Here is a 72,089-nt window from a genome sequence, read left to right on the forward strand (position 1 = left end):
TTTCAGATCCAATTCAATTTTGGGGTTTTAGACTTTTCAAGGTTAAGCTGCTGAGTGAGAGACTCAATAATAAATTACAGGGTGCAGGAAGAAATTTTCCTCAAGTTATAACCACTCGAATAAGACTAACTTGACTGGGGCTTAAATTACATGAACCCATAATATTTAAACAAAATGGACCATTATTTGTTTGTGTATTTAAATAAATAAAAAAATTGGAGCTTCTTCCTTTACCTCCAAGCATTTATTCACTATCTCAATATTTTTTTAGAATGTATTAAATAACCCTTAACTTTTTAACTATGGTAAACAATAATTTTTTTTTCTTTTTATATTTATGTAAGTATAGGATTTTCAAAACTGATTAAAGAAATTAACAAATTTCAAAATTCAGTTAAAAAAATTACAAGATTTTGAAATCTGATTAATAAAGTTACAAAATTTCGAAATCTAATTAACCAATTATCATATTTAAATATATATATATATATATATATATATATTATTAATTTTATTTTTAATTATTTTCTTTGTTTTGTTTTAACTTTTTTAGTGTTATTTTTTTTACTTTTATTTATTTTTTAATTTCTTTGTACATTATATAAAAAAATTTATATATATATATTTCAAAATCCGGTAATTTTGTTAACTTTATTTTAAAATTGGTAATTTCTTTAATCAAATTTTGAAATGTAATAATTTTTTTAACCAGATTTTGAAATTTAATATTCTCTGAATGGTTAAAAAGATGTAAAGGGGTGTATGCTAGTGGGTGGGGTAAATATAAAAGAATAGAAAATATATTTTTTATCTTAATTAAAAGGTCAAAGATCATTTAAGGAGTTCTAAAAAATTTTGGAGGTGGTGAAAGAAATGCTTGGAGGTTAAAGAAGAAACCCAAAAAATATTAAATTCCTATCCTTTTTTAACCAAAAGGTTGATCTATGAGTAGGAATTTAAGACAGTATTAGATTAAAAAACACAAATGTAAAATTAAAACACAATTAAAATTTTTATTGACGATATGAGATAATATTAAGCTAAAATATAATAAACTAAATATAATGTAACGATTTTATATTTTAAAAAAATAAAATCTTATAAACAGTATTTGAAGTCATATGAACACTATCATTCCCTCAATCGCTGTTAGTATCATTGAATAAATATATGAAGTAATTGATGAAATAACAATATACAATTTAATTGGCTGTGTAAAAGAAAAAAAAAACTGAAATATACTTTTAGTCCCTATTTTTGTTGATTTTATTCAATTTGGTTCTTATTTTCGTTTTATATTCAGTTAGGTTCTCATTTTCGTTAAATTATGGTCAATTAGATCATTTTCACTAAAGGTGTTTAAATAGTTAACGTTTTTTAACAGTACATGTTACGTATCAGCTCTTGGTTTTTTTGATTTTTTTTGATTTTATTAAATTTTTTTTGATTTTTTTTTGATTTTTTTAATTTTTTTAATTTCAAAAAAAGTGTCCACGTGTCAAGTCACAATTGTGCCACGTGTCAATGCTAGTGCCACGTGTCAGTTTGTAGTTGTATTATTTATTTTTGTTCAATTTAGTCCCGATATTCGTTATTTTTGTTCAATTTAGTCCCTATATTCTTTTTGTTTAATTTAGTCCCAAATTTTTTTAAAAATAAAACCATTTAATTTTTAAATTGACATTATTATTAGTTATTTTTTAATTTTATTATAAATTATAATATTTAGTTATTAATTGAATATAATTCTTAAATTCAATTGTTAAATAGAATATAATTATTTAAATATTATTAAAATATAATTATTAAAATTTTAAAAATATATATTAACATTTGTAAAATTCACATTTAAATTTAAAATATTTAATATTTTTATTGCATTTTAGATATTAAAATCTAAAATATTTTATATGTAAATGTTAATTTTACAAATATTAGTTTATTTTTCTAAAATATTTTATTTTGAATATTTAAAATATTTTTATATATCAATTTTAAAAATATTTTAGAATATAAATATTAAAAAAAATAATAATATTCTTATAATATTTTAAATAATTTTATTCTATTTAGCAATTAAATATAAGCATTTATTCAATTTATAATTAAATTTAATATTTTATAATTGAATTTAAAAAATAATAAATTCAAAGGTCAATTTTAGAAAATATATTAATATAATTTGTATAAAAGATATTAAATTTAGTGTCAATTTGAAAGGGACAAAATTGATTAATTTGAACAAAAATTTGGACTAAATTAAACAAAAATAACGAATATAGGGACTAAATTAAACAAAAATAATAATACTACCATAAATTGACACGTGGCACTATTATTGACACGTGGCACAACTGTGACTTGACACGTGGACCATTTTTTTAAAATAAAAAATATTTAAAAAAATAAAAAATAAATAAAAAAGCCAGGAGTTGACACGTGGCATGTACGGTTCAAAAACGTTAACTATTTAAACACCGTTAGTGAAAAAGACCAAATTTACCACAATTTAACGAAAATGAGGACCTAATTGAATATAAAATGAAAATGAGGACCTAATTAAAAATAAAACGAAAATAAAGACCAAATTGAATAAAATAAACAAAAATAAGGACCAGATGTATATTTAAAAAAAAAGGATAATTTTATTAAAATTGTTGTACTTGTGACTATCAATATTTCAAAATGTTGTTGTTGACGTGCAGTGCTAAACTCCAAAATGAAAAAACTACTAGAACATAAACAATTTAAAAGATCCAAACAATTTTATAAGAATAGGAGGAAAATTAATATCACTTTATAATTTCAACGTTTCATACTAACTTTGTATTTTCGTAAAAAAGTTTGTAATATCTAAAATAAAAAAAAAAAGTATACTGAAAATTCATTGAATTTGAAAATTAAGAAATTGCAAATCTTTCTACTTATATTTTTTAATTGATTTGATTTCAAATCGAAGAGTTTAAAATCAAGACTTAAAAGTAAATAGTATATATATATATATATATATATATATATATATATATATATATATATATATATATATATATATATATATATATATATATTTTGTAACCTTTGATGAATACGGTGACAACTTTATCAGAGCTATTAAAAATTTAGTCTTGTTTACTGAATATATTTTTAGCATATAAACTTAAAAAGTACAACAACTGACCCCAATGTATGACATTTCTATGTTTTTTGTGAAAATTAATCCCTTATTATGCTTGTTAGCATTAACTACGTCTAAATTTGAATTTTTTTTATTTCTATTTATTTTATGTGTATATTTAATTTATCTCATTCATTTAAATCCAAGATTTGTAATAAGCTATCAGTTTGACTTTTCAAAATCTACACTAATTTACAAAAAGCAAACCTCTTTATTTATTTTTTTTAAAATACACTTATGAAATTTATAGTAAGACAAATTGATTTGAATTCAAATTAATAAATCTTAAATATATTAGGGTTGATACCAAAGCTTTTGATATTCTGCCCATTAATATAAATAAATTTGTAATGAACAAAATATTCACTACAATTATAATATTCTGTTATTAAATCATCATTTAATACATAGATATATTATTATCAATTTATCATTTAATATGAAAATGAAAAATAAGAACGTGGATATAATAGAATTTTTTGTTATCAAAATTGTATACCGCGATTTAATAAAAAAAATTAAATGTATTTATAATACATCATCCTATTTTCAAATTATATGTAATATAGATATATTGTAATAAAAGATTTAAACATAAACATAAAAACTATATTCTATTATTAAATTATCATTTAATGAAATACGAATTGATAAAAATTAGCATAATATTTTTCTATCAAAATGTAAAATACCACTTAAAATAAAATATTCAGCACATTATTTTATTTCAACTAAATAAAAGAGTATATATATATATATATATATATATATATATATATAAAATAATAATTCATCTAATTTTTATATTCTGTATTTTTTTTCTAATTGTATCATGTAATATAAAATATTTTACAAAAATTATTTAATAGATTTTACTGATTCGTTTTTCATATTTTATTATTTTGTCTTAATAAATAAACATTTCACAAAATGAAATATTTAAATAAAACCAAATTGTGTAAAGAAAAAATTAAGATATTATCGGACTTCTTATAATTCAACTATATATTTTTAACAAATATTATATTAGTTTATTATTCTTTATTTTATATTTGTCTAGTATAATATAAATTCATTCAAAATAATGTATTATTACCATAAAATCAATCAGATTATATAAGAAACTATATAAGAATATAATCTGTAGTTTCCATACAATTCAATACAAATATATTATGGTGCAGGACATATATATACAGTAGTTTTGTATTGTTTATTAGAACAGAGTAATATTTTCAAAATAGTTACATGATATAATATATTAGATAATATTATAATTTTCTTAAAAATTTTTTGAATAATATATTGTTTAATTATATTACATAACTTAAAATTTTAATTAACTAGAAAAACTATTTCATTTATTTAATATATATTTCTTGAATAATTTAAATTTTGGAAAAATTGTTTCCCATATTTGATTTGATTTATTTAAAAATTGAAAGGTCCGTCAGTTGAAAACCGAGTGGCCACACAGATTAGAATATGGGACGCACCCGGTGTTGTTATCTCTCTCTCTCGATGTGGGATTGGATCCCATAAAATCCATTTTATTCTGTAACACACCATCATTCACGCTCCGTCCCTCTTAATCTTTCTTCATCATCATCTTCTTCTTCCCTCCCAGGCCTCAATTCCAATCGCCATGCCTCATCCCACGCACCACCCCCAATCCCAACCCCAACCCCAACCCCAACCAAAACCTAATCCCAACCTTCTCTCTCTCTTCCTCAAACCCATCATTATGCTTATTCTCACCTCCCTCTTCTTCCTCTTCATAGGCTTCGCTGCCTTTCTCCTTCTCCACCTCTTCCTCCTTGGCGGCGCCTTCCACCGCCTTCGCTTCCGCCCCTCCTCCGCCTCCGCCTCCGCTTCCAACGCCCTCCTTCCTCGCGAAATCAATAAGCTCCCTCGCTTTCGCCTCTCCCGGGGATCCCACATGCTAGCCGACTCCCACTGCGTTGTCTGTTTAGACGCCTTTCGCAGCGGCCAGTGTTGCCGGAAACTCGCCGCCTGCGGTCACGTCTTTCACCGCAGGTGCGTCGACACGTGGCTCCTCAAAGTCGCCGCATGCCCCACGTGCCGTACACCCGTGCGATTTAATGCCGGGCCTCCAGTACATGACGCAACACTAGGTTCTGCTTTTGGCCAGTTTCAAGCCTGCGAAACTGACTCCATTGCCGACACCCTTTTATAGCTTGTAAGTTATCGGTTTTATGCCGTTTGGTCTAAGAACATATAAGGTTATTTTTATTCTCTTTTCCACATGTATAGTTTCTTTATCGGATTTGAACTGTAGCAATAGTTTTATTTAGTTTTCTCATTTTGGAAGTATCAGAAAGAAGTGAAGAAAAAAAATAGGAATTTGCCTTAAAATCTAACTCTGTTGCTCTGATCATCCTCACCTATTTGCCAAATGATTTTTCCTCGGAATGTTTCACAGTTGTTATAAATTCATGAGCTTGGCTATGTCTTCATATATTTAATTGTGAATTTGAATTTGATAGTTGATCGCGTTCCTTATTTAGTCAACCTTGTGGTCGTAATTTCATCTTCGATAAAATTCGGAAAGTAAATTTTCTTGTTCTTGATAGATTGATGCGTAGAGAATTTTTATAGTACATAGATTGATGCCTATATACCGAAGTAGATTACTTTTCCATGGTTGCCTCTAGTGTCGGTTAAGTATTCGTTATTTTTAAAGAGTTATTGAGGCCATTGATTTCTGAAAAATAAGGAGTTCCAGACTACTTTATATAGGGATAGAGATACAAGTGTGTGTATGAATGGTGATATAACGTGATTCAAATAGAGATATAATAAGTATTAACTGAGTGCAGGAAACTTGATGGTGTTTTACATGTTATCGCTCCACAAAAGTGGATTGTCATCGATGAATGATTTAAATTGCTGTTTGTTAATTTTTGTGAAGGTGTGTGAAACATTGTCGTGTCACTAGCTGCATTCTTTTCTGCTAGTATTTAGTGTTGAGGGATGTCTAGCTCCATAGTCCAACGAACGAAAAACAGTGAACTTATGTATGCAAAAAATCTTGGGCAAGTTACAGACTTTCTTGCGTTTTCTTGAAATTTGTATAGTGTTCCATATAATTAAGGGAACATCATCACTGGCTGATAAAACAAGGGTTTAGTGTGAAATTTTAAGGAACAAGAAGGGTCATTTGGATTGTGTGATGGAAATTTTGTGGTGGATAGATGAGGCGTGTGATGAAATCGTGATTTTGGTGACAAGGGAAAGTTTGTTTACATTGTGAAGTTGATCAAACCCTTCTGCGTTTTGCTGCATTTTGTATAAATTATCAGTGGTTTGTTTTAGAAGCTTTTACATATAAGATCAGGTGTATGTAGTTTTCATTTCACCGTATAACAATAATAGGTTTTATTTTATTTTTCTGTAGTGTGATTCCTTAAATACTCTGCATGCATAAAACATTTTTCATTGGAGTATTATTAATTATTAATGGTGGAGTGTGGAGCACGTCCTGCGGTACATCCAGTTCGGCTGTTTTATTTGCTGTGTGGTCTTTGACACAAGCACAAGAAGTTGCTGATAGCTCAGGGGAGCACCAGAGAACTCGCACAAGACATGGTTGATCTTTCTAGATGGTTAACTCCTTAAATCTATGTTTGTTGTGGGGAAAGAAATGGCAGAAATGAAAATAAAGAAGGAATAAATTGAGAAAAGAAAAATGAATAAGAAATACAATTGAACTTTTAGTTGTTTGATTCAAGTAAAATAGTGAAAAATTATGAAGAGATTATTTTTTATAGTTGTTTGGCTTGATTGGATTGAGAAGATAAATTAGTGAGCATGTAAATTAGTGTTATATTTTGGCATTTTGAGAAAGAAGGGCATGGTGAAGATGAGAAAAGTAAAATAATGTGTTTTCATAGGCTGAGGAGGAGTATTAGAGTAGGTGATTGACAGAGGTATCAAAAGTATTGGATAATATCTTCTCTTCGGAGGTATATATTGGGGGAGGGCTCTCATATAATAAACTATAAAAGGTTCATAAACATTATGTTTCGTAAAGGTTAATGCCGACCAATTTTTAAAGAAAATTAATTTTCCATACGGATAAACCCTTACGGAAAACTAAATGTGACGTTATTCTTTGTCTGAAGATAGTTGTTATATGCTGTTTTCCTCAAACTATTTGTACATACCTTTAAAACCTGGCTTTCATTTATTGTTGTCAACAAAAACAGAGAAAATTAATAGAATGCTGTAGTGGTAGAAAATTGTTAACTTGTTTAATTGTATTTTTATTTTTATTTTTATTCGTACCGTTAGTTTTTAATCTTTATTTATTTGAAGTCCACTCAATTCCGACACCGTCTTACTCTTCACATGCATATTGAAAAACAACAGGAATATGCTTGGTTTTCTGGAATATACTTTGTTTGTTTTAACAAAAATCAATTTTGTTTTGCTACTTTTTTTTCATTCTCTTCTAAATTAATGAGATTTTGTTTCCTCGTGTTTTTCACGTGTAACAAACATACTATAGAATTAGTTACATTGAGTTTGTTGACATGACTTCTGTAGTTACGAAACCTATTTTTATTGTGTGACCAAAATGAAAAAAGAAGAAGATATGATTTATCTTTTTTATTAGAATTTTACTGCTTACAACTCTGTTTGAATTTTGCCTGATTTTTTGGGGAATAATATTTGTTTGCCTTTTCTAAAAAAATAAGAAAAGAAAATAGTTAATCAAGACATTATATATATATATATATATATATATATATATATATATATATATATATATATATATATATATATATATATATATATATATATATATATTGTGTGAAGGATGTATAATAGTTCCCGTTGTATTAACAAAATAAAATTTTACTCATTCTTTTAGTTAATGAACAATGGCCTCCAATGCTTGCATAAAAACTAACTGTCAAACGAACTGTGATGATTTCAATTTGTAGGTTAGGCTTATTGTGCTTTATTTTGTAAAATGCAGGGGTGATGATTATTTAGACATGGTTTTATCTAGGGGTGGTAAAATGGGCTAGGTTCAACGGGTTAGTCCATCATCCTGTGTTAAAAAAAAACATGTTGAGTTGAAGATTTCAATTTGTTAGTCCGTTCTGATCTATCTAATCCAATCTGTCAACTTGACAGGCCAAAGTACAGGTCAGTCCGACATGTTTTAAAAAAATTAAATAAAATAAAAGTAATTAAAAAAATTATTTTTTTATATTATATTTTTTAAATATCTAAATATATAATAGTATTGTAATTTAAACTATTAACACCTACAAAGTTTCAATTATTAGTTATAATTAAATAATTTAATATGTAAATTTAAAAATTATTTTAATTTATCTAATTAAAAATATTAATTAATCAATTAAAAGTTTAAAAAATATTTTATTTGATTAAATATGCCTTTAATAATAACTTATATATATATATATATATATATATATATATATATATAAACTAATTTTAAAAATAAAAAAAATTAAAAAAAAATTGAAAACAAATTAAAAAAGTTTTTTTAAAAAAAAAAGTGGATGGGTCAGGTCTCATCCATTAATCTATCAAATATGGGATGAGTTGTGATTATTGATCCATTTCTGTTTGGCAGACCAGTCTGACCTGATTCGTTTTTGATTGACCACATACGAGCCGGATCAAAATGTCGGACTGCCCATTTTGTCAACCCTAGTTTTATCATTGTATGGTGGTGGTTACATGGAGATGAATTTAAAGTTTGTTGACTTTGGGTTAGACTACTACGAGAGATGGAACTTAGAGCAGGTATATTTTTTTACGAGTAAAATTAAATTACTATAATATTTTTTAAATTAAACTTACAGGAAGTGATAGTTTTTTATGTCCAAAGTTTTGGCGCGTATTGGTAACACACTACATAGGAAAATATATATTGCCCATATGTTTCTCTTCATATAAATAATTTTTACAACCAAGACTTAAAAAAATAAATAATTTTTAGCATTTAAATAATTATATAAATCTAAGATGTGCTAAAAAAATGTGTTTGAATGTGTGTATATGATTTTATATTTATAATAAAATTTTAAATTTAAATATAATGTTATTGTATACTATTGATAAGTTATTAACAGTAATGAAAATTAATTTATAAATAAAAATAATAAATTTAAAGAATTGGACGGTGTTAAAGAAAGGAATTACGTAGAAATCAACACAAGAAAAATAGTTTTTTTTTCAAGAGGAAAATTAGTTTGAAGTGGTTATAAAATATTTTTTATTAATTGTGAAAACAATGTGTTAAATAAACATTCTAGAAAAAAAGGAAAAACAATATTAAACCTAATCTAATTGAGTTAATTTAGAGACCATGCTCATGTTATGAATATTTTTTCCATTGCCTTTCATATTAGAAAGATTATAGATTGTTTCAAATCATGTTACGTATTGACGTCTAAAATATAGATTGTTCATTAATAACATTCATTATGTAATTTACTTTTGTTAATAAAATATTACATTACAACGAAATATCAATTTATTGTATCAACCAATCACCTCTCTTCATATTATAACGGTAATATATATATATATATATATATATATATATATATATATATTATACTTATTAATTGTATTTGTATACAATTCATATACCCATATATGCTCAGATATTCTGTTATACTGTGAATAAAACTTTTTTATTGGATTGAGTTTTATAAAAAATCATAATTTCTTTTTGTTTTTAATTATAGCAATTAGAGTAGACGAAAAGGGAGTCATTGAAGATTTATTTTTCAAAGGAAAGAAAAGACATCTATTTATAAAGAAAAAATGTTTGACTTGCATGATCATACAATCCTTCTTATGTTAGTGAAGATGTGGAACATCATCAGAGAAAAGCGAAGGCAACATTCACATGGAGGTCTATTGGTCAACATCCTAATAGTATTTACATAACTAAGAAAAATAAGGGAATCCAAATAAAGTTTTAAGGTTTATATTAACTAAAGATAAACAAAACAATAAATATAGCAAATGTTAAAAAGAACCTAAATATTTTTATTAGAGCTATCAAAATGGGTTGGAATCCGCGAGTTAACCTGACTCACCACGGATTCGGACCGGATTGAGACAAATTTTAATACGGATTGATTTTTGACCCAACTCACCCGGGTTAAACCTGTGATGAGTCGGGTTGGCTCACCAACCCACAAATGAAGAGTCACACAAGTATCTTTTGTTAAGTTGTGTTTTACATTTGGGTCATGTTAGATTTTTTTAGCCAACACATAGATAATTATTTGTATTTTTGTGATGTTAGTTTGTATTTGGATTGTATTAAAGTTTATTTATATTTTAATTAGAATTATAATCTAGTTTTGACTGAACAAAAATACAAAAAATTATATTTTTTTTTAATTAAGTGAGCTTGTGAGCAACCCGTCTAACCCACCAACTTGCGGTGGGCCGAGCCGGATTCGAATATTTTTGACTCGCTAATAAGTGAGCCTGGTTAAGTTGGCTCACGAATTTTTTTGAGTCGCTAATAAGTAAACCAAGTTAGATTGACTCACTAAGTGATCAACTCGTAATAGGTCGAATCAGATCCGTTCGGATTATCCGTTTTGACAACTCTAATTTTTATTAAAAAAAAAAGAGAAGCATCATGATAATAAAATTAAATATTCACAAAAAATTTTAAATAAAAGATACTGCGTAAACTTTCACAATTTTTCCTTCTTCGTTAAAAAGTCTGTGTTTAGTTTAATATTTTTGAAGTCCAGACTCAAATTTGTTAATCACAAATTATGTTTGACAAATTTTTATTATGTTTCATTGAACCTCAAAAATAAATTAGTTTTAAACAAAATCATACGACAAAAACAAAATCATAAAACTTTTGTCTTGAGATAATATTTTCTAATTCATTTGATCAAACTTGTTTTTTATAACAGCAAACAATCAAAACATGTGTTTTATTAAATCAGGTTAGGATTGATACTTAGAGCGCAAGATTTTCTAATTATTTATAATATGTCAGAATAAATTTATCATGGATTTAAATTGGATTGAATTAAAAATAATATATTTTTTGAATATCATTTAATCCGAAGATTAAAGACATGTTGTTATGGGCATAATTATAATTATTATAGTCAATAAATAGATAGGTATGATTTATGAAAAACAGTGGTGTTCGTTTTCAATAAAAGGAAATGAATTATAGGCTATGATTTGTATGATTTGTGAGATTATGTTTATTTTGGATCCCGTTGTTTTTAGAAAATTTGGAAGAGAAGTTTGTCATCTTATCACTGTGGCCCTTCTTATTATATTAGAAAATCATGTACCATTCCATTATTGATCCTTCTTCACGGAGATACATGTCTATTATGAAGAAGTAATGGAACGGATACAGTGAACTTGTATCCGATTCTAACTTCATACATTTTTTTCTATTTACACGTAGAGCTGAGCATAATTTATCAAATTGTACTGAATTGTGGATTATCTATATTATTCTATATTAGAAAAATTGAATTACTTTTAATAAAAACTAAACTATATTGTCATATAATTCAGTTAAAAAAAAAGTAAACTTGTTGTGTTTGCAGTTCAGTTAACTGCTTGAACTGCCTTTTTTATCTTTTCTTTTATGCTTGTTGTCGTAACATAGTTTGTTTTGTAGTCTAGAAAAATAATGGTTACGAAGCAAAACGAGTAAGTAAATTATTTCAATATTATTTATCCATACTATTTGATAATCATGTGTATATACTGTCGAAGATATAAAGTTTATACTTTAATATGATATGTTACCAATTTAATTTTTTTTATATTATCAAATAATTAAAAGTTATATTAAAATATAATTTAAAAATAATTATTATAAAATCAAATAAGTTTGTTATTTAAGTTAACAAATAATGATGTTTAAATATATTATAATAACTTATATATATATATATATATATATATATATATATATATATATATATATATATATATATATATGTGAGCAAGGATTTAGAAAATAAGTAAGAATAATTTTTTTTATAACTAAAGTTTAAATATTTTATTATTAAAGTATTAAACATATAAATAAATCTTATTATATATTTGCTTTTCTTAATCAAACCACATTCATTTTAGTTTTTTTTCTTCTTCGAACTATTGTATCTCCTAAAAGAAGAAAATTAGAATCGAGAATGAAAAAAAAAAACTCTGCAATCCCAATTCTAATTAAAATTATATATGCCTCAAACCATCAAAACTTTAAAACATAAAATAAAAAACGTGAAAGTTCATTAAATCATGATTGTATGAATGGAGTTTTTAAGTATATCTCGGTAATAGTTATAATAAGTTAGAAGCATTTAATTTTTTTGATTATGTGATTAAGTATGTCTTTGTGTCTAGTTAGTTAGTTATAATATTTTGATTTTGGTGTATTGAAATATTATGCACTTGATGTTCTCTATGTTGAGAAATGAATGACATTACTTGTCTACAGGAGGAAAAATGGTTAGTCTTCATCTCGTTGCCTAACATCTAAAATGGTGGAAGTACTTGTTTGTACAAAAAATAGTACAATTTAGTTTAAAAATAGTGCAATTGATCTAAAATCAGTATAATTCGATTCAAAAAATAGTTCAAAAATAGTACAAACTTTAAAAGCAGTGTAGTTAAATTCAAAAATAGTGTAATTCACTTAAAAAATAATGCATTTTAGTTCAAAAGTAACGCAGTTTGTAAAACATTTCAGTTTATAACAGATCAATTAAGTTCATATTATAGTGCAGTACAGTTCAGTGTAGTTCAATTTGTTAGAAAAAAAAATAGTTTAGTTCAGTTCATCTGAACGTTTTTTCAGTTTAGTGCAATTCAGGAGAACAATTTTTTAGTTCAGTGCAATTTTTAATAGTGTAGTGCAATTTAGTATGATTTGCCCAGCCTTTACACGGGTACATTTGTGATTGTATTCGATTCTAACTTCATTTTTTTCCACGTACTCGGTTATATTTGTGACGTATGTAGTTCTAATGTGTTTGAATATTTTATCCACATCCGTTTTTGCTTTAATGAACAAAATTTAAATATTTTATTTTTCACTTCAAATATATTATATATTTTTTCAATTAATAAATATTGTTAATATTTTTATTTGTGAAAAAAAAATTAAAATTAATTAAAACTTATCTAATTATCATTTTGGAAAATTATACTTTGACTCCTATTTTTTGACCCTCATCCCTTACTTTCTAAGGTGGATTAGTGTGAACCCACATTAAGTCACGACGTTAGGGAGTAAAGAATAAGAGTCAAAAAATGGGAGTCATAGTATCATTAAATCATTATCATAGATTAAATTTTATTTTTTATTAATCACATCCCTTAAATTATATACAAAATTTTACAAAATTTACTTTAAAATTCACTCCGGTATCACTTTCAAATTCTTTAAAAAAAATAATACAAACTCCACCCTCAAATCGATTCAAATCAATGCTATCCCACTCTTTCCAATATTTTCACTCATAAGAATCACACCCTAGATAAATTTTAGACAGAATGAAGTTGAGTTTATCTTAATCCACTAATAATAATTTTATATTATTTTCTATAAATTTGTTGTTATAAATATTTGTTACTTATAATTTCATTTTATTTTGATGTTTTGAAAAAGAAATTATACAATATCCCTGTAAAACAATTTTATAGAGAAAAAGCATAGGATAAAGTATAGTTAGTAGCTTTTACATGCAATTTATTGAGATAAATCTTTCACATTTGTTTCTTTAGTAAATTTTAGGAGGACATTGAAGACGTAACTTCGAAGCAAGATTACGGAGGACAGAGAAAAAATGGGAAGGGTTTGATTTGATGATCCAACAGCAGCAGTAGAGTAGAGTGAGAGTGAGAGAAGAATGGAGGAATCGGGTGGCGTGTGGTGGTGCGTTTCGGCAGTGAAGATGATAGTGGAGTCGATAAAGATCATAGCCTGTAACAAACTGGTGTTCGCATCAATCATGCTTCTCACCACCCTCCCTCTCTCCACGCTTCTAATTTCCCAATCCATCTCCACCCACTCCCTCACCTCGCAAATTCACCATCTCGAGGCCCTTGCACGCTACGCCCCCACACGCTTCGAGGCCCGACATGTCTGGCGCCAGTCCCGCCACGACGCCCTTTCACTCCTCCGTATCAAGGCCCTCTTCTCCCTCCCCTCCTACCTCCTCTCCCTCGCCGCAGCCCTCTCCGCCGTCCACTCCACCCGCCTAGCCCTCCACGCCGACACCACCCACTCCCTCCTCTCCGCGGCCCTCCGCCTCTTCGCCACCACCATCTTCGTCTACGCCATCCTCTTAGCCTTCTCCCCCATCCCGCGCTTCCTCGCTGCCCTAGCCTCCTCCGCCGCCGCCAGGCTCCTCCTCCTCGCCGCCGGGTCCGCCCTCGAGGTCTACCTCATGGCCGTCATGAGCGTCGCTCTCGTCGTCTCCGTCGCTGAAGAGAGGTTCGGCTGGGACGCCATTCGGGTCGGATCCGCTCTGATGGAGGGGAGCCGGGCATGCGGTTGGGCCCTGTCGGGTCTGTTCGTACTGGGGTCGAGCCTGATCGGATCGAAGGTGGAGCGGTTGATGGAGGCTGAGGATTGGATCAGGGTTGAGGATAAAGCCAATGTGATAGTTTGGTACGGTTTGTTAGTGCTGTGGAGTTACGTGATTATGACCATCTTTTACTGTGATTGTAGAAAACGCCATCCAATTAGGGAACTCCAACCAGAGGAAATGCAACTATCTGCAATGTAATCAAACTAATCTAATCCAACCTCATTTTTTGTATTTAATTTTTTTTAATATTATATTTTTCGTGTACAATTCTTTACCATAAAGTAATATACCAAGAATAGGATTTTCCTTTCTTGATTAGGTCTGTTTCTTTGTTGATACTTTTATCTCTTTTAAGTAATCTTGAGTAGATGGTGGTGGAAGGAATGAATAACAGAGTATGTTGTTTTGGTCAGATAAGGAGGAGCCACGTTTACATTGGAGTACACAACTAAATAACGGAAGCCAACTTAACAAATTTTTCCGTGGAATTGAAGGAGCAATAATCCACATTCCAGGTACCATTTGAAAGTGACTGTTTTCTAACAGAATATCGTTATCCTCTAAATTATAATGTAATGCATTGTTTTATTTACTTTGTTTTAAAAAATATTTAGTTAATATATATATATATATATATATATATATATATATATATATATATATATATAAGAAATGTGTTTAAGTTTAATACTTTCAACAAATGATAAAATATGGTTTAGTGTAGAGTATGTCTCGAACTAGATTCCATGATTAGGCAGCTGGCTAAATAGAACGTCTTAAACGGGGATTATTTATGAGCATTGTTGTTAGAGATGTAACAGTTTCTATGAATAGTTGTTTATATAAATATCTTCTAATGACTCTTGAAAATTTAAATACGATTTTAAGGTATTTTTAATTTTTTTAACAATTGCATTATCGTTTAACGAAAATCTTTTAATTCTTAAATCAGTAGTCCAGTGGACTATTTATCATGAAAAGGTTATGTAGTATTATGTATCAGATTGGAGTTACTACTGATAAATACTACATTCAGTGATAATAAATACAATGAATGAAGATAAATAATAAACTGACATTATGTCAGATCGGAGGGGATAATATGTTCTTTTTTCCTGATAGATAAAGTATAGGATGGAAATATATCATGTTTGGTTTGGCAGAGTTTACTTTTTTTGAAAAAAAAAATATATTGAGTATGTTGATTAATGTAAAATGTATTTTTGTGTTATTATTTATTAATTTTGTTCTAGTATATTAAAATTATATATTGCTTTAACTTTTACAAATATGTAAGGTAGAAGGTATAAAGAAATATCTATGTCTTGTTTAAAGGTCTTTTATGAAATAAGATATTTATAAAAGTTAAATTAGATCTTAAAATAAATTGATATTAAATAAACATGTTAGAGTTGACTTGTATAAAAACATCGTCGAGACCGGTTTTTAAAAAAGAAAAAAGAAAAACTATTTTGGTCATATCGTGAATGACAAGCTTTTTTTTTTTAATTTTGAAAAGATAAGTCAAATCTTATCATAAAAATGTTAACAAATCATACTTAAATTTTGAATTTTAAACACACGAGACCTGTTTAAACAGTGCATTGAGCTCTAATTATTTGCAAATGCCATAGCCTTGAAAAAAAAAAAAAAACTTGTTTCCAAGCTAAGCTATATTTAATCTACGTATAGCAAAGTCAAGTTGGATTAAACTTGCCCAAATAAACATCTTTAAGAATTTTTATTATTATTTAACTTATAATTTAAGAATCGATGTATAAAGAAAACTTACAATTTAAGAGATGTACTAGTTAAAAGAGAAAAGAGTATCCAACTATCTTAAAATTACTTCCTAAAAAACAGTTCCACGAATTGTCAGATCCTTCTATGTTGCTCCTTAACTGTATTAATTTTCGTTTCTTAATTTACTCTTTATTCAGTAATCTATCAACAAAAAGTACTCTATTTTCTTACTTTATTAACTGATAAACAATCTTTTTGTCAGATTATTTGGTCTATCCGTAATGCTGTATTGGTAATGTAGTGCTTTCTCATCTTTGTGTGATGAACAAGTTTTGGTGACGACAGAGAACTTGGTTATCAACCTGTTCGAGGAAGCTTTATTTTTTGGAAAGGTGGTTCCTGGTAAATTCAGGGCACATACTGAAATACATCATACATATATACTGAGGAAATATAATCTATACGACTAATTTTAGGAACAAAAAAACTTTGCTAATTTCCTTTGCTGATTTGCTATTGAAGTACTACTTTCTTGGCATGGATTGGTACGTAAATATATGGTTCGTCTGTGTGAGTCACAAAAAAAAATGTAATTCTCATAGATACCGTAAATATCATATTACAATAAAGAATTTAGAAGACTCCTTGATTTTGAAAGTATAAACTTCGACTTTTATTTTATTTTAAAATGTTTAGTTTTTTTATTAAATATTAGATGATTGGTAATTGAAATTGCATTATTTTTGTTTGTACTATCTTAGTGTGTTGCTTAGAGTTGGCAATACAGGTCCATCTGTCCAAGGTTCGTCTCAAATTTAGTCTGCAAAAGGTGAATCAGATTGTGATAGATTAATAGTATATGAAAAAAACCCGAGAAGGGAGATTTTCTTGTCAATTCACTGTACTTTTTGTTTGGGTTTTACTCTTCTCTTTCCTCTTTTTATTTATTTTTTTCTCTAACGAAACAAAATCCTATGCACACTACACTCTTTCTCACCCTGTTTTCTCATTCACTCTGGATGAAAATTGAAAAAGGGAAATTCAGTTTTCTCTGCATTTTTTTTTTCCTTTCATTGAGGAAGAAAATACATTGTTGTGAGGTGTTCGAAGTAAATAAATAGAGCTTTACTCTTACAAGTTATGCAACATTGAGCAAAATTTGTTCAATGTCAATTCACATATATACTTCAAATTTCAATATCAACATCCCATTTTCTCTTGGCTAGAATTGTCATTGCCAATTTTTGCTTTGAAATTAATTTGCCAAGCTCTTTGAAAAATACGTTGTTGTTGGTCATACGTTTTTGTTTAACAACTGTCTGTCAACCATGAGTCACTACATCTATTAGTTGTACCAAAATGTGTGGAAGAAACAAATTGTTGGTCTTCTAGTTCTCCTTTGGTCAACTTTGCATCTTTCAATTTTAGACTTTCAAATTTGTTCTATATGTTCTAAATCACCATATTTTATGACGTTGACATCACTTCAACAGTTTTTTATTTTCATAGGATCATTTTTTTTTTTTATTTAAATGTAGACAGGTAAAAAGGTCTCACCTTGCTGCATGGTGAATCCTTCTTAAATTTTTATTTTTACATTTAGCTGTGCACCTTTTTAATTTTGTGCTTTTACGTAAAAAACATCTTGTACATCCTCCTATTATCTCATCATTATTCTCTGCTCCTACACTTGTAAGGAATTAATTAATTCTCTTAAGTTTATGTTTAGACTCCTCCAATGTTAATACTTTGATTCATACTTTTTAATACAGTAGTAACCAAATTTTTGTACACTAACCCGGAAAGTTATTCCTGAGATGCTACAATTTATTTACTATATGTAATAGTTCATCAACATAAACTTTTCATTACTTTTGTCTCCTTCATTCTCCCCATTTCAATTTTTTTAGTCAAGTTGAGCATTTATGTGTCTTTGATTCTTTCACAACCAACATATTTTGTTTGAGGTAATCCCAAATATTTTTGATAGATTTAAGATTCATAGTTCTTGTAAAAATAAGTTTGGATATAAAAGAAAACAAGATAGTTTTCTGCCCTTGCCTTTTTTTTTTTTTCATTCTCCTTTATAATATTTCATCTTAATAATATTTCATATTTAAAATCTTAGCCTTTTTTCACTATCTCCTAAAACTTTAATGATTTGATATAACAAATTATCCTTGCAACCTATAACTTTCCAACAAATGAGTCTCCATATTATTCAGGTTAAATTATTTTTTTGTCCTTCTATTTGTCAAGTAATATCAGTTTGGTCTTCAAGTTTTTTTTTGTCTGAATTTGGTCCTGATCTTCTTAAAAATATTCAATTTAGTCCTAACTGTTCGTTTGATTAAATGATATTAAAGTCAACTACATGTGTCAATTTCTGATTTTTTTTAAAATTTTTGTTTTACACGTGTCACTTCACAGTTGTGCCACATGTCAAAATGATTCAATTTGGTCCTTATAGTTTCAATTTAGTCCCAAATTTTGTAAAAAATGAAGCAATATTGTCTCTCCTTAAATTGATACTCAATTTAATTTTTTATAAATCTTATAGTGATATTCTTACTAAAATTAATGTTTTTATTAAATATTTTCAGAAATATTTTAAACTAACTTTAAATTCTATAGAAAACGTTAAACTTTGGTTTTGTTTTAAACTTGAAATTTAGTTCCTAAACTTATGTGTGACAAGTTATTTGGTTTTTAATCTTGACTAAGTTTGTATAATATGAGACACTTGATGTCTTTATATTTGATGACAAAATTGTTAATTGTTGAAATTAAGTTTGGGGTTTAACTTTGTTTAATAATAAAACTAAAAAAAAGCTTTTTTAAAAATACTTTTACAAATATTTAATAAAAATTTCAATTTTAGTAAGAATATTATCATAAGATTTATACAAAAACTAAATTGAGTGTCAATTTAAGAAGGGATAATATTGATTCATTTTTACAAAAAGTAGAACTAAATTGAAACTAAAAAAAAAAATATAGGGACCAAATTGAATCACTTTGACACGTTGTAGTGAATTATGTAAAAAAATCAAAAAATTCAAAAAAAAAACATAAATTAACACGTGGTGTTGACTTTAATCTTGTTTGGTCAAAATTAACAGTAATGACCAAATTGAATCATTTCTAAGAAAATGAGGACCAAATTGAGATAAAAAAACTTGAGAACCAAACTAATATTATTTGACAAATAGAAGGACCAAAAGAGTAATTTAACATATTATTTATTTATTTACATAGAGATAGCGTAGTTCATTCTCTGTAGCATCGTCGTTTAGAGATCTTAGAAATTAACAAAAAAGCTACAATTGGATTCATGTGTCTATATGCAACAATGTATTAGAAGAAAATGAAAATATCGGATATGAAGGAGTAGTAACGAAACTTTGACAAACAATTTAAAGGTATCGAATTAAACTTTTTATACATAAATTATTATTTTTAATTAAAAAAAATCTTCATTTTATATACTCAAAATAGACACATATGATAATAGAATCCAAACAAATATGATTATCTTTCACTATCATATCATAAAATAATCATAATAAGCTATCATTAAATGTCAAAAATTACTAGTATGAAATAAATTGTAGTTAAAATAATCTTCAAATTAAGTTGTAAATAATATTTAAATATAAATATAATTTTAAATTTAATATAATTATATATAAATATAATTTTAAAATATACATAAAAAATAAAATGAGAAAAGTTTGGGCCCTCTATCTAGGGATGGCAATTAGGGTCTGGCCCATTGGGTCGACCCGCAGGCCCACGAAAAAAACGCGGGGCGGGCCAGGGTAGTGAGCCCGCAAGCCTGCAACCCGCATGGGTCGGCCCGCAAGCCCACATAAAAATTAAAAAAAAACTTGCACTTGTATATTAATTACTTTTTTATGGACTCTTGTATTAACGTTTCAAATTCTTGTATAACTGGAAAATGTATGAATATGTTGAATTATCAATTTATCATCCAACTCTCCAAAGTTTTTACTTAATTTTGTGAACTTCTTAAAGTTTTCAAATTTTTTAAACATTGAAAGTTTTATCATAAAAATTTAAAAAAAAAAAAAAGCGGATCAGCCTGCGGGTCAGGGTGAACCAGTGTTTGCAGCCCGCATAAAGTGTGCGGGGTGGGACGGATCAGCCCGCGTTGTGCAGGCCTTATGCGGACCAGACCTAAATGGGTCAGGCCAACCTGTATTGTCATCCCTAAAGATAAAGAAGTTAAAGAAGAAGAAAAAAGTTTGGACTCACAAATAGTAACTCTTAATAATGTTAATGTTGGTTTCACATAACATCCTACATTATCTCTTAATAGGATTCAATTGATTAAAAATATATATATATATAAGTACACAAATTAATCATAGATTAAATATAAAAACTAAATTACTAATTAAACATTTTATTAAAGTACCACACTTCCAAATCAAGTTAGAAAAAGATCACATTAAATTCTATTTATCAAATATTGAAATTAATTGACTTAGAAAATAAATATGTGGACTAAAATCTATTTTTCAAATACTTAAATATGAACACCAAATTACTAATAAGACATATTTTTATTTTTAAAAAAATCCAAAACCAAATTCTATATCATGTCAATATAGTTAAAAGTAAATATTTTATAAAACCCAAATCTTTCCCTTATAACTTCTTAATTTAATGCTCTCTTTTATTTTCTCTTTTGGCTCAAGTTTTGTACACAGATTAAGGAATATAATATTTTTTTAGTTTTTTATAGAATTTTTCTATTTCACTCTTTTATTTCCATATTGCAATAGATAAATGCATGTAAATTAATTAAAAATTAGGTGAAATATTAGAATACAAATAATAAAAGAATAATTAATATTATTTTTAACTTTGGAAATGACAGTATAGAAATTAGAATCTTTAAGACACATCAAAAGTAGTGGAGGAGATGGTTTATATCAGTTTACAGACGATGCATGATCATGAAAATTTATAGTGATATAAAGAAATGAATAAAATTTTAACTTTTTTTAACAATTATAAGGAAGAATCACAATCATCTCTTTTAAAAATATGCTAAATGACATTTATATTACATCTAACTTTATAACTTATGCTCATTTTCTTTCATTTTATAAATGCTTATATTTTAATTATCTCATTCACACATCAAACTAATTACAATCACTTAACATACAATTATCATTTAATTAACACAAGATCACCGTAGCTATAGACTATACCAGAATCATCAAACACAATCAAATTTTCTCAACTCAAGAGAGTAGTAATATTCAAACATCAAATTAGTATACTCACACCGTACAGATTAAGACTAGTTTTCCCTACTTTGTGAAAATTCAAATGGTTCTATTATTACTAAAACTTTTCTAAATCTACAAGTTCTCTATCTAAACAATATGTCTAAGAGACAAATCAGATTATACCCTCATAACTATTGATCAATAGAGAATCAAATAGAAAAAATGAGAAAAAAAAATTACCTCAAAGAGAGATGAATGTAAAGATGAACAAAATTAAATTAAAGGAAAAACTAAAAATTATCATACTCAATTAGAAAAAATGATAAATTAGACTTGAAGCTGCGAAGATCACACAAACAATTTCGATCTTCAAACAGATTATCAAATGATTAAATAACTTAAAAATAGCTCTTTGAACAAAATTTTAAAATGACAAAACGTTTTAAATAATGAGATCTTTTATAAACTTTTTATTTATATTAAACATTTTATTATTAAAATAATAGGATTTCATTACTTTTAAATATTATTATTTTGGAATTAATATATATATATATATATATATATATATATATATATATATATTTGAAAATTATGAGAAGTATGGGAAAATTTACAATTAAAAAAGAGAGAAGAGATGCATTTATATCTATTAATAAAAGTGATTCGTTTTTAAGTGTTTTATAATATTTTTGCTGTACATCCGGTTTTACTCTTATTGATATAAACTATTTTATTATTTTATAGTTTTATTTTAATAATTATTTTTAACAATAAAAATTACTTTCAATAAAAAAGTATACATAATAAAATTACAAAATAGTTATTTATTTTATATATAGTTTATTTTAATAATTCTTATAACTTTTTTAAAGACAAAAAGAGTAGATACATGTGTGTCCGTCTATATTTTTGCTTTAGTAATAAATGGAAGAAATGCCGGTAATTTTATTTTAATTGATTTTTAAGTTTAATCTTTATTATTTTTAATCTTATTATAAGAATTAGATAAGAGTTTACCCACATAAATGTATGAGTCAATTTATTTGTTGAGTGAAAAAAAGTGAAAAAATATTGAAAATGAAAATATATGTTTTTATTTTATGAAATGTATATTTTAATTATTATTAAGTTGGAGAAGTGCGAAGAAAAGGTGGATAAAGAGGATGTGTAGCTAGGGGTACCGGAGGGCAATGGCCACCATTCTACCTTCATCCAACCCTCACTTTCTCTCCTTTAACGCTCCCACTTCTCTCAAGTAAGTTCACTTCTTCTCCTCATTTTTTTTCCTGCAGATTCCCTGATTACTCTCGCTGTAATCATATTCGTTCACTGCACCTTCGATTGTAGTAGTTTATGCATTGAATTTATTTTTCTCCAACAACCATCTTACTTGCTTCTAGTTATACCGAGGAGGTTATGAGAAAAACTGTTTAACACGGATGGAAAATATTAGGAATTAAGACTTTTCAAGTGTTTAGTATAGCAACAGTTGATTTATGGTTTTGTGCTCTATTAAGAATTGTATTTTCATCTCTTAAACTTCAATTTTCATACGTCATAAGGGACTGCGTCTAATTTTTATCCATGATGTATTTGCACAAGTTTCATAGCAAGAATCCACTTTTAAATGAAACTAATTATTTTATTTTGAGATTCAAAGAACACTGTAAAGGATTTGGAGAATTCGCACAAAGTTTATTTAAAGATTTCGTTAGCTTTATGAGTAACATAGCAATGATGTGATATAGTTAACAAAATTATGCAGAGGAAGAGAGAATTTATCTTCATGTAGGCTGAGATTGACCAATTCTAACAGGTAATTGTTGGATTTTTGCCATATTGAAAGAGAATCTACAGACATGGAATAAGAACCTTGTTTTTCTATTGCTGCTTAACGAGATTATACTCCTTATTTTAGGTGGGGACAGATTAAAGAGCAAGATGTAAGCATGGTTGTCAATAGAACCCGAGGTCAAGCGATTGGAGTCCTGGTAAACTCTAATTATGCATTAATTGAAGATTCCTTGTTCATCGTTTGTTGAAAATGACTTGTAAAATAGAATGCTTATTTGAGTTTATATAATACTGTTGGGGCTTTCAAGTTATTGGTATGCTTCTCAAATTGTTATTAATTTGTGTTGCTTTTTGCGCATTTCGTGTGTATACTGTTTTTAGTGAATCTATCTTATAGTCTAGACATGTACTGACGTAAAATTACAATTGCCGAAGTAGAAAATTGCAAAACTCAACAGGGATGTGAAGGTTTGTAACAGGTAGAAAGTCAAATAACTTTGAGGAATGACACGTTTTGAAATCTGCGGGAGTTATAGGTAGGACAAGTCTAAATAGTGAAGGAAAACATTGCATTACATATACAAAATAATGCATGACGGCTTCTTAAATACATGATGACTTCTTAGTATACCTGTTTTATTCCACCATATAATCAGTTCATGTTCAAGAATACATAACAAACATTATTCTTATATAGAAGACATTGCTAAATCTTAATATGTATGATGTTTATTTACTTCACTTGACAATATCTGATGTTCTTATTTATTTACTTTTGTTTAATAGAAAAAACCATTGCCAGTTACATGTGTATAATTGAAATCTGGCTTCATTGCTTTCTTTTGTCTCTCTGGTAGAAAATAAGGGATGGAATCTTCTTGTGACGTGATATCTTTGAGCTTTATCCTGAACCATTTATTGTGGAAATTACTCCATTGTCTAAACTAGTGATCATTCATTGGGGATTTATGATTTTCAGTACACTTTTTTGGTTCTTTTGTCCTTTTAATGCAATAAACCAATTATTATTAGTTACATCCACTTCTTGCTAAACTCTTGCTTCTTTTGAATATTTAGCTTACGTTCATGAGTCATATGTTTCCAGTTAGATTTCTTTTTTCTACTTCTGTATCCCTTCTATATTTGACATTTCACTTTGTATCAGTTTAATAAGGGTTGCAAGTTTTATAATATAAAATGATAATTATACAGGTAGCTTCAGGAAAGGATGACACGGTCATGGTTGATCCCGTTGAAGCCAAGCGATTGGCTGCCAAACAAATGGAAAGAATCAAAGCAAAAGAGAAACTCAAGGTGAAAGCAGTTCTGTTGTTGAATTTGAATCAAATATTCGGGGTTGTTGCCATTTAGTAAAGAAGCATATGAAAAGTTTGAAAGCCATTTTCCTTCCTTATAATTGTCAGTTTGGGCAGAAGGAAACTGAGTATGCTCTGATGAAATTTCTCAATTCACTAAAAATTTGGCCAACTTAATGTTCTGATTGTAGAGAAGACGCCAAATTGAGGCAATTAATGGAGCTTGGGCAATGATCGGTCTCACGGCTGGCCTAGTTATTGAAGGTCAAACTGGAAAAAGTATTCTGACTCAGGTGAAATTTGGAAATGCTTATTTAACGTGTACTTGTGTCATGTCCAAGAAAAAACATGAGTTCAAATAAACACAGGCACATACATGTCACATACACCTAAGAGCCTTCCTTTTAAAGTGAGTTTGTCTCTAATATGATCTAGTAAGGGTGTATCCCACCTAATTCAGTTTACGTGCATTTTTAACCTACTCAATTCAAAGACAAGAATTGGATCAAATGTCTTATATCTCCACCATAATGTTCTCAAATCAAACAAATAACATTTAGACAGTTTTTCCACCAAAGAAAGCCCCCATTAAAAAAAATGTCTTATATTTTTAGAAGATGCCTACTTGTCAATGTTTCGCTTGATCGAAGTTTTACACTTTTCAATTGTTAGATATTTGATACATGAATTGTATTAAATCCATTTGACTGTACAATTATTATTTGCTGTTTTTTTGTTTAAACTTCTCTTCTTCTCCTTTCAGCTGCAAGACTACTTAGGTGCAATTGTTAGTTTTTTTGTGCGGTAGACTTCTTCCAAGATGTCCGTGGATACAAATGGAGAACTCCAGAATTCTTTCTCACATTCTTTGTAATTATATCTTTTGACTTCATATCATTAAACTTAAAGAGTATGCCAACAATGTTTTTTCTTCACACTTTCACAATTCAATTTTCGTTTTTACCTGGTAAGGATATGTTACATACAATTGTTTTTCCCATGTCTTCTAGTACTTACTTTATACAGAAGAATTAAACTGCTAACCAACTTGTGTAGTGATTGTTTTTCCCTGGTCTGCTATTTATTGTTAAATTCTTGGCACATTTTCTTTGATTACTTAGGATACAACGGACACAGCTCCCTTATCTGATCTCAAAATTAATTAAAATAAAAGAAAGTCAGGTACATCCAGTTTTAGTTACTTTAGTTTGATGACCTCATAGCTACCAAAACTCTACAAGTGGTTATGAGTTTATGCAAGAGAGACTATAATCAAGATATTAGGATGAATCCCCTATTCTGTCTGCTGCACAAAAAGGCTATGTAGTGTGTGATCTTTTCAATTCCCAACTTTGAAAAGAACTATATGATATCACACACAAGCGCACAGATTTTCTATGCCTTGAGAGTTATAGATCCTGGCAGAACTATACTGCTACTGCAATACCGCTGAATTTTTATACTACTTTTACTCATTAATAAGGTGAACGAACGAACATGCTATTCTTTGAGCAAGTTTGAACGAGGGGTTTCGATGAATAAAACATTTCATCTTATTAAATTGCCAGCTAGTATACTGTTTTTTTTTTCGTATCCGATACTGCTTTGCGAAAGGCTTTAGAACAACACTGTTTTTATTCTCAATCACTGTTCAGTTATGATTATCGGAAAATAAGTTAGAGTTTCGTATTTCATCAAAGTTGCAAGATTGTGTTCAAACCAATCAATCCATTCTAACTAGCTCAAGTTGAAATCAGTCAAAGTTTTCGGTCCTGAAAATCCAAAGCTGTTTTCAAAAGAAATTTCTAAGTTAATTATTAAAAAGCACAAATTAGATTTAACCCTCTAAAAACCACAAAAAGTTGAGTTAAAATTTATTGTGCAAAACTACACAGTATATTGAGGTAATTCGAAATGTGCTTTTGTATCATCGCTCAGGTAAATGATTCTTAATAATGAGAAAGAACAAATGGTAAAATTTATTCATAATTGATTATTAAATTCGTAACAACTTCATTTCATTGCACAAACTTTTACACCAAACAATGTTGCTTTTAAAGAAGAAGAAATCACAAAAGCTTTAGGATTTTGTTCCTACCGGTTTGATTTGTTGCAAACCTCGAAAGGTTTCCTCCACTAAGACCAATTATTCAGTTTTTAAATTTTAAACATAGTTGGGTCCCTTTCGAACAAAAATGTGCGTCTTGGATAAGAATGTAATGTCATCATAATAATCTGAACACCTTATACTCATTAACTTTTGTTCTCACAACCGGAAATAACGAGGAAACTGTCCACCAATGCCATAGAAAGTTGCTAGTTTTGCTCAAGAAAGTTAGTCAAAATAAACAACACGTTTTTTGAGTTCCGATGTGGCACTATTCTATTACTCCTCTTATTTCTCCTAGTTCAAAACATCAAATACCCAAGTTAGTCGTATAACACTTATTATTTATTAATATTTCGTAAATTTCACAAATGTTTAGAATGAAATTATCAACCATAGAATACTTAAAGGGTCACAGGTAATATAATATCATTATAGGTACCATGCGAGTCTCAACATTAGACCTGGCGACAATTTTAAAAAAATAAAAATTAAGTGATCCATCTATGTACTCGTCAAAGGAACCAAACGAATAAAGAATTAAAAAGTAAAACATAGTACCAGATTATAGAAAATGCCAGTCCATGGCTCGAGCTTTTTTGAAGATAAAATCTGGTGCAATCAAAATTTAACACGGAATTATTTAGTAATTTTATACTATCATGAAACAGTTCATACTTACTGCAAAAATTCCCTCTTTTCTGGAAGAAAGGGGCAGTAAATGTATCACACACATTAGGATAATGATTGAGATGTTTTTATTTTTGGTTGGGCACGAAGGAAGGACGGTAGAAAGAAAGATGAATTAGAATATTAGGTTTTAGAATATTAGTTATCCACTTATCCATGCGCCCTATTTGAAATAAAAAGCGAAGCAGATGATGTTTATTTTAATGGTTTGTTGAACTTAACGATAACTACAAATGATGAAGGTTGTCAATTTGTGTCTTGTGCTTTTGAAATTGCTTAGTGTAGATAAGGCCTTTGTTAGTGTTAGCGTGGAAATAAGATATCAAAGTCTTTTTCACTCACCTTATCTCCCAAATTCCAAGCGCATCACAATTTTCTTTTCTTTTTCAAAGACCAAAAAGTTGCATTCTAGCCTGTCCAAGGGGAACACCAAGGCCTAAAAGACAAAGAAGCTTAATATAGATTAGTTATTGGTAATAATATTCTTTGGTGTAAGAGCATAAGAAAAGAGAGAAAGAGGTGGAGGGAATGCGTTGTACTTTGAATATTCTGAGTCTCGTTAATATTCAAAAGCTTCGTCTCAATTATCTATGCAATGCATTAATTAAAAGTTCCATATTTGTTAGTAATAGATCGTGAACTTTTGTGCATAAGGTGGAAAGAGACCTTCATTTGCTGGCTGGCCTACTCTCACAAATGAACTTGCTGGAATTTTTTATTTGGCAGTATTCATAAATGTTTGGTTGCTTTTCATATTCAAAACCAGTTTGTTAGGTGACCTATATAAATATTAACTACTCTCAATTTCCCATTTATGTAAATCATTGGAAGATAATGTTCAAAAGTGAATGATCATGTTATCTTTGCAGCAATATATGTTAATAATAAGTTAGATTTTCATTTATGTAAAATTTATATCATGCCATTTTTTTGTTACACTCCCTGTAATTTTTTGTAAGTACTTGTCCATCAGGTGATACATCGAGTTGTGTTTTAGTCCAAACAAATTCATTACTTTCTTACATAATTTTGTCCTACTAAAAAATGAAGTTAAAAACTAAGGAAAAAATAATGTTAAAATATTCTATTATTGGCTTCTATATAAGGACTTCAAGAAGGTGGATTAAGTGGTTGAGTCAACTGGTGGATGCACTCTAGCACTTGTTTAAAATTAAGTGTAACATGAACAACGTGATGTTTTAAAACCTAACATATTGTACTTGTATAAAATATTGATGTGTTTGTTGAGATGTAATAATACTATTTTCTTGATCAAGTAGTAAATCAAGGATAATTATTGTCAAATATCAAAGATTTATTATAGAAGTGATTTATATATAAAACCAAAATCTATTATGGAGATATCTTATTAAACAAATAGGATTAAATCATTTATGAAGGGATTGAATTGGATTTTTAATATCTTTTTAGTTATTAACATATTTTGAAAATCTTTTTTAAATACTTAATGAGAAAATATGCTTTCTTGCAATTTAGAGAAACAATAAAGATAAAAGATAGAGAGATTGTACAAATTATTTTATATTAGTTCAAATCTTTCCTATTTTGTATCTAATGTTAACCACTTAACCTTAAAATTATTTTCACTATCTGAAAATGTTATTAATATAACTACAACACTTCTAAATAATGCACCTACAATATCTCTTGAACAATCTCTCAAAAATATACAGACATTTTTTAAAGCATGTCAATACAAGGTAAAATACAAATTAAGAAAAGAAACAAGAAAATTCATGTGTTTATGATGAATACTAAGGATTAAATTACTTATGACCAAACAAACTATTAAGTGCACATCCTTTTGAAGTGTTTTTCAATGATTTATCATGAAATAATGATGATCAATTAAAATTTTTTTTGAAAGTTTTTTATAAAGACATAGCTTTGATTTAATTGATTAAGTGATGATCAATTATCTTGTTTTTTTTTTTCGCAAACATGAAAAAATATTTTATAAAGGATTACAAATCTTGTTAAGTGATAAACAAGCAATCAAGAACTTTTAGAAGAGAGAACATACCAATACGTAATGGATTATTTGATAAACAACTATATTAATAAATTATGTTGTTTTTAGTCAATCAATAAATAAATAATATAAGTTTTGTTCTTTTCAACTTAAATCCATACATTACTTATATGCAATACATAATACAAGATCATTAATGACATGGTTCATCATTAAAAATTTCCGACACTTCAATTTACTTGATCATCTTGACCAATATTTTTCTCTAATTTTCAACATATCTTATGCATATTGGTGTAAGAGTCCATTTGTATGCATAAGGATGTCACTTTTTTACTTTTTGTTTTTATTTTTTATTTTTTACAAAAGGTTATGTGAACTTTGTAATGTAGTAGGTATATCTTATACAAAGTTAAAATATACTTGATACATACTAATTTGACTTTTCAAACAAAATACTTTGAATTGTTGGATTAGTAGCTGGAATTAGTATGCATACTTGTTTGGGTGAGTGATTTGTTTATGGATAATAATTAAGATATTAAAATTTTGTTTAAAAGAGTTTTGTATGTGATAGAAAGTTAACAAATATAATATGACTAGAGACAAGGTTATGAAGTTTTTACATGAGAAAAAGCATTAGTTTAAATGATTTTTCAATGTTATTAATGAAAGTGTAATTGTAAATTACATAATACTGCTTAACTCTTGTTATTTTTTGACATTATAATGATATAGTGAATGACGAGTTACAATTAAAATGTTGTTTTAATAATAAGTTTAAATAAAAAAATAGATTGAGAAAAATACAACAATAATTTTGGCAAAAAAATGTCGGTAAAATTAAGAAATGAAGGAGCAAGACTTTGAAAAAAATATTATATAATCAAATATTATCATGTGATAAACTTAACATTAATTATTATTATTTCTCACATTAGCAGCCACCAACAACCTACATTAGGTTGGATTATTAATTTAATGAATCAATCAAGCTGGCTACCATACAACATCCTTTCATTCAGTTTACACCTTCATACAATTAATATTTTGCAACTCAATTAGCTGTGATTCCTTCACTTCTTCTTTTTTATTAAAATATTATATTTTCTAACAGATTAATGAATTCGCATATTTGTGGAAGAATGATGTATTTTTTTTATGGCTTCGTTGTTCAAGTGTTAGAATCGTCATATTAAAAGACTCTAAGAGCCTAACATAAAAAGAAATGTCTTAATGACACTTTTTAGAATAATAAATCTTGACCCTGTAGTACGTTAAACTCACTCACCTCTTAGATGTTAAAATATTTCTGAAAATATGAGAGAAATGGAAAAGAGACTTCCTTAGGATTTCTTTTTTCTTTCATATTTTTCAATAAATTAATATTTGAAACAATGAATAACATTGTAATAATTGATAAAATACTTTTTTGTCAACTTTATTTTTTAATAGCGATTAATATAATAATATTTTTGTTGCAAGTTTAATTTACATTAAAAACTTGATATTTTAAGATGTTTTTCGATGTCTAAACTTATATGAGATAAGATTTTTGTATCTTGAAAATGAAAATTAATGAGAAATTACGTGTTTAAACAATCAAGTTATTAATACATTTTAAAGAAATATTGTATTATCTTTTAAAAGGAATATAAAAAAACGGGTTATAACGTAAAAGTGAAGAGTTTAAGAAAAAAAAAAAAATATATATATATATATATATATATATATATATATTCGGAAACTAAAAAAAAACCACCAAATTAAAATAAACTTTATTAGAAAATAACATCATTTAAATATTTTTTATTTTTAAAATTTGGATCATTAACAAATATATTTGAAAACGAATAAAACTGTAGAAGTTTTTTCTCTCTCGAGAAAAAAGGTTACTCAATCTTTGTTCTTTTTGTTATGAATTAATGGTCGTCCATTGATTTATACAATTACTCATATGATTGATAATCATATTATTCATTACTCTTTATGATGTAATATTTTGTATTTACTATTTGATTTTATATCCTTTCTGGGTTACCATATTGTACCTATAAATAGGACTCGTCCTATCAGTAATTAGACACACATAAAACCAGAAGTTGCTCCCTACTCTCTCATTCTCTATTCTTCCTCTCCTTTGTCTCTCTTATTACCTTTATTTTATAACACGTTATCAGCACGAGGGTTATCCAACTGAGCGTGAAGGCATATTTTTTTTTTTTTTCTTTCTCCCTAAGAACAACGCTCTATATTCCTTAATCAAGGTTCTTTCTAATCTTTTTCTCATTCACAAACTTTATCTCATTTTTTTTTGTGTAATGATAATTGTTTGATTTATTTTTCTCTGTCATATTATTATTATTATTATTATTTGATTTTAATAATTTCATACATGAAATTTGATTATATTAATATTTTATGTGCTAGTTCTAAAACATGTCAAATCTTGCAAAGCTTGAATTTGCGGCCCTTGATATTTCGGGGGACAATTATTTATCATGGATTTTAGATGCTGAGATTCATCTAGATGCAATGGGTCTGGGTGATGCTATTAAAGAAGGAAATAAAGCATCTGAACAAGATAAAGCTAAAGCTATGATTTTCCTTCGTCGCCATCTTCATGAAGGGTTGAAAATTGAATACCTTACTATAAAAGACCCTTCTGTATTATGGAAAAATTTAAAAGAAAGATATGACCATCAAAAGACCGTGATTTTGCCAAAAGCTCGTTATGATTGGATGCATTTACGGTTGCAAGATTTTAAAACTGTAAGTGAATATAATTCTGCAATGTTTAGAATTACTTCTCAATTGACTCTATGTGGAGAAAGAATTACTGATGAAGATATGTTGGAAAAAACATTCTCAACTTTTCATGCAACTAATTTGCTTTTGCAACAACAGTATCGTGAAAAAGGTTTTCACAAATATTCTGAATTGATTTCATGCCTTCTTGTGGCTGAACAAAATAATGAGCTCTTGATGAAAAATCATGAGGCCCGACCAACTGGTTCTGCTCCATTCCCAGAAGTGAATGCAGCAACATCTGATCCATATAATCATGGACGAGGTCAAGACCATAATAATAATCGTGGTCGTAATTTTGGCCGTGGTCGTAGCCATGGTCGTGGTCGTGGTCGTGCTATTAATCATGGTCGTGGACATGGTTATAAAGGAAATTTCAAAGAGAAACTTCATCAACAGAAGTGGAACAAGAATGCGAAAAAGGAAAAAGAAAGGGGTGAAAATAATGGCAAAAAGGCTGAAAATATATGTTACCGTTGTGGTAGTAAAGGTCATTGGACCCGTGCCTGTTATACACCAAAGCATCTTGTTGAACTCTACCAAGAATCACTTAAAAAGAAGAATGTAGAAACACACTTTGCTTATGAAGATGGTGATTCTGATTATGGTCATATGGATACTACTCATCTTGATATTGGTGATTTCTTTTCTAAACCCGATGGAAGCATTGATCACCTTATTGGTGATGGGAGTGTTAGAAAATAGTTTTATTTTATGATTAATTTTTAAGACAATGTTTTATATTTAATTCATGTTGCTTTTATATGTACAAGTTTTTATGTTTTTATGAATAAAATCCTCTATTTTATTTTATTTTATTTTTTCTTTCTCTCCTCTTACAAAGTAATCTCTAATATTGATATTTATGTTTATATGAAGAATGAATATTGGCATTAACACCAATGATGAGGATCTGTGCCTTGCTGATAGTGCAACAACTCATACAATTCTCAAGAGTAATAAATTTTTCTCTACTTTGGTAATGCGAGAAGTCAATGTTAGTACTATTTCTGGTACTACAAATATAATTGAAGGCTCTGGAAGAGCTACAGTACTTCTGCCAAGAGGTACAAGATTGCATATTAAAAATGCATTTTATTCTCCTAAGTCCAATAGAAACTTATTAAGTTTCAAGGATATTCGTCTAAATGGATATCATATTGAGACAAATAATGAAGGAGATGTTGAATATCTTTATATCACTCAAATTGAGTCAAATAAAAAATGTGTATTGGAGAAATTATCAGCCTTCTCTTATGGCTTGTACTACACATATATTAATGCGATTGAGACGCATGTTATTGTAAGCCAGAAGCTTACAAATAAGAATGAATTTCTTGTTTGGCATGATCGGTTGGGTCATCCTGGATATATCATGATGCGAAAAATAGCTGAAAACTCATGTGGACATCCACTTAAAAGTCAAAAGCTTCTTCAGTCCAATGATTTCTCATGTACTGCATGTTCGCAGGGAAAATTGATAATAAGACCATCACCAGAAAAAATTAGAAATGAGTCAATCTCATTTTTAGAACGAATACAAGGTGATATTTGTGGTCCAATACACCCACCATGTGGATCATTTAGATATTTCATGGTATTAATTGATGCGTCCACTAGATGGTCACATATTTGTTTACTATCAACTCGAAATCAAGCATTTGCTAAGTTATTAGCACAATTGATCAAGTTAAGAGCCCACTTCCCAGATTATCCAATTAAGAAAATTCGTCTTGATAATGCTGGTGAATTTACATCTCATGCTTTTAATGAGTATTGTATGTCAATTGGAATTGAAGTTGAACATCCAGTAGCACATGTTCATACTCAAAATGGACTTGCAGAATCATTGATAAAACGTCTAAAATTGATTGCACGACCTTTACTTATGAAAGCTAATCTTCCAATGACTACTTGGGGATATGCAATTCTGCATGCTGCAGTATTGATTCGCATCAGACCAACAAGTTATCACAAATACTCTCCTTTACAGTTGGTTTTTGGTCAACAACCAAATATTTCTCATTTAAGAATTTTTGGGTGTGCTGTATATGTCCCAATTTCCCCACCAAAAAGGACTATGATGGGTCCTCAAAGACGTTTGGGAATATATGTTGGATATGATTCTCCATCGATAATAAAATATCTTGAACCATCAACAGGTGACTTATTTACAGCTCGATTTGCTGATAGTCATTTTGATGAATCAATTTTTCCAACGTTAGGGGGAGAAAGAAAGAAACTGGAAAAAGATATTGGTTGGAATGAATTATCACTATCTCATCTTGATCCTCGTACAAAAGAGTGTGAACTAGAAGTTCAACGGATAATTCATTTACAAAAATTGGCCAACCAATTACCAGATGCTTTTACTGACACAAAAAGGGTAACTAAGTCGCATATACCCGCTGCTAATACTCCAATCAGAATTGATATTCCTGTTGGACAATCTAATATAGCAAATGAATCTCAAACACGCCTAAAGCGTGGTAGGCCTTTGGGTTCCAAAGATAAAAATCCTCGTGTGAGAAAAAGGGAAAAAAGGCAAGATGGCCTAATCGAGGGGGTAAAAGTCCCAAAAGATTCTTTTGACATAATCAATGATTCGGTTCCAGAAGAACCTCAGGTACCTGAAATTGTTGAAAATGATGAGATCTCAATAAATTATGTCATGAATCATAAAATATGGAATCGAAATAAAGTCAATATTGACGAGGTTTTTGCATATAATGTAGCAAAGGATGTCATAAGTGACAATGATGATCAAGAACCAATGACAATTGAAGATTGTCGGCAAAGAAATGATTGGCCAAAATGGAAAGATGCAATCCAAGCAGAATTAGATTCGCTTGCTAAACGAAAGGTTTTTGGACCTGTAGTTCGCACACCTGAGGGTGTAAAACCTATTGGGTACAGATGGGTTTTTGTACAAAAACGAAATGAGAATGGTGAAATTGTTAGATACAAAGCACGGTTAGTTGCTCAAGGTTTTTCACAAAGACCTGGTATTGATTTTGAGGAGACATATTCTCCAGTATTGGATGCAACAACATTTAGATATTTAATTAGCCTTGTTGCACAAGAAGGTTTGAATTTGCACCTCATGGATGTTGTTACAGCCTATTTGTATGGCTCTTTGGAAAATGATATTTATATGAAACTCCCTGAAGGATTTAATGTGCCCAACAAAGCAAATTCTAAAAAGGATTATTCAATAAAATTGAATAAGTCCCTTTATGGATTGAAACAATCAGGACGTATGTGGTATAACCGTCTAAGTGAGTACTTATTAAAGGAAGGGTATAAAAATGACCCTATTTGTCCTTGTATTTATATGAAAAGATCCGAGAATGAATTTGCCATAATTGCTGTTTATGTAGATGACATAAACATAGTTGGAACTCCTAATGAGCTCACAAAGGCAATTGATTGTTTAAAGAAAGAATTTGAGATGAAGGATCTTGGAAGGACAAAGTTTTGTTTGGGATTACAAATTGAGTATTTAAACAAAGGTGTTCTTGTACATCAAGAAGCTTATATAACGAAAGTGCTTAAAAAGTTCTATATGGACAAATCACATTCACTATGCACTCCAATGGTGGTGAGGTCATTAGATGTTGATAAAGACCCTTTTAGACCTCAAGAAAAAGATGAAGAACTACTTGGTCCTGAAGTACCATATCTTAGTGCTATAGGAGCACTAATGTATCTTGCTAATTATACTCGACCCGATATAGCATTTGCTGTAAATTTGTTAGCAAGATATAGTTCTTCACCTACAAGAAGACATTGGAATGGAGTAAAACAAATACTCCGTTACCTTAAAGGCACTATGAATATGGGCTTGTTTTACCCAAATGATTCAAAATTAGATCTAATGGGTTATGCAGATGCAGGTTATTTATCAGATCCTCATAATGGTCGATCACAAACAGGATATTTGTTCACATGTGGTGGCACAGCGATTTCATGGCGATCTGTGAAACAAACAATAACAGCAACATCGTCAAATCATGCAGAAATTTTAGCATTACATGAGGCAAGTCGTGAATGCGTTTGGTTAAGGTCTATAATTCAACATGTGCGACAAACTTGTGGTTTATCCTTGGGAAAAATGAAACCAACAACGATATATGAAGACAATAGTGCATGCATTGCTCAATTGAAAGAAGGATATATTAAAGGAGACAGAACAAAACATATTCTTCCAAAATTCTTTTTCACTCATGATCTTCAAAGAAATGGTGATGTAGAGATCCAAAAGATTCGCTCATGTAAAAATCTAGCAGATTTATTTACAAAGTCTTTGCCAAGGAGAACTTTTGAGCAATTGGTTCATAGGATTGGACTCCGCCATCTTAATGATGTAAGTTTACATGAGGGGGAGAAATTAGAAGATGCAAAGAACAATATTATATAGAATGATGTACTCTTTTTCCTTCACTAGGTTTTTATCCCAAAGGGTTTTTCCTAGTAAGGTTTTAACGAGGCACATTCTTTTATCAATGGACACCCAAGGGGGAGTGTTATGAATTAATGGTCGTCCATTGATTTATACAATTACTCATATGATTGATAATCATATTATTCATTACTCTTTATGATGTAATATTTTGTATTTACTATTTGATTTTATATCCTTTCTGGGTTACCATATTGTACCTATAAATAGGACTCGTCCTATCAGTAATTAGACACACATAAAACCAGAAGTTGCTCCCTACTCTCTCATTCTCTATTCTTCCTCTCCTTTGTCTCTCTTATTACCTTTATTTTATAACACTTTTTACATATTAATTGGAGGATTAATTTTATTTTTAAATCGCTTCTTCCATGACCTAACTTTCATTAGACATCCAACGTGATATTTGAATAAGCAACTGGTTAAGTGGTTTGTCCAAATCTTGATTCAACATCCAACTTCATTATTATTTTCATTTAATGTAATTTCTCATTTAATTGATGGAGTCAAACAAAACGTTTGAAAGTTGGTTTTGTCCAAATCTTTACTCAAACTTTATCATTTTTCCATATTCATTTTTAAATCCCCTTTTGACAACTTCTTCTGTTACCTAATTTTTAGTGGCCATCCAACCTGGTTCTTATTGCCATTTATTAAATCTTTCTCATTTAAGTGATGGAGTAAAAGAAAATGCGTTTCAAAGTTCATTTTATCTTTACTTTCTCCTTTTTGCACATTAATTTTTAGGATCTTTTATTCCTCATTTTCACAGTCAACATTTCAGGAGAATTCATTAGTTTGCGAAACAATTCTCTTAAGCAACTCAAAATTTAAATTATTCTCGAAATTAATCATGTTTTCCACATAAAAACAAACCAAATGCAACCTTCTTTTTTTCACAATCTGTTAATTTTAGAAGCCAAATTTTTCTCTCAATATAACCCAATTCTACCAAATTTATCATTTGAACAATTTACGTCTACCCTATTTTCTGTAGGAATAAAGGATCTGAGAAAAAAAAAAGTGAGTTGCCACAAGAAAAAACTCTAAAATTTACAATTCAAATTTTATTTTTTTTCTAATCACTTAACATCAAATACAATGATTTAATTAGAAAGAATATTAAAAAAGAGAAAGAATACAAACTATTTTTTAGGGTAGTTCAATTCTCTTAAATTTGTGTTTTGTTCAATCCAATCAACTTAAAATGAATTATTTTACCATTCACGAAAATTCAACACAATCACATACATTCTTCCACGAACAATATACAACACACCAGGAGAACGGATCCATAGGGGACCGGCGTGGGTCCTGTTCCATCTTTATAAAAAACATAAATTATATGTATTTATATATCAATATAATCTTTAATTAATGATTTAGTTATATGATGGTGTGGTTATTTTAGTTATTTTATTATTATTTTTATTTAATCCTTCATTTTTTTAAATAAATATTCAAATTGGTCTTCTAATTATTTATAGATGTTTAATCTTTTTTTTATTTTAAATTTAGTATTTTTATTTAAATTTTTTATTTAACTGAGTCTTTTTATTTTTAAAACGATCAAATTTTTATGATCTCCAATTTGAGACTAAATTAATAATTAAACTTAGTTACAACTTAAATAAGAAAAATCGAATTTACATGTCAAATCACTTCACCAAAATATAAAAAAATTGAGTATCTAGGTAGGGTGTACAAAATAAAATAATTTGAATATTTAGATGGAGAGTGATTTGGTGTATAAATTATAAGAAAAATACTTTAACATATAAGTCATAATTAAGCTTAAGTACTAATTTGGTATCAAAATGGAAAGGAAAAAATTAAAAAATTTTAAAAAATAAGAAGACTACATTGAATCAAAATTTTAACTAAAAATACTAAATTAAATTTTTTTAAAAATTAAACATTTTTAAACCATTAAAGTGATTTTTTAGATTGAAGATTAAATTAAACTTAGAAACAATAAAAGGACCAAAATAAATCACACCACTAAATTAGAGAACTAAATAATAGTTAAACATGTATTTATATTTATATAATTTATATTATATATATATATATATATATATATATATATATATATATATATATTAAAATAAAAGTCAAAACTTGTTGAGAAGTAAAATACAATTCATTTACCAAGAAGTCAAATATAATTCATTTATCAAGAAGTCATTATTTCTCTTACATATCTAAACAATTTGTAAGTTGCAACCTATCTTATTCTTTTCCACCTCTTCTCTTTTTTAAATCTCTGAATCCAGCACACTAAAAAAATTATATAATTTGTCCTCAAAACATATATAAAGAAATATAAATACTAATCGTACAACTCCTCTGAACTAACACGCAAAACCTTAGTGTGATGTTCTCATTTTAGATTTTGAAAAGATATATATACTTATTGGAAAAGCATAGTTAATCCATTAATGTTATCTTTTTAACAATCTCATTCATTGTATTGGGTATGGCACCTAAATTAGTGTGATGGTAGGTTTCTATCTACACTTATTTCTTTAATATATTTTGAAAATAGTTTATATTGTTGAGTATATCATTGAGGGTACTGAATATTATGTGAAATAAAATATTTGCAATTATGCTGAATTTTTAAAATTTAACAAAAAAATTCATATTAAGTTGATTGAATTTTAGAGAAGATATTATTTAATTTAAACATTCAGTATTCTTTTTCCTTTTTTTTATATTTTATTTACCTTTCTTAGCACATTAAAATGATCAAATTTGTATCACAAATTATATTAGATGATCTAAGAATTGTTTTTAAAAAAATTATTTCTTAATTTTAAAGTTTTGTTTACTCATTTATCTCGTGTTTAACATTAAAAAATTAACATAAATAAATTAAAAACTTGTATTTATTAATTTTTAAAATTTGAAACTAAAATATACCAAATTTAAAATAAAAACAAAATTCAATTTCACGGTTCGAATATAAAAACTAAAAACATATTTAATTTTTTTTTTAAAAAATTAACATGTAAAAACGAGAATTTTCTAAAACTGCAAATCTTAAAATAAACTAAGAAATCAACATCTAACTATCATTTATAAGATTTATTTCTTGTTTATTTTAAAATTTATTATTAAAATGTTTCATATTGTTATAAATTTTCATATAAAATAATTTTGAAAAGGGTAATTATGCCATTAAAATAAAAAAATGTAACAAATATATATTTAAACAAAATTTCTTTAAAATAATTATAGAAAGTATACATTGTAAATCCATATGAAATAATTTGTAGCTCTTAATATTTTTGGAACAAATTATAAGAAAAACATATTTTATATAAAATTAGAACATGTTTTATAAAAGGTGTTAAAAGTTTATATGCCGTTTCTTATAACCTTAGAATTATCTTTTAACTACACACTCACAATTCGAAAGTCTATCTTTTCATCTGGACTTTGAAATTTAGATTGAGTTATCTGCGTAATATCTGAAGCGGTGCATTCCTATAAAAAGTTTTACATGGAAGGATATAGAAGGTGGAGCGTGAGAATGTTGTTGAATCATGGATGTTCTGTGCCTAACAAAAATATTTACGACAGATAAAAGAATAAAAACAATTAGATTTAAAATAAAAAGAAAAAAATGAAAAAGCGAGGAATGGTGGGTCCCATGTTCGGAGGCAAAGAATTGAAGATACAGCAGAAGATGCCGGCCACGTGAATGGGTAAACTAAAAAAGAAAAAGAAAATATTAAAAAGAGTTTGTAGATAAAGTGGGGTCCACAAAGCCACGTAAAATGTGATGGAGAGAGGTGGGGCCCACTCTATCCATATGTTCAAAATTTTGTATCTCTATCCTTTTTACTAATTCTCACAAGTCACAGGTGCAGGCCCACTGACATCTTCGCTCAGAAATCATCAACAGTATTGCCCCTATTCTCACACGTGTCGCACCTTCTTTACATCTCTCTTCTCAGGATAACCATCGCCCCAAGTCAACTCATGGAGAACACAACAATTTCTTTTTTTAGTTTTTAGAAGTCTTTACCTATAAAACAAAAGTATATTTTTTCCCATAATTAGAAAACGAGGATTTTAAAAGGCAATAAATATTTTGATAATATTCTCCTGATAGAATTAATTCATTGTTTTTTATGTCTATCGGATATTGTGAAAAGCTTCAACAAATCTATAAAAGATAAGAAAAATTATTACTATTAAAATGTTTTGAAAAAGTTTAAATAAACGGTGATATGATCTTTATGAATAAATAATGATTAAAAAATCTATCAGTCGGTGCTTTTTTTATTATCATTTGTGAAGGTAAGCGTAATTCGTGGAAGAAAAAATTCTGAATAAGTAGCGTGGGAAGTTATATATCAAATAAAAATAAAATCAAATAATAATATATAAGTGAGTACAATTTTTATGTCGATTTTATGGGTTAAGTTAAATTTAAAATTTATTTTTAACATGATATCAAAGCTAAATTGAATCTATCATATTGATTTTATTTTATATTCTGTTCTACCAAACAATAAACCGCTAATGAATCATCACTAATTTTTTATCCATACACAAAATAAATATATTCGGCGTAAAATCCACTTCTAACCAGTTATATTTTATTTTAGGTTAACTGTTTATTTATTTATTTTTTAAAATTTCATGCTTTACTCTATATTAAAATATTTATTTATTTATTAAAACAGGTGTTATGACGAAGGAGTGTGTGAAAGAAAGCATGCGAGGGTTGTTTTGGTTTCGGGAGATTGAGGGATTATTGTGGAATTAAAGGATTAGTCTTTTAATATAAAAAAAAAAAGGAAAAAGAAAAGCATGGGTGCCAAGTCAGCAGTCAAAAGTTGTCCGTGAAGGAAAGGCGACACCCACACGCCACGTTAGTCAGGCACACATCCACCTGGCCACTTCTAGGAACTCCTTTTACCTTAAACATCAATATCATTTCTCTTCTAACTAACGCTTCAATGGTAACAAGATCATGAATATACGGAGAAATAGAAGATGGGCTTTATTTGAATTACTAGATATGTAGAGAAAAGAGGAAAAGGAAGAAGATAAGAGGAGATTTGATTTTTATACAAAATCATGAAAAGATATAATCAAAATTACAGCACTAAAATAAATATGTTTTAAAGAGACATCATAATTAATTTTGGATGTAATTTTTTTTAATAACTATAAAAAAGGAACACCAAGCAAAGTTATTGAGTTCAAACGATAAAAGTAGAAGACATCCGTGTGAACATGGATTGGGATGTTGTTGGCGAACCAGGAATGATCTTGCTTTTTCTCTTTTAAACGTTTCCATTTTTCCCACCTGTCCATCATATCCCTCGTTTCTATCCACTTTCCCACTCCTGCATTCAACCACACTTATCTACAATTATTCTCATCACTTTTAATTATTAAATTAATTTATTATATTATACAATCCTATCTCTACCATTTATGAAACCATTTTTAACTGACCTCTACGTTATTGCAATTTAAACAGTAGTGGCAGTAGGTAAATAGTCAATGCCATAAATAACGTTATCCTCTCATTATTTTTTATTCTATCCCTCCCCTTTCCTCTAATTTACAATCCAATATTTTCATTATTTTCTGCATTCTGTCTCACATCTCCCATTCACACTGCTCAACAACGCCAAATTCATGTGTAGTCATCTCTTTACGAATGTGCTCATATGCATGATTTCATATTCATGTGTGCAAGAAAGTTTATATTAATAAAAAACAATCTTTTAAATATATTATAGTGCTATTTCACATTGATCTTTAGTTCTGACCGGGAAACTGCCACATTAAAAAAAGTCTTTCATCTCTAATTCTAACATGGCTCTTGTATTAATTAACTTTAGGAACGTGCAATTATATTGAAAATAATAAAAAATATATTATTGAATAAAATCTGTATATGCTAATAAGAATGGAAATGTTGTTTCCCTTACGTTGCCGTAAAGACCACGTGATCCTATGAATTGGCATTCAATTCATATTTCCCTTTATTTTTTTCATCTTTAAATACACCTACATCCTTATCCGCTTCTACCGGCTATAACCCGTAAACTTCCCACCCCCGAAAACAAAACTATACCACAGTAAGGTAATAAATGAAGGATAACGCCATCATAGGGAAGAGAGGGAGAGAGAGTAGTCGGTTACAGTCAGCAGTGAGCAGAGAGAAGAGTCGTGAATTAGGAAACTGAGATGAGAGAACAAGAAACGTGAACCGTTGGATGAAGACGTTTACATAAAAACCGGTTGAGTTTTCCTTCACTTCGTTCTTATCCTCGCTAGTTTCTTAGTCTTCTTGCAGACAAAAACGCCACCCACGCTCTTCCATCATGGAAGGTGCATCAGTATCTGGGATTTTCATCACTCAAAGATCCATCTTTCTCTAATACCACCATCATCTCATTCACAACAACACAAGAAACGTCACCCCCTCAACAAAAATCCTCTTTCTTTTTCTTTCTTTATTCTTTTCTTTCCGGACAATGCTATCAAGATCTTGCTTGGGGTTGTTGAATTTGGTATCAGTGGATGATTACCAAGCGCTGGCTCGGGTTCCGCGGCTGGTCACCACGGATACCGGAGACGTGGCGGAGTTGGACATGAACGGCATGGAGAATTCTGGATTGGACGAGGTGGTTTCGCCGGTGCCGCGCGAGAGGCGGATCGTGGTGGCGAATCAGTTACCGATACGCGCATTTCGTGAGGAGAAGAAATGGAGGTTCGAGTGGGACAGAGACAGCCTGGTCCTTCAGCTCAAAGATGGCTTCCCTCCGGATGTGGAAGTGTTGTACGTTGGTTCGTTGAAAGCAGAGATCGAAGCGAGCGAACAAGAAGAAGTGGCTCAGTTACTCCTCGAAAGGTTCCGCTGCGTCCCAACGTTTCTACCCCCAGAGGTTCACAAAAAATTCTACCATGGTTTCTGTAAGCATTACCTGTGGCCTCTCTTCCACTACATGCTACCCATGTCGCCGAGCCAGGGCGCGCACTTCGACCGCGACCAGTGGAAGGCCTATGTCCTGGCCAACAAGATCTTCGCCGACAAGGTCACCGAAGTTATCAACCCAGACGAGGATTATGTCTGGGTTCACGATTACCACCTCATGGTCCTCCCCACTTTTCTGCGGAAGCGGTTCCACCGCGTGAAACTGGGGTTCTTCTTGCACAATACCTTTCCGTCCTCCGAGATATACAGGACTTTGCCAGTGCGCGAGGACATTCTCCGGGCGTTTCTCAACTGCGATTTGGTCGGCTTCCACACGTTCGACTACGCGCGGCATTTCCTATCGTGTTGCAGCAGAATGTTGGGGCTGGATTACGAGTCCAAGAGGGGTTACATTGGTTTGGATTATTACGGTAGGACCGTGACGATTAAGATCCTTCCCGCGGGGATTCACTTGGGCCTCTTGGAGTCGGTGTTGTCGTTGCCCCAGACGTCAAAAAGGGTGAAAGAATTGAAGAAGGAGTTTGAGGGAAAGATTGTGATATTGGGGGTGGATGACATGGACTTGTTCAAGGGGATTAGTTTGAAGTTCTTGGCTCTGGGGAAGCTTCTGGAAATGGACGAAGGTTTGCGGGGTCGGGTCGTGTTGGTTCAGATTCTGAACGCTGCCAGGAGTAAAGGGAAGGATATTCAGGATGTGAAGAGCGAGAGTGAGGCTATTGCGAGGGATATCAATGAGAAGTATTCGCAACAGGGGTACAAGCCTATTGTTTTTGTGAATGGACCAATTTCCACGCAGGAGAAGGTAGCGTATTACTCCATTTCTGAGTGTTGCGTCGTGAATGCTGTGAGGGATGGGATGAATTTGGTGCCTTATGAGTACACCGTGTGTAGGCAGGGGACTGTTGCTTTGGATAAGGCTCTTGGGGTTGAAGGCGAGGATAACAAATCCCTTAAAAAGAGCGTGATAATTGTGTCTGAGTTCATAGGGTGTTCCCCTTCTCTCAGTGGAGCCATCAGGGTTAATCCGTGGAACATTGATGAAGTTGCTGAGGCAATGAGTTCGGCTGCAACAATGTCGGAGGCAGAGAAACATTTGCGCCATGAGAAGCATTACAAGTACATTAGCTCTCATGACGTGGCTTACTGGGCAAGGAGTTTTGATCAGGATTTAGATAGAGCTTGTAGAGAGCATTATTCCAAGAGGTACTGGGGTGTTGGATTCGGATTGGGGTTTAGAATTGTTGCTCTGGATCCTACCTTTAGGAAGCTCTCTGTAGATCACATTGCCTCTGCGTATAGAGATACACACAGTCGGTTGATCCTTTTGGACTACGATGGCACCGTGATGCCACAGGCCTCAATAAACAAGACTCCAAGCAGGGAAGTTATTTCTGTGTTGAATTACTTATGCAGTGACCCCGAAAATATGGTGTTCATTGTGAGCGGCAGGGATAAAGATTGCTTGAGCAAATGGTTTTCTCCCTGTGAGAAATTGGGTCTCTCTGCTGAGCATGGTTTCTTCACTAGGTACATTGAATTTCCATGTTGTCGAAGATTGGTAAATGTTCGGTTTTGGTGTTTCTTGTTGTGATATCATCTTTTCGTTTTTCATTTGTTTGCAGGTGGAGTACGAATTCTACTTGGGAGACTTGCGGATTGGCAGTCGACTGTGAATGGAAAATGATTGCAGAACCTGTGATGGCGCTTTATACAGAAGCAACGGATGGTTCCTTCATTGAACACAAGGAAAGCGCAATGGTGTGGCATCATCAAGAAGCAGATCCTTATTTTGGATCATGCCAAGCAAAAGAGCTTCTTGATCACTTGGAAAGTGTGCTGGCCAATGAGTCAGTGGTGGTCACAAGGGGACAACATATAGTTGAAGTTAAACCTCAGGTAGTACTTAACTTAGGGCCTAAATGCGTATATGTTTACTTAGACAATGGTTTGTTTTGTTAGGAGAGACGGAAAAAAAGGTTTTCCTTTTTTAATTGGGACGAAAGTTGTTTATCGAGGTGACTTTTGTGATGGTAATTCGTTGAATTATTTGTTGTATGAAATGCAGGGTGTGAGCAAGGGTAAAGCGGTTGAAGACATTATCTCAACTATGCGAAGTAAGGGAAAGTCACCTGATTTTCTACTATGCATAGGAGATGATCGCTCAGATGAAGATATGTTCGAAAGTATTGCTCGTTCGGTGTCTAATCCAGCTCTGCCAACCATAGCCAAAGTGTTTGCATGCACTGTTGGACAAAAACCAAGTATGGCAAAGTACTATTTGGATGATACTAACGAAGTAATCAATTTGCTTGAAGGACTTGCGTGCCCATCAACACCATCCTCATCCATAATAACTTCTCAAGTATTGTGAGGAACATTATAGAAAGTGATACAGAAAACAGTATTTGTACAGAATGATACTTTCATAGGTTGATTTTAAAAGGTCAATACTTAGAAATTCACAGTTTAGCTGATTCATGTTCTTCACATAACTCGCATTAAATTTTTTCGTTTTTGTATGAAACAAGGATTATGAGTTTCTGCACCGTTCAATGAAAACATGCCTAACAGCACTCTTTCAACAATAAAATAAGGTTTGAGGAGACAACTAATTTTCTTGACACCCTATTATTTTCGTTGACTGCCTGCGAAAGTTTCCTTGGTTTCTGAGTGAAAACCGAAACTTGCAATACTGAACTTCCTTTTTTTTATGGTTGGATGTTGCAAATTGTAGGGAAAAAGTACGGTTTTTGGAGTTTAATTAAATTTAGGCACGAGTTTCATATGATGAGGCTCAGACCATGCAGCTGTAGTCCTGCAAAGGTTAGAGGTACCATTAACAGTAACAGGCTGGCAAACTTGTTTTTCCTTGCAAAGAACTTGTCATAGATGCTGCGGTGTGTGGAAGAGTTAATTGTCAACGATCTTCACTTTTTTACCAATGTACTGTCTCAATCTCAGTAAATTTGATAAATGAAATTATCACCAACCATTTATCAGAAAAAAATCAGCAGATGTTCAAACCTCTCTGCCTTATCTTGTCGAGCCAGAAATTACTAACTTTTTTCAGGTACTTATACTATTAAGACAATAATCGGATAAAAGTTAGGAACGTCCTTTTAGAAATTCTAATGCACATATTGAACTATAAAACACAAAATAAAAAAAGAAAAGTGTATTATTTGGGAAGTTAGAGTATTGTTGAAGTCTCTCAATTGATATCTAGATACACTATCTAATTCTTTATCAAATTCGTACGCAAATAATTATATAGTAAAATAGTACTCCTATAAGATGCTGTGTTAATGAAGTATGTTCTTATTCTCCATACCTAAAACTTGTCATAATATGTATTACTTTATTTTGCAAGTCCTGGCTCCGATGGGAGAACCACTTATTTTAGACAAGCTTGAGTGGTCGTGCATGCTGATATTTTTGTTTTGAAATTTCAGTGGGTCGGCAGAAGTTTCTTGTGCAGTACCCAACCACTCGCTCAAACTTTTCCATGTAAATGAACAATTTTCTTTGGCTGTCTCCGACAATAAAACCCATAAACTAAAAGCAGTTTATCCTACCTAAAACCAAACCAGTTTTATTGATTGACTTGAAAGTTCAGTAGATTATAAGATAATGATCCAATAAGATTTGTCCAAGTAAACTAAGCATATTCAATTCATGTACCTAAGTAACACGAAATTGCTCAATCACATAAAAGTTATATCCTAAGTAGCTTGTGCTATGTTGACACTTGGCAAGGAAGGGATGAAATGGATTGATCTTATCCGAGTCATGTGACCCATTCTCGGGCATGACTTGTTTCTTGAGAGGGAGCTGTGAAAACAAACTACCCTGAGGTATAGTAGATGAAGTTATCTTATATTTGAACAAAATTCAAGCATGGATGATGGTTCCTTTGGATATCCAAATCCAATACAAAAAGGAGGTCAAAGTGAGTGAAACGTGTGCGGCAACTTTTGGTCCTGAAACTTGATAAATCTGGAATGTGATGAATCAATCTAGGAGTAGTCCACATCGATGTTACATATGTCAATGAGGTATGCGAGGTGCGTGTCAAAGATAGAACTGCTTCAAACAATGACAAGTGTTAAGGAACCGTTAGCCAGAAGGCTTCAATTTTTCCAACACGTACTAGATTAGAACGGTGACTCATCCCGTCCTTCATGTGTCACACTTATCTACCATGCCATTTACAACTCTGGAAATTTGTGGTTTAGACTGATTAAACGACTTTCACTCATATTTTAATTTATTTCTCCACCACCCAAACGGTATGAATCGATTTAATTCCAATTCATCTCAATTCAATCATTGCGGTCTGTACAGATTTTTCTTAGGCTTAATTACATTTTTCTCTATTATTTATTTATTTATTTATGTTAGCTTTAGTCCTTCTATTAATAAAAATATCAATGAAGTATTCAATTTTAAAATGTGATAATATGAAACCTTTAAAATTCAATCAAGTCTTTCAATTTTGAAAAGTAGACCAGTATGAACTTTTTATTTGTTAAAATAGATGTACTTACCATTATATTTATAAGTCGTAGCGTACGTTAAATATAAATTATACAGAGAATGAATAGTCGACATTTGTTGACAATTTTACTGCTTTATTATTATGACTGGTGTAATTAGGGATGTCAACGGGTCGGGTCGGGTCGGGCATGGATAGTGTCTACTTGCAATCCGACCCGTCAAAAAAAAATCCGTCCATATCTGTCTGTTTACTCATCGGGTATCCGCTTAAAAAATATCCGTGGATATTTTTAAAATCCGCTGATACCCGTGGATACATGATACCTGCAAATATTTCAAAATATATGTATTTTATAAATTTTTTAATATAAAATTATAAAAATAAAATATAAATTAAATTAAATTTTAATTATAATTAAATTTGACATAATAAAATATACTATTACTTATAATTTTAATTAAATTTAACTTAATAAAATATAAATTACATTTTAATTTTAATTTTTTGCGGGTAACGAGTACCCGTAAATACGGATAGTATGATACCCATACCCGACCCGTTTATAAGCGGGTATTAAAATATCCGCTACCCGTAGGTAGTAATTATCCGTCGCGGATTTTATCTGTAGATATCCGCAGGCACGGATATTTTTGTCATTCCTAAGTGTAACACCTCAATTTGACGGTATTTATCTTACTAATTTTGGCTTAATTATATGTTAAGTTTCTGATAAATTTTTTAAATTTTTTTTACCGAATTCGGATTAATTTTTGTAGGTTATTGGGTACTTAATAAATTTATTTTTTTCCATTAATATGTCGCAATTAACTTTTTATGTGAGGTGATGTAATTCTTAAGTGATTAACAAGATTATTATCTTGTAATATCATCTTGTTTAACTGTGTCAAATGTCATTTTATTATTTAATAATTTTATATTTTTGTAATATTTTGTAATTTGATGATTTTAATATTTTAATTGAAAATTATATAATTATAAAATTATGATTTTGTGAATATAAAATTATGATATATTTTTAATTTTAATTCAAATAATAAATGATAATTTTATAATTATACAATTCTGAATTTAAATAACCAAGTTTTTTATGCAAGTTTTTTTTTCTCTCATAAACAACTAAAAATTCATTTGGTTAAATAAATGTATTTTGAGAAAGTTTGTTTAAATTTTATGGATATAAAAAGTAATGTATTAATTTTATTGAAAAATTTATTAATTATATGATACTGTTATGCATTAAAACTGTTATCAATATTTTCTTTTTATGAAAACTAAGTTTTTTAAAAGTATTCATTATCACATATCAACATTTGTCTTAATGGAGTTCAATTTTTAATATAGTAAAAAGGTAAAACTAACTTCTAGAACGTTACATCATTAATCCAATAATATGTCTCTCTGAAGGTAGAAGTTTTTACAAATTTCAATAAAAAGTATTATGATTTTATTATTATTTTATAATTATACAATTTTGAATTAAAACAATAAAATTATAAAAATATTAAATTATACAGTTATAAAATTTTAATTAAAAAAATTATAAAATCCTAAAAATTTTAAATTTTAAAATTTTAAAATAATAAAATGACATGTGATGACAATAGGAGTGACATTATATCATCCAATTGACCAAAAAAATTAATAGTGAGACTCAATAGAAAAAATAAATTTATTGAACACTTGATAGACTACAAATATTTATCAAGTATTCAATTGAAATTTTCTAAATTTATTGTGGACTTAAAACATAATTAAGCTTTAAAATATTACATAATTGATAAAAAAAATTGACATATAAGTATATAAAATGTATTTACAAATCTTCTCCATTAGAAAAACAAAGCAAAACTTTTGAAAGATAATTAATACTTATCAATTAGGAGAATATATACAATACAAATGACCACTACTCTCTCTAGGAAAACCACCATCATTATATTGTTTCACCACTCTCTCAGTCGCACCATCTTCTACTCACGCATAACATACTATCATAATAAATATGTACTTTAAATGTTTAAAATTGTTTGTTTGCAAGTGTATTGAATTGTGATTCTAGAAGAGAACTCATCTAACCCTGTTAATATTGGACTCACATAGATGAAAATAGTTAGTAAGAGTTGAAGGATGTTTTAAATTAGTTATCATTCAAATTCAATACGGGCATCAGAGTATAATCAACAAAGACACAACTAATACAATTCTGAAACTTTAAATGGCAAACATAAACTATAAATAAACCGAGGGAGTAAAATTGTAGAAACTATTCATTCATTCAATAGGTTGAACATGTGTTCTGTTATTTCATTTCTCTAACATTTTCATTGGTATACTCTATGTATGTATCCAATTGTTTATATGCACATTTATAAATTTTCTCCTACAATCTCATATATTATACAATTCAAAAATTATTTAAAAGAAAAGTTGTAGATTATATAATTTAAGTAAAAAATAAATTATAAAATAAATAATTTTCGGATTGTACAATTCAAAGCTATGTTTTTCTAACACCTTTAATTTTTGAAAGTTATTCTTAACTTCTAAATTACAAAAAAAGCTTCTGGATTACATAATTTAAAAAATAAAAAGAGGCTTTCTTTTAACTGGGATGTAACGGAAGATTTATAGAGGTGCAGGAAGAAGCTCTCTGCGTATATTGTAACAAGAGAAACGGCCCAAAGAATGATGGGTTTCTAACGAAAGTAGTATTGGGCCTTCAATGAAAAAGCATATTGAAGGGGCATATTACTGATCAAATCTTTAAACCAATTACTATTTACACTCCCCTTTCTTCTTCTTCTTCCACTTCTCGCATCTCAATTATTTCTAATAATGCCTAATTTTTCCTTTTCACATAAAGATATTATTTTCACCGAAACATTAACGCATATTTCGCAAGTATTCTGCTTGGTACTGTCTTTGGTTGTTTTCCTAATCCACTCCAATTGAAAATAACATTCCTTGTGCCTTGAATGTTCGAAGGTTGGATTTCAATGGTATTGGATCAAAGCTTCGAAGAACCGGTTAATCTTGTCACATTTTCAATTACATGAATAACACAACAAATAACGTTGGACAACATCAACTTAGATAAAGTGGATTTTGTTGCTTCCGTTGAATGTTTGCGAGGTTTGCACCTTGAGATAAGAGAAGTAGGTGTATCTTAGGTGAAGAAGGAGGAGGATAAACGAGATAGAAAGAATTAAGAATAATTTAGGAAAAAAAGAGATTTGGTATGAGAAATTAAGAAGGGGGTGTAAATAGCAATTCCTAAAGTTGGATTGGTGCAACAATTGTTGGGCCACTGCAAAGTAGTAGGCATGGGTGAAACACAGAGATGGGGTTTTTGATCTATAAATGGAGCATGCATTAAGAGAAGATATGTTAGGCAAAAATGAATTTAAGAGGTAATAAAATTTGTGTAGATAGATAAGCAGATGACATAATAAGATAAAATTGCCAGGTTGTTCCAGACCCATGGACACTGACATGCATCATTATACAAGATTTGAAGTATTAGACGGTCACTGTCCCAGTGTGGTTATGGGCACCTCTTATCCTCATTTTTTATTTGAATAATTGCACCTTATTTTCCGATTCATTCAAACGTTAATGTCTTATGACACGGTTACTATTCCGAATTATATGTTAAATGGGATCCAGATGACGTGGAAGTTCCTTCCAGCTGCCGCTGCTCCCTGCCTCAAATCAGACATTAATGTAAAAATGGAATAAGATACGGTGGATATTTCCTGTTCTTATAATAATAATAATACATATACTTTGCAGCTTTTTAGGATTATAAAATATGGTAGCGGTTTGATTTGATGTTATGTTGGATATGGTGGAATTATGTGAAATAGAAGGAAGCGAGAGAAGAGAAAAGATAAAAGTGGAAGGAAAAGTTGTAAAAGTTGATTAAAATGTTATTGTAAACAGAGTGAGAGGGAAGAGGGAACAGGTAAGCATGGTGGTCTAAAAGGCTGCATATCTACCAAAAGATGAGCAATCCAAAAAGGCATGTTTTGCTTCGTCGGCTACTTCTTCCGTCATCCATGCCTCTCTCAACTCCTATCCTGTCTCACACAATATCTATTTTTATTTATATTTATATTTATTATCAGGAGAGAGGAATATTTGAGTTGGAAACTTTTTATCTTGGAAAATAAAATAATAATAAGCAAGGCTTCAGGTGTCAGCATCTGCTTTTAAAAGGTAACAGAAAAAGTTGATTCATACGTTATTCCTTGGAAGACAATCCTTTGGCTTTTAAAGGGTTTAGGTAAAGAATGAAAAGATAGAGGTGCACATCATTGGAGGGGTGTGAGTGAGTGTTATGATGGTTAATTGGTGTGCCTTTGAGTGTTTTTTTAGAATGGACTTTGATCTTCTACTTTATACAACATTACAAAAGCTTAGCATAATTGAAGCAGCTTAAAAGCATATGCTTCACTAATACTAACACCGCTTCTTTTCTCTTCTCTCTCTTCCTCCTTTCCCATCATTTTTGTCCCTATCTCACCACTTTCTTTTCAAAACCAATTGCACTAATATTTCTTCAATATACACATCTAATAATACTCTTTTTATTTAATTATATACGCACCTTTAAAAATAATTCTATGTGCATTTTTCATTCTACCAACTTCACTATTTCCTTTTACTATTTATCTTGACAACTTTACTTCAATATATGGCATATAAGACTTTCTAACTTTTTTTTTTCCTTTTTTTTAGGGATTGCAAAGCGAACTGGTCTGATCCGTTTTGACCCATCTCGCGTTTTGGCTCACAAAGTGTGGATTAGATTGGTCCGTTTCGCAGTTTAATTTTGAGTTCACTTTTCTGACTCACCCTAGATTAGCCCGCGAGCCCACGGGCTGTCCCACATTTGTGATGAGTGAAATATTTTTTTTTTGTTGAGCAAAATATTTTTTTTCTATAATAATTGATATTCATTTTCTATCAAAATAATTCCAATTAGTTTATCTAATCAAAGACAAGAAAAATAACAATCAAGATTATAGCTAAAGTACAATAGTAATATATCACCTTACAAGACATCTACTTAAAAATGCGTAAAAAGATATTTCATATTCAAAAACTAAAATCATTATCTTATATACAATGATTATACATAAACATAATAATAATAATAATAATAATAATAATAAAAGGAACTTAATGAAACAACATGGTGAATTATGTGAGAATTAAAAAAATGAGAGTATATAATTTTTTACAACCGTGACGATAAAATTTGAATACATAATTCTTTGTACATGCTTTTTCAAACACTTTATATATTTATTTTATTTATTACGTGTAAGGACTTACAGTGATTTAGAGCAGAAATTATATTCTCTGTGAAATTTAAATATTTTATTATTAAATCTTAAAAAAAATTATTAAAAGTTTCATTTTATACACATTTTTTTACACAAGTATAATATCTTGTAAGAATGGAAATTCTTAGAATTTTATTAAAGTCAAGCGTCTTAATACAAATAAGGGAAGTTGGCTTGAATTCTTATAAGATTTATTGTTAGTTTAATTTAGTTGTAGAAATGTTGTGATTTCTATACTCGAATTGAATTATTTAAATGAATTGTGGTACGGTTGGTTCTTAAAATATGAGAGTGATTTGATACCTGTCAAAAACATATATCAATTGTGTGAGTAGTGAGTTTATTTGAGATATATATTAAATTAAATAAGTTTAGTGAGAGATCAAGTTTATAACAAGTATTTCATTTTTGGCATGACATACCATAAAAAAAAAATTTAGCTAGAGCTAGTTTGAGGCTTTGATATATCCGAGAGATTTTTAAAATTATACAGATTTGTTGGACGAGTAATTCTCTCACTAAGAAAAATTCATGTTTATAAAACAAAGAGTTTAGATTGTTTTACTCAGTAAGGAGTCAAAATTCATTGGATGCGTTGTTTGAGTAAGGCTCCCAGGGTTTAAATCATTGTGCGAAATTCAATTTGTAGAAAACTAAGAGCTCATACTAGTTGGGTCATTAGACAAGTCTTATCTTATTGAGCAAATTTCTCAATTTTTATTCATAGTACTTGGTCGTTGGACGAGTCGATTGCAACACTGAGCAAAATTAATTTCGATAAAAATTTAGAAAACTCAAACAGGATAGATCACTTTCCTATACTAATGTGATGCCCATAATCTATAATGATATGTTGATATGGTATTTGTATGACGTGAATGTAGTTATTTTTAAGGAAAACTAATACGTTCAAAGGTTGTAGGTTGTAACGGTGATTTGGAAGCAAATTATTCTGACTTTATTAATATTGAATTCACAAAAAATAAGAAATTATGTTGTGAGAGTTGATGGAAGTTTATATAATTTGGAATTCATGTGAGAAGGAAAAAAAAACATATCTAGTAAAATGTAAGGAATTTACTCTATAATATAAAAATGACTTAACTCTTAGAAAGTAGCTTTGTGTGAGTGAATAATAATATTCAATTCATTGGTCTTCTAGAAATAAAGTCAATTGTTGTTATAAATTAATGATTTTTATTATTAAACGATCGTAATTAGATGATGCATGTGATGTGAAAATGTGTAATTATGAGTATTTTGTTTTTATAAAGGTATGTTTTCTTTTTTGAAATCTAACAGTTTATTATACAAAATTAGAAATTATATCATATGAAGCTGTTCAAGAATCACTATTAAAAAAAAAGCACATATTTTTTATTAATTTTGTTTTGATTTTTTTTTCGAAATACTTAAAAAATTTGTTATAAAAAATAATTTGTAAAAAGTTAATATCAATTTTTTTCAAAATACTTTGTACAAAATATTTTTTGGAAAACAATTTTATAAAAAATATTTGAGAATTTTATAATTTTGAAAAAAATAACTATGTATGAAAAAATTACCTGTTAATTAAAATTTTTAGAAAAAATAATAAAAAAAAATTCTTACAAAATTTTATAAAAAAATTATAAGAACAATTTCTTGAAATATGAAAATTTTCTATTATATATATATATATATATATATATATATATATATATATTTATATTTATTTATTTATTTATTTGACATCTAAACTTAATTAAAAATAAAATGTGAAATATGAAATTCTAAAGTACTCCTCCAAATACCGGCGGCCGTAATCAAAGAGTAAAGATACTTTTTTGATGTGGATTTAATACTAGTTTGACTAATTAACTTTTTATGCTACATCTATGTATCTAGTACCCTAATAACATTTTTCTTAGCCACAGGAAATTTTAATTAGCGAATCTGATTTGTTCCTACTTTTTTCCCGGTTCAATTAAATTTCATTAAAGTTCCTTAACTACAGGGTAAAATGAGTTAAATATTTACGTTATGGACTTTGAAATTTATTTTTTATGGTTTTTTTGGTATAAATATTTTAAAAAATATACTTTTGATTTATAAAAAAAAATATGAATGCACGACGAGGTTTGCAATAACTAGCGCAATATGTTGAATCAACAAATTTGTTTTAAAAATCTATGTAAAGACCTAATTATTAATAAAACATTTTAAAAAATTAATAAACTTCTGTAATTAAAAACAAGTACATTACATGTTTACCAAACTACTACTGTTCTAGAGGTTATATAGTACTGCATTAATATCTTTTTTTTTTATACATTTAGAACTATTTCATGTGTTCTATTTTCTTAAGAGTGTTCTATATGTGAATGAATTTTTCTACTTCGCTGTGACATATTTAAAAATAATGAGACGAGACTTGATTATTTTAGTATAAATAAAATTTTTATAAATGAATTTTATTATTTTAAAACATATGATTTTTCTAAAAATCATTTTTCTACGGTTCTCTAACATTTTTTTTAAAGTTCTCGTTCACTGTTCACCTTAATAAAGATATGAGACCGTAAGACTCTCTTTAATTTCTACCAATCAATTACTTCATTTGGGTGTAAGTTAAATTTTAGTTGTTTTTTTTCTTTTTGTCTTCTTTTGATTTCTGTTGCATGTGAAGGTTTTTTGTTTGCATGTGAGGTTCTAATCTCCTATGAGTCTCTGCTGATTAGTGATTATAACGGTATGTCCTCGTCGTTTTTGTGATGTTTTTATATATAGATAAAGCATCATGTGTGGTTGGAGATAGTTTGAAGTTCATAGAGTTGTTTGGGTCTTGTGAAGATGTAGGTTTAGAAGTACCTTTGATGGAAGAGTCATTATCTAGAGTAGTGGAAGGTTTATAGTATTGGTTAGTCATCACTTAATGCTTTGGTTGTTTTAGTTGAGTGTATAGACGTTATCTTTTTATAATCTTGTGTTTTGTAAATTGTATTGGTAAACTTTATACATTGGATTACATGAATATTATAATGAAGCATCATATTTTATTAGTTTTAAGTTGTTAAAATAGGATGTTACATCCATCGTTATATTTACTTTTTCATGTATTCTAGAAAATTTTAATTATTATTCCACGTATAATGTTTTTCAATTAAAACTGATTGATTTTTTTATTCCTCTTGTTCTTGTGTTATGTATTAAATGTAGTCACTTTAAATGGTATATATGTTGATTACGGAGGCTTAATTGCAACTTTTTGAAAATCATACTAAATATTACATAAGCATAGATCCTCAAAGACTAAAGGTAAAATAAATAAATAATCAATTTGAAACTAAAAGACTGTGTTTTTATATATTCAAAATAGTTAAGAAGTGTTATAGACGTTTTGATCGTGCTCATTAATTATAAATATCATTTTAATAATGTCTAACATCCCTAATAAGGTTTTTTTTCACATAAAACACAACTGTCGTAGGAATCTTAGGCATATATGTTTCCGTTCACCATTTCCTCTTCTTCGTCTTTGCAATAAAAGCAATCTTTGACATTCATCAATGTTGTTTTTTTTTTCTTTCGAGCCTCTTGCTTTAAAGAAAACAGCACCCTTCCGGTGCACTCATCTCTTTCAATTTAGGTTTTAGTTTTGACTTTTATCGTTGATGTAGAAGAGAGACACTCCCATTTGTAATGCATTAAGCTTCACATAAATTGAAATAAATAGAACTGATTCCCCGCCAATCAAGCAATTTGCGTGGCTCTATAGTCTTACCTCTCACCAAATCATAACCAATAGTCACCCACACATTGCTGTAATTTGCTTCCTTTCAAATAAGGATTTATAAAAACTTAATTTAAGTCTATATAGTCTAAGGCGGAAAGAGCAATATTAATTTAAGATTTAGCTGACATATGATCTATGATTATAGATACTATATGTATAATAATTACCTAATTTCAAAATATGTCTGTCTTCTTCTACTCATATATTCTTTTTATTAGATCTTTCTCTTTTGTTTTTTAAATTAACAATCACCAATAAAAAATATAATAACTTTTAAGAAATAATGTATTCATTTTTAATTTAAATATTAATATATTATTATTTTATGAAATGATATGTGAATCCTGACCAATGGTCTATCAAAGAGCAATTCATCTTAGAAATACAACACTAATAAAATATGAACCTAATTATATAAAAAAATAATATTCCTTTTAACTAAAAGTTTGAAGACAATTAGTTTATAAGTCTTAATATTTATATTGTGCTAAACTTTCTATTTTTATATGATTTGGACTTAAATTCACATTTTAATTTTCTAGAATATGTGGAATATTAATTTCTGAATAATATGTTGTCATTCATATTAAGTTAATAAAAAAGAAAAACTGTTATGTGAATTCTTCACTAATAATATCGATTTAAAAAAAATCGTAAGAAACACATAAATTTGAGCAAAAGATTCGTTCTTTAAAATAGTTTGAGATAATTGTTTCATAAAAGTTAACATGATATTTTCAAAGCCAAGTTAAAAGTGTATGATTGTACGTGGCTTAGAAAACACATAATTTATTAAATTAAAAAAGGTTGGTTTGGAAGAAGGAGGAGATTGGTGAATGATGGTGGAGCCCGCAGTGTAAAAAAGAAGGGTAGCTGGGATGGGATTCCGATGGTGAAAAGTGAAGAAGATATATATAATGAATCTTTCTGAACTTCTAAGGATAGTTGTTCCTTTTTGAGGAGGCGTGCGCGATGAACGGATTCAGACAGATATAAAGTTGGGGTTCTCAAAAAGCATCACCTACTTTTCTTTCTTCTTCCACTCTTTTTACACATTCACACTCGCTTACGCTGCTCTACATTCTGATGTAACACATTTATCAAACATCACTTTTTTTTTCTCTATCGAAATCTATGTTAGATAACATCTATAATCTTATGCTTTGCCTCTGCTGTCAGATGCTCTTATTTCTTTGGCTTCAAGCGCGGTGAAAAAGGTCACAAAATAAAAGAAAATGAAAATCAGGATATTTGATTTAAAAAGTAAATAGATTTAAGTAAAATATTCATAATAAATATTTTTATCTTAATAATATTATATTAACTTGTTAAAAGTTTCACATCGATTAAAGATAAGATCAGTTTATGATATATAAATGAGTATAATCTTTATTTTACAAATCGATAAGTTAAATTAAATTAAAAAATCACTTTTAATCTAGTATCATAGCTTAGTTAGGACATATCCTTCTATTTTACCTCATTTTGGGATATATGTGCGTATGAAATCATAGTCGGTCATGACTTCACTTCTGTGTAAAACTTCGTTTTTATCCTAAAACAGTTTTTTCTGCATTTGATATTCATACTTTCTCTTATTTTCTTCCCCTCCCAGTTTTCCGTTGTTAAATTCAAACATATTGGGATTTGTAGCTAAATTTTGATTTTGCATCTTTATTAGCTTAAATATATTTTAAATCCTTGTTAATGCAATAAATTTAATTTTACGCAATTCAAACCATTATTCATTTAGTCTATGTAATTTCGTTTCCAATCGAAAAATATGTTTTTCAAACCCTCTTTATTATTTTTTGGTGTGCATAAATACAACAATGAAACACATAGAAGACCTTTAATGCTTAAAAGCCCCGAATACACACTATAACAAAAATTGTATTTAAAAGAATTATATTTAGTGTTTCCGACTATGTTACTATTTTGTTTGTTTCCAGTGATATACGAAGAAAAGGAAGTGAGTGGTGCTTGTTTGTTTCAAGTGAAATATCCTGATTTTAGAATGCAGATTTAAGGGTGAATGTTGAAGAAGCGTCTTGTTTGGATGGAGAGAATAAGTGAGAAAGATATGTCATCATATTTTAAGTTATCGAATTATCCTCTAGCATTCATAGTCCTTTGCATTTTTTTTCAGATAGGTATTTTTTCGTGAGTGAAATTGTACAAAGAAGAGTGTCAGTCCTGTGTTCTGTTCTGACATGTTAGTCCAGTCAGCATGATCGTTAAACACGTCATCTAAAAGTTAACGCTGTCGATTTTGGATGACAAGTTTCATGCATTACTAAACTACATAGACAAATTTTATATGAACTTTGAGAGAGTGACGAATTTCAATTTCGTATGTAAGTATATGGACTATTTATCCCTTTGTTTAATAGGTAACCAAAATCCAAAAAGTCGAAACATATTTTAATTTTTTTTTTCTCAGTTTAGACTATAAATAAATCATTTATTCCAAAAAGTAAATCCTAATTTTAAATAAAATCTACATTACACCTTACTAACTTCGGAAAATAAAATGATTAATGAGAGGAAAAGATAGAAAGTGAATGAAGTTTCATGGGTATAACAACCCTATCTCCTTAATCATTCTCTTAGTAGTTATAATTAAGATTATAACTCATTAATAACATCGATCATTATAGTTAACCTGGGTTACAATTTAGTGTATAACTCAATAAAAGTAAAGTGTACTTCAAAATATGGTTAACATAACCATAAGTACTCCAAGATAATAACTAAGAGTTGAATACAGTCTTCCAAAACGCTAACACATTTTGTAACTCATTCCTATACGACTTCTTCAGTGACTCCAGCTCCATTGCTAGTATGTCCATCAACTCCTAAATCTGCTTTAGTATATACACAATATAATATCATCGCAAAATTAAGAAAAGCAAAAGATACAAGGGTGAGCTAAATATCACAAAAAAAAATCTATAAATCAAAGATATCATAATTTTCATCAAAAATATTAAATTAAAGCCAATTAACTAAAGTCCAAGCATCAAACAACTGAGAACTTTCTAGACTCTAGACTCTAGACTCTTGCTTATTGCTTTCAGAAAATATATTAAATGGACTCGTGAGACGACACACATGTCATATTGACCCTCCTCTTCTCCTCCTATACAATAATAACTCAAGTGAAACATCATATATCTCATCCAGTATTGACAGGGTTAACTCCACAAGCTCCTTAAGTATGATCCTCTTTCATATCATATTGTCAGTTATGTGAAACTTCATTTAACTCTCACCATCTAGTTATCATCCTTTAAGTGAGATTGATACTAGTAGAGTTAGGATATTCCCACATCACAACTACCCTTCAATACACTTGACCTCATCCTAGATTAGTATTTTCCCTTGGAAATAGCTAATGTGACACCTATAGCATACTAAATTTTCACAAGTAATCTTATATTCAAGAGATATAAATGAATTTGTAACATGACTCTATAATAAATACTCTATTTATAGTTTAACCTTTTTATTGATAAAATATTTATTTTTATTGGTCTTCACAACTTATACAGATAACTCGGCTCACAACGGGTTAAATCCAGGTGAGTCAAGTTATTAATAGGTCGGATTTATTTTTGACTCATACTGAAATTTGAAAAAAAAATAACCCAACTCAGCTCAAACTTAATTTTCCTTGCCTATGTCGAAGGATTCTAACTCAATTTTTTTAAACGGGTCTAATTCTCATATGTAGTTTTGTTTACACAAAGAAAACTTAGATCGATAAATGATTTGAATGTACCCTACTGACCATAGATAGATTATCATCTTAGGCACTTTTGTTGTACTTTTAACTATGACACCTATAAGTGTTTTTGATATTTAAAGAGATAATGAATGAAATAAGAAATTTAGAAATAATATAGAAAATAATTAGAAAATAAGTTATATAAGGAATACAATTTTAAATTAAACTCGATTAACTGATTTATAATTTGACCTCTTTAATAATAAAATAATTGATTGTTATTTATAAAAAAGGAAAATCATTTTTACTATATAGCCATCGTCTAAGTTTTCATAAAAAATACTAAAAGAAAAATATTATATGATCTGTGTTTTCCTTAATGTTATATAATATTAACATATGACATACATTTAAAAAAAATATGTTTTATCTTAAAATAAATACTACAAACTAAAAGTAGTGATTTAAAACACGAGGTTTGTAAAGATATAAACAAAAAATATTGTAAAGCCACATAGCATTCTAAACAATTTTTTTATTTTGTAAACAAATAGGAATATATTTGGTAAGGAAAAATAAAACTTAAAGTAATATAGAGTACAACAACACTTTCTAACGAATATACAGGAACACTTTCAAAACTGAAAATATATTTTTTCTGCTTTTAGCCCATTAACATAATTGATTTGATGAAATGAAGATATGTGATAATTTAACAACAACAAAAATTGTAATCCAACTAGAAGATTGTTTAGTTGTTGAAGAGAGAGATTTAATAAAATCCAATGAAAGTAGTGTTAGTTTTAGTAAAGGTTGTGTTATGTGAACTTGAAAAGTAAAATAATGTAAAGCTATTGATTGACGGGTACATCACTTGTCATGGAAGATGAAGAAGAGAAAAACAGAACAAAAGATTAAGAATTGTTTTGCATTAAAAAAATATGGTTCTTGTGTACTGCGTTTATGGTGTGGCGTAGTGATCTAAAAAGAGAAGAATAATTGTTAATAAAAAGGAAAGGTTTTGAAAATGGGAAGAAAGAGAAAAAGGCAGTGTGGTGTCGTATTCTGGCACCTCACACACCTTTACAACTTTATACTTGTGTCCTTTCCTCTTCTCCTCTCCACGTTTCACAATGAAAACAAGTCTTCAACCACTCTTCTTAGTTCTCTTTAATTCTCCCCTACTTCCAACCTCATCATCATTTCCTATACCTATTTTAATTACTCACTCACGCAAACCAAACAATTTTTTTCCTTCTTTCTTAATTAACAACTATCGGTCAAACCACACCTCTTTTCTTAACTTAATGGAACTTAATTCTAATCCATCACTTAATCATTCATATACTTTTGTCTCATTTAACTTCTAATGGGATTTTCTTAAGAACAATATCGTAAGTGCTTCTTTTTTATATTTCTGGAATATTCCAATTCATTTCTATTTCAAGTGCTTATTTTTCTTTTGTTTTCTAACTAGTCTATGGTCGTGACATCATGTGAAGTTCACATAAAAAAAATAGTTAAAGAAAGCACGTATGCATATGGTGGAAAAAGGGAATCTTCAATCTTCAAAAGGTTTAAACAAATTGGGATACCGAATGAGTGTGCTAAATCGACAAGAAAAAGGTGTTGCCGCAACCTAATCCATCAAACTAAAAATACTAAATATAATTTCGATACACGCAAGAATAATATATTTCATTTTAGTTTTGTTTGAATTCTGTTTATTTTAAGTATTGAAGATGTAAAAGTTAGGTGTTTGTAGTTATTGTTATTGGACTAAGAACACGCTTTTCTAAATACGAGAACTATAAATAAAAAATAATTTACATAAAATTATATTTTTAAGAATTAAATATATATTTCATATAAAACTTATATACTTCTTGTCTCATATCGACAAGAGACAAGACCAATTTATAATATATAAGACCAATTTATAATATATAAGTTAATTTTATAAATTAATTATGTGATTTTGAGTGAAACTTCAAATCAACCTCTTAATATTTTGTTTGTATTTATTATTTTATCTTTTGTTATTATATATTATTTTATTATTTTAAAATTTTAAAATTTATGATTTTATAAGTTTATAATGTATAATTTTATAATTTTATAATTAATTTTTGTTGGATGAAATTGAGTATGATTTTACTTAAAACAACAATATTATTTTAAAATTAAATTGGTTATTATCACTGTTTTTTTTATTTTCTTAATATATATATATATATATATATATATATATAAGATAAATATTGATAAGTGATAATAAATATTTAAGGAATGTTAGTTTCAAAGAAAAATTTTATTTTATCTAAAATTTGAGAAATTATAATTATCATGTTTAATTTTTTAAATAATATTTCTGGAAAATAATTATTTTTAAATGTACATTTAGGTTAGTTTTTAATTTAGAAGTTACAAGAAACTTATGCTAAGACAAAAACATAGAATTAAAATTTGTAGTTAAAATAAAAGTTTTAATGTATGTCAATATCATGTAACTAATAAATTTTCAATTAAAGTGATACATTACTTTTATTTAATCAAATGGTTTTTTAGTTATTTGTGAAAAAGAGAAAAAAATCTTGCATCAAACCCTTCAACAATAATAATTTAAATATTTTAATTCAAAATTATATAATTATAAAATTATGATTTTATTATTTGAATAAAAAATGAAAATGTATCTTAATTTTATATTTCATAAAATCATTATTTTATAATTATATAATTTTAAATTAAAACAGAAATATTAAAATATTAAAATTATAAAATATAAAATTATAAAATCTAAAAATAATAATAAATGACATGTAACAACAAATAAACAATGTGGTATGACCACGTTAGCCACCTAACATCACATCTCCTAACTGTAAAAGTTAATAAGTTAACAGACTCAATAAAAAAAATAAAATTTATTGAATATTTAATAGACTACAAAAATTTAAGAGTGAGTAGAGACACGTAAATTTAAGGAGTTTTGATTTTCTACTATTTCTTTGTATCTTCAAAATAAACTGATGGTTATTAATTTTAATTTTTTAAAATATATTAAAAATATCTTTAAAAGTATCAAAACAATATGTGTTTAATGTTTAGCAGAGGACAATACAAAAAAGAAATCAATAGAAAATCTGGACTCCATAATTAAGTCTAAAATACATTATTTTGACTTGGTTAACAAAACCGCTACACTATTGTTTGAACCACTCTGAAATGTATAAAACTATTTTTTGAATTATTTGTGAAAAAGGAGTTTAGGAATAAATTAAAACTTGTTAATTAAATGAGAATTAGATTCTTGAAAAAGGAAACTTAATTTAAATCAAAGAACAAGTATTTTACGGTATTTTTATATCGCTATAATCTAATTACTAATATAATCAATTAATTAGAAATATTTAAAATAATTTAGGAAAATTAACTAACTTACTTTATGTTATAATAATATGTGAGGAGGTATCATATTAGTATATATTTAATAGAGTTGTAAAAGAGGGACTAAATTCACATTTTTTTTTTACAATTATCATTTTTTTGATTTTTAGTGGCTAGAATCTTTCCATTTTAAAATGTTTACAATTAATTACACTTAAGTTTTTAGAAGCAACGTTTGGGTCACAAGCAATAATATGTAGCTCGACGACCCAAATCAAAGTGGTGAGTAACTCAAACTCAAATTTCACACAACATCTACTTTTCCAATTGCAAAACTACTTCATCACATCCATATACTTTTATGAAAACATGCTTCTAAAGTAATAATACCCATTCATTTTACGATCATAACATACTTATATGCTTGAATCCATTCACATTTACATTATCAACGTATATACCACTCATCTAACAACCTTTACATAGTATAGATGTAAATTTGTATATTCATATTTTATTGCTTTATTTTAATTACTTTAACTATACTAGAAATTATCTTTATGAAATACTAATAATTGTATGTTTAGCATGAATAGGATGATGTAAATAATTAGTAATTCGATTTTTATATTTAAGGTTTTTTTTTAATTGTTTTGGTTCTTATATTTGTTTTTTATTCAATTAAGTTTATATTTTTGTAAAACGACCTAGTGTGATCCTTTTATTAAATTGACGTTAACATTGTTTGGAAGTCTCATGTGTCAAAATCTAGATTTGTCATGACTTATATTTTATTTTGGATTCTCTTTGATTTTGCATACGGTACATTTTTAGTAGAAGATAACCCAAATTTTGATACATGACACTTTTAAATAACATTCACATCAATTTAACGAAAGAAATCATATTAAGTCTTTTTTCACAAAGAAAAAGATACTCAATTGAATATTTTTTAGAAAATAAGAACATAAATTATCAAAAGAAAATATAATAACCAAAATGAATCAAACATCTAAATATATAACCAAATTACTAATTAATCTTCTCGATTATTTAACTTGCTCTTTAAATAAAATAAGATTACTGGTCATTAAATACTTTATTTATAAAGTATATAATGAAAACATTTAAAATATTTAAAGGCTTTTATAACATTTTTTTCATAATATTTAACTCACTAATTAAATGATTTTTTTAATTTTAAATATATTAAATATTTGGGTTAAATACATTTTAATCCATAAACTTTGAAGACAAAATTAAAATTTGTTTGTCTCAAACCTTTATATATTTTTGTTCTCAAACTTTAAAAACAAATGAATTAATGAATGTAATGCTTTTAATTTAACTGCTCTACGTTAAGTTTTGTTTGAGTTAGTTAAATTGTGTTCCAGATTAACATTTGAATTTGTATATGTCAATATAGTGTAAACAACTTAAGTACTATCTAAACACATTTGATAGGTTAAAGAGATTTTGGGTGTGTTCGTATGAGATGATTCTTAAAATCAGTGGATCTGCGAGGATGAATTATTAAAAAAAAAAAACTGTATTCCTTTTAGATGATTTGGACATATTTCCAAAGATGGATTTGCGAATAACCATTTAAATATCATTTCTCCGTAAAGGCACAAATTTGGAAGGATTAATGACAATTTGACATTTATGACCTCACGGAACATGTGCTTTGTAGATAGATTATTGCAATGCAACATAAAATGCTAATTGATTTGCTCTCATTTTGTTAATAACAATTTTAATTTTTAGAAAATAAGTTCAAAAGTTTTTTCAATTATTTTTCAAGGAAAAATAAATATTGCATACCACAATAAATAATAAAAATAATATATATATATAATATTATATATTAACTAATAATTTTAAATAATAATTATTATTATAAAAATAATTATAATAATATAATATAATTTATTAAATAATTTATTATTATTAAATAATAGTTTTTAAAAATGTAATATTTTTAACTAATATAAAAATTATTTAATATATTTTTATATTAAGGGTATTTTAATAATTTTAAAATTTTATCTATTATAATTTTTTATTTTATCTATCACATCACTTAAATTATTCACTAACTTTCATACCATTTATTTACAAATCCATTCACTTTACCTTATAAATTCACACAAAAAAACACACATATTCATCTACATAAATCCACACAAATCTATCTTTACACTCTCCCCTAAATCTTTCTATCCATGTGAACGCAGCCTTAAAGCAGATGAACTATAATGACTACATTTATTTATTTTTAATGTTTAACGACAAACTATATTGAATTTTAAAGTTTGGGACAATGACAAGTTTCAATTTCGTATCAAAATTTAGGAGTTAAAAACTTATTAAACTCTAAATATTTTATTACTATTCCATCAAAGAATCTCTTTATACCGCATTTAAAAATTAATATATATTATTATAAAATAGTAAAAAATTTAATTCACTTTTGTTTCATATAAACACGTAAATATGTAATCTTGTTTTATTATAAAACTTTTAATTACAAGTTTAATCTTTTAGTTCTTTAAAACTAAACAATTTTAATAGTATCTGCCATAATTATGGCCAATTAAATGACGTGATAATATAATATTAAAAACCATTAAATGTACCGAAGTTATTTTTAAATTTTTATAAGGTCAATATTTTACACGTTTGAGAAATTACTGAAAAAAGGGTTTAACCAAGCAATAATATAATATTATTCGTTCTTTTTTTAGTAAGGTAAACATCAAATGCACTATGACAAAAGAAATATAAACATTAATGTGTTCTTTGTTGTTGTAGTGATACAATGAGTACTTTTGAATTCCTTCTTGTACCAGGGCAATAATACAATTTATACAATTAAAAAAACATTGATAGAATTAATTAAATCCTTAAAATGATCTTTAATCAAGAATATAGACTTAATGATAAATAAAGAATAAAAAAATAAAAAGGATTGAGATGGTTAGCATGATGAAAATATGTGAAGAGAGAATGGACACAAAACGAGTGGGTCACGCCATTATTCTTTCCAGATGTCTCTCACGCATAAAGCTTCTTGTTTCTTCTGAATTTGGATTCACATTAATTTGTGATCCAAAGAAACGCCATAATTTCACCTTCAGATTCCAAACCCCACTTTTTGTTCTCCAACACAACATATAGGGACACATGCAACCAATCCCTCCTTAACTTAAATGCAAATTTGTCTGTTTACCAATGAAAATGACCTTTTTCTCTTTCAAATATTTATCATCAATCAACCACCCTTATCCCACTCTCAACAATAACTATTTTCTACCACATTTTTTTTTTTTTTACTTTTTATCCACTAACAACATTTATGGACTATAATTTCAAACTATTATTTACCAGTTTTTACTTATGTGAAATACCTATTTATCTTGTACATTGCACACACCAACCGCTAGTTTTAAAATAAAGTCTAACTATTAAAGAGTCATTCAAATATAATGTTTTTTAATAATCCAGTTCCATATTCAAGATTCAGGTCCACTACATAATACGATTTTGTTTTACAATCTCATCATCTTTATTTTTAACCGGTGCCTTAATAGTTTTAATAATACAGAACAAAACATTTTTTTTGTCATAACTAAGTCAAAAGTTTAAATTTCAAAATTGAACTCGATTGATAAGCATTAGTAATTAAAGTTTAAAATTTAGTGTTGGGAAGCAGCCAGGGTGTATAGACAAGACCAAGAAAAGAAACAAAAAAAGTAGAAGAAATCCTTTTTTGACTAAAATGGTTGGTATTAATACATTTCACCAACTTCTTATCTAATTGTCCCATGCAAATATGGAAAACCATCATTTGGTTCCTTTGATCGATATTGTCATTCATCTCATACTTTAACTTTAATCTAAACCTCAAATTTACGTTTATTAAAAGTACACTCTTACCTTTTTCTTTCATAAGAATCGTCTATGTACTTGTGGTAACTTAGTTTGAACTATTGGCAAACATGTACTGTTTATGAATATCATTACACTTGTTATTAATATTAATAATAATAATAATATTATTATTATGTGCTGTTATTATATGTCCTATGAATTATCGGTTAATGGTGACTATGATATGACTTTCATGATATGTATATATCTACTTTTAAAATTAAATTTGTCGTCATCTTAGGTTCTATGTAGTAAAATCACTATCTTATGCTAGTCTTATGTAGGAATAAATTATCTTATGCTAGTCTTATGTAGGAATAAATTGCATTGGAAAAAAAAGTATACGGGTTTAGATGAAATAATAGAATAAGTATTATAAAACGTTCTAGATTTTTTTATTCTTACAATTAATTAATAAATTAAATATAAATTTTAATTCCATATACTATGTACTATCACCGTAAAAAATGTCAGATAAAAATGTTTTTATAATTTTAGTTAAAGGTGGCTAAGATCTCTATTGTTTTAATATTATCCCTAAATCTCAAAAGGATAAGTGAATTACTAAGTGAATTTTTAGCGAAAAGGAGTGAAACCAAATTATTTAATATGAAAGTGTGCATACATATACATGAATTTTTGTCACGGTTATCAAAAATTGTAAAAAAAACAGTATTTCTTAAAGAAATTTATTTACATTATAATTTAATCGTAATTTATCATTGATTTCACTTCTAGAGAAGGTTATACTATTTTTTATCTATATTTCTGTCATACCATTTATTACATTTTTCAATTCTCTGTTTGAATTGTAAAACTTGTTTTTGGGTGTGTAAATAATACTTTTATATTGTAAAAGCTATCATATTTACCTAAAACTATTTGTAATTGATAACAATGTAAAAATTTACTTATAATTGTTCACAATCGAGTCCTAGGTCAATAATTTTGTTATTATTTATCATTAAATGACTATTTATTCACAAAATTGAATAGGTTGTTGTTGATAATTTCACATTAATCGGAGATAAAACAAATTTTTAGTAAAAGAATATAAATTTAACTTTTCTTTATTAGTTTTCAAATATGTTTTTACAACCAAAAACTTTGTATCACTCGAGTGAGTAAACATGAAATATTGAGATATAATGTTAAGGAGTACAAAATCTAATTCAATCTCATAAAATTGATTTATAAAATAAGATTTACATTATTTATGAATTCTTAATTGATATTATCTCTAGTCAATACTAACTTGTAAAGTGAAATTTATATATATTTATATATTATAAATTGGTCAGAAAAAAAGTGTGATTTGCATATGTGGATAGAGGTTTGGACATAGAAGGGAGTTGAAGAAAATGGAGAGATGGAGAGAGAGAGAGAGAGAGGCGTGAGAAAAAAGACAGAAAGATGTAAAGGAAGTGGGGAGAGTGAAAATAAATGAGAACACATGCAGGGTTTAGAAGTCTTAAAGGGGAAGATAGAGTCAAAAATAGGCAAAACAGGAATTGGATGAATGTGAAGTATATATGCAGCAAGTGTTAGTTGTCTTCTTTTGCTCACTTCCACTTTCGCACAATCGTAGTCTAACTTCCCAAAACCACAACCAATAAATAAACTCATGCATTAATTAATGTCCTTCCTTATACGTTTCAGGTGGAGCCTTCCTCCCTAACACCCTTTCTCATTTACAACTCGCTAACATCCTTTCTTTCATATTTGGTTTCGTTTCGTTCCACTTTTCTTTTCAAACATGGAACACAAATTTGATATTGACGCATACACATAACGGTATACCTAGCTAGGAACATACATTCTTTACCCTCACCTTTCTTTTTTTAATACATAAAAAAAACATTCATTTGTTTGTCGGTAAGGGTTGTCTGTTTGGTACTACATGCTCTGTTTCTACGCTACTAATAATAATAATTGCCACCATTCTTCCTTCTGCAACTAATAGCCACCTGGGTTAGTGAGTAGTAAATCAGAATTAGATAAACATATGATGATGCCACTGCCCCATCTTTCTATTCGCTACTATTATCATTATTCACGGAATCTATCTCCTCATAATACTACTTTTTATCTTCTCATAATCCTTTTGAAAAATCTTCCTTCTTCTAGTTTTTACCTCTTCACCTGCTGCAGGTAACAGACAGTTAAAAAACATTTAACATCCTCACTACTTAATTCACTTTTGGTATTTCACGTCAAAATTAAAATGTGAATAAATTATTGATTGAAATAGAAGGGATAGTATATATAAACATATATATGGTGGTGGTGTGAGGCGGAATCAGGTGTTATTTTCAGACTTTTACGTGAGAAGGAGAGAAGGGGCGGAAACTACAGATGCCGCTGCCTTCAAATCAATCGTCACTCACCAACTTGGTGTGCCTGGATTCCTTGTACTTTATTTATTCTTCTTTACTTTTGCTACCCCTACTCACCTTAAATACCAATAATACAAAATAATATATTCTTTAACAATAACATCATAAATATTACTTACTTTTATTTTAATAAAAAAATATATCATACTGCCAATTTTTTATTAACTTTTTTAAATACATTCAAAATGCATCGCAATGATGAATTTTATGTTAAGATGTGTGTTAAGTTATAAATAAGTTCTTAAAAGTAGATTCCATTTGACAAGTTGCTCCTGTCATTTTGTGTATTAGGTTTAGTCCATTTTTCCATTCAACGACTCCAACAGAACCAATACTATAATAATAACTACTTAATTAAATCATAAATAATTCCTAGTACAATTAAGAAAAGAGATTATAAAATTTGACAACAAAGAAAGTGGAAAAGAGGAATTAATGCTCCCTTTTATTAATATAATATAATGATAATTCTCAGTTTAATTAATAAATATACCTATTCTTACAGAAGAAAAAAGAAGAAAACAATATAAAGTTTATAACGCAAAAATTAATTAATCTTTATCTAAGGGAAAAAAAATTGACACCCCCGACAAGCCTTGTAACGGTTTTTTTTTTTTTTCTTGGTTCTACTAGGTACCTTTGACTTTTCCTTGCCAAAGTTTGTATTTACATTTCTACCACCAACAAAAACGGATATCTCCATTAACCACGGACTATTCGCCCACCACTCTCACAGTAGCAGGTAGCCACTCTTGGGAGCCCCGACGATCGGAGTAGCCATCATCTTCAAGCCTAAATACCACAGAAGAAGAGTCGTGGTCATGGGTACTTGAATTCAAATTCTTTCTCAGTTGGTGGAAACTTGGAACCAACACTTTGTCCATCCATTCATCAATAGTGGTTTGGCCTAACCACACTCCGCTGGTGATCTTGTCAAGAGCATCTTCCTGCACTTCAATTGACACCCCATTCCCGACAACTGTGGAGAACCTTTTCGCGATGGACGTGGAGAAATTCCTGCGAATGAGATCAAAGTTCAAGGGCTT

The 72,089-nt window shown here is 28.7% G+C and overlaps 5 protein-coding genes across 6 annotated transcripts in view; 4 read left to right on the forward strand and 1 right to left on the reverse strand.

Moving 5' to 3' along the window:
- Window positions 1-4,636: 4,636 nt before the first annotated feature.
- LOC114176297 (RING-H2 finger protein ATL56-like) lies at window positions 4,637-6,965 on the forward strand. 2 transcript variants are annotated; one of them, XM_028061284.1, is made up of 2 exons: window positions 4,637-5,375; window positions 6,594-6,965. In XM_028061284.1, exon 1 carries the CDS (start codon window positions 4,821-4,823, stop codon window positions 5,370-5,372), a length of 552 nt encoding a protein of 183 aa, XP_027917085.1. In that variant the 5' UTR covers window positions 4,637-4,820; the 3' UTR covers window positions 5,373-5,375; window positions 6,594-6,965. The 2 variants fall into 2 exon arrangements, with proteins under 2 accessions (XP_027917085.1, XP_027917086.1); XM_028061285.1 differs by lacking the exon at window positions 6,594-6,965 and adding an exon at window positions 6,108-6,126.
- A 6,907-nt stretch (window positions 6,966-13,872) lies between these two features.
- On the forward strand, window positions 13,873-17,023 carry LOC114176698. The gene is made up of 3 exons (XM_028061817.1): window positions 13,873-14,987; window positions 15,207-15,308; window positions 16,799-17,023. Exons 1-2 carry the CDS (start codon window positions 14,110-14,112, stop codon window positions 15,208-15,210), a joined length of 882 nt encoding a protein of 293 aa, XP_027917618.1. The 5' UTR covers window positions 13,873-14,109; the 3' UTR covers window positions 15,211-15,308; window positions 16,799-17,023.
- Window positions 17,024-22,943: 5,920 nt separating this feature from the next.
- Window positions 22,944-25,959, forward strand: LOC114176786. Its single transcript, XM_028061946.1, has 6 exons — window positions 22,944-23,061; window positions 23,572-23,622; window positions 23,725-23,797; window positions 24,813-24,914; window positions 25,108-25,209; window positions 25,680-25,959. Exons 1-6 carry the CDS (start codon window positions 22,997-22,999, stop codon window positions 25,722-25,724), a joined length of 438 nt encoding a protein of 145 aa, XP_027917747.1. The 5' UTR covers window positions 22,944-22,996; the 3' UTR covers window positions 25,725-25,959.
- A 17,529-nt stretch (window positions 25,960-43,488) lies between these two features.
- On the forward strand, window positions 43,489-46,557 carry LOC114177334 (probable alpha,alpha-trehalose-phosphate synthase [UDP-forming] 11). The gene is made up of 3 exons (XM_028062628.1): window positions 43,489-45,476; window positions 45,572-45,845; window positions 46,015-46,557. The coding sequence occupies exons 1-3, from the start codon at window positions 43,489-43,491 to the stop codon at window positions 46,318-46,320; spliced, it is 2,568 nt and encodes an 855-aa protein (XP_027918429.1). The 3' UTR covers window positions 46,321-46,557.
- Window positions 46,558-71,462: 24,905 nt separating this feature from the next.
- LOC114179748 (protein SUPPRESSOR OF MAX2 1) overlaps window positions 71,463-72,089 on the reverse strand; it is a 5,016-nt gene continuing 4,389 nt past the window's right edge. Inside the window, exon 3 of the mRNA XM_028066174.1 lies at window positions 71,463-72,089. This exon is cut by the window's right edge and continues 1,275 nt beyond it. Within this exon, the coding sequence (XP_027921975.1) occupies window positions 71,757-72,089 (333 nt within the window). The 3' untranslated portion in view covers window positions 71,463-71,756.

Source organism: Vigna unguiculata, chromosome 3, assembly GCF_004118075.2.
Source record: "Vigna unguiculata cultivar IT97K-499-35 chromosome 3, ASM411807v1, whole genome shotgun sequence".
Classification (NCBI taxonomy): domain Eukaryota; kingdom Viridiplantae; phylum Streptophyta; class Magnoliopsida; order Fabales; family Fabaceae; genus Vigna; species Vigna unguiculata.

What these genes read in the sequence shown, in the direction of transcription:
- LOC114177334 (XM_028062628.1), top strand. Translation starts at nt 43,489, where the DNA reads ATGCTATCAAGATCTTGCTTGGGGTTGTTGAATTTGGTATCAGTGGAT. An exon ending in GAGCATGGTTTCTTCACTAG is followed by an intron (nt 45,477 to 45,571) that starts GTACATTGAATT and finishes ATTTGTTTGCAG; the next exon opens with GTGGAGTACGAATTCTACTT. An exon ending in TAGTTGAAGTTAAACCTCAG is followed by an intron (nt 45,846 to 46,014) that starts GTAGTACTTAAC and finishes TATGAAATGCAG; the next exon opens with GGTGTGAGCAAGGGTAAAGC.
- LOC114176297 (XM_028061284.1), top strand. Translation starts at nt 4,821, where the DNA reads ATGCCTCATCCCACGCACCACCCCCAATCCCAACCCCAACCCCAACCC.
- LOC114176786 (XM_028061946.1), top strand. Translation starts at nt 22,997, where the DNA reads ATGGCCACCATTCTACCTTCATCCAACCCTCACTTTCTCTCCTTTAAC. An exon ending in AGATTGACCAATTCTAACAG is followed by an intron (nt 23,623 to 23,724) that starts GTAATTGTTGGA and finishes TCCTTATTTTAG; the next exon opens with GTGGGGACAGATTAAAGAGC. An exon ending in AAGCAAAAGAGAAACTCAAG is followed by an intron (nt 24,915 to 25,107) that starts GTGAAAGCAGTT and finishes TTCTGATTGTAG; the next exon opens with AGAAGACGCCAAATTGAGGC.
- LOC114176698 (XM_028061817.1), top strand. Translation starts at nt 14,110, where the DNA reads ATGGAGGAATCGGGTGGCGTGTGGTGGTGCGTTTCGGCAGTGAAGATG.